General features: G+C 39.0%; 1 protein-coding gene across 1 annotated transcript; it reads right to left on the reverse strand.

The window, feature by feature from the left end:
- Nucleotides 1–20,643: 20,643 nt before the first annotated feature.
- Nucleotides 20,644–24,136, reverse strand: LOC120772660 (lysyl oxidase homolog 2B). The gene is made up of 4 exons (XM_040101392.1): nucleotides 23,734–24,136; nucleotides 21,291–22,227; nucleotides 21,072–21,229; nucleotides 20,644–21,005 (listed from the first exon to the last, which is right to left on the reverse strand). Exons 1-4 carry the CDS (start codon nucleotides 23,945–23,947, stop codon nucleotides 20,788–20,790), a joined length of 1,527 nt encoding a protein of 508 aa, XP_039957326.1. The 5' UTR covers nucleotides 23,948–24,136; the 3' UTR covers nucleotides 20,644–20,787.
- Between the last annotated feature and the right edge of the window lie 47,953 nt (nucleotides 24,137–72,089).

The raw sequence follows: 72,089 nt of genomic DNA on the forward strand, positions 1-72,089 counted from the left end.
CTTAACTTGTCATTTGACAGGCTTAATGAAATTTATTATTGTTGACTGGTTATGTGTGCATCTTTGGGAAAATCAAAATGGAACCAACATACACCTTAGCATTAAGGTATGATATACCTTAAGTTTTGACATAAATCCCACAACAATAGGGGTTTCCAATTTGGATGGCTCAACAGTGAGTGAGATGGCGCTGTGTAGAGGAATTAGTATAACTCAGTGCCGTTGAGGGGTAAAATCTTGCGACAACGAGAATATAGACATAGTAAACAGAGATAACTTTGTTTTCGAAATGGTATGGATATAATATAAGTTGAAACTCCCCAATGTCTCTTTAGAATCACTGACATCACCAATAGTGATTACTAAAAAATAGATATACTTTTGGTTTGAAGTGAACCACATGTAAATTCTTCGATACAGAGTGTTTAGCTTTCGAAAATATTCGATTTCGCTTCAGTTTATCGCTACTTATCGTAAAACGAACTAGATAAAACCGTTATTTAACAGATCACGATTGTTAAGTTGTCATATTATTTTGGTTCACTATTGTTTGGAAAGACGTACGCCTGAACAAAGGTTACAAGTCGTTCAACTTTATTACGAAAATACGGCTTGTACAAAAAATGGAGCCGCTCGACCTTCCCAAGCGTCATCACTTCGTTCTATGGGATCTTGAAAAGTTCCAAGAAGATCCGACGTTTTCGAACCAAATTTGAGTTGAAGAGATTCAGGAGCTGGCATTTCATCCAAAAAAAAAAAACAACAATGGTTTGGTGTGGTTTATGGGCCAGTGGAATCAATGGTTTGTGTGGTTTTCGTGGTCAGATGATCAGTTCAAGTTGGTTAAGGGTTGCTAAATGCCATTAACACCTGTCTTCGGACTCATTATAGTCAATATTACAACGAATATAATAATTCGGCTTTCGCTTGAGTCTAGTATTTATCCTAACAAAACCATTTTTTTGAATTTTCAGGTCTATATGGATACTTATCGAAAGCAAATGTCGCCTAATAAGTCGAAAAACGAACTGTGGAATCAATAGTAATCAGGTAAGACACTGTTACATTCCACTCGTAAGTCGACAGAAGTCGAGAATTAGTTTAAGGGGTTACATGGAGTTAAGGTTTCAAAAAATCAATTTTTGACTTTCTAAATTCTACCATAAGTCCAGAATAATTAAATTTTCAAGTTGATCCTTGTAATAGCTTCGAAGATACAGCCTTGAGAACTTGTGCGCTCGAGGCAAGCTAAGCTAAGTGCGCCGTTTTTCTCGAAACTCGATTTTTGAAAGAGATTGGCAAGAATTCTCGAGAACTACTTGACCGATCTTCATGAAAGTTTGAGATAGGGTCTTTGAGGTATAATTCTTAAAGACTTAGACGAAAGATTTTTTTTGAAAACAACTATTTAAAAAAAAATGTCGCGAAATTTTCTTTGAAAATTTAAAATTTTTGTAGAAATGGCTGCCAAGAACCCAGTTTTCAGTTTTTTTCTTCTCCCCAGTTCTAATTTATGGTCTTAACTAAAACATGTATTAATTCAGTTTAGATGATCCCTTAAGGAGTTATCCTGCCAACGCGGGCGCATCTTTTTTCCGAGCGATCACCGGAAATGGCGTCACAATAGCCGAATTTAAAATATTTTTTTCCCAAAAATTTTAGAAATTCTTTGTTAATAGTGTATGTTTGCAACAATGAAGAATTCAAATAAAATATTTAATTTTTTATATAAGAAAAAAATTTTTGAAAAATGCTGTTTTTATCCGAGGAAAAATGAGGAAACCCATGCAGCCCCTTAAGATCTCAGATTTCACTTGCCTCATACTATTTAAGTATCCACTCGTACTTATTGGGAAACCCTTTCATATTTACAGTAATAATTGACTGCAACTTCTGCATAGAACACACACAAATTTGCGTGTATGACAAATGACGATATGTAATCAAGCATGAAAACAGCTTTAAAGCACAAGCTTAGGTGTAAACATGTGTTGGCAGTTGTAAGCAAATACAAACTTAAAACAACAACAAAAATAAGTGGGGATACAACAGTAATAATAGCACATACAAACAACAACAAAACTTACGGAAGCCGACTTAGACTCAATTTCGCACAGAATTCTTGCCTTGGCCGTCAGACAAACTTGAGAGGCTGCCAACTTTTCACAACAAACAGTCTGTGAAAAAAGCTAGAGTGGTACAAATAAATGTAGCGACAGAAGTAACAAAAACAAACAAAGAAATTACATAACCTCAACCTTTTGAGGGCCTACAATGCATATTACATTGCTGCAAAGACCAAAACAACAACAGCAAACGCATAGACAGCGAAACTACCACTACAACACGCACTTGAGCGAGCAATGTATAACGGTAAACAAGTTGTGGTGGAAAAAAATGGCAAGAAACGCAAAAACTGCCAAGCAGTTAAGTTGAAATTTATTAACAGTGTAAGCCGACAAATGCCGATGCCGTCATAAATGGCGCGCGGCCGCCGGAAGGAAGTGGAGTGCGGTAAAGACAGCGTAGAAGCAGAATGTGAGCACGTAAGTAGGAAGAGGGGGAGGGGGAGAACATGGTTTGAGAAACAAATAAAACGCAAGAATTCCGGCGTCTACCGAAAAAGACACAAAATTCTATTGACTTGCTGGAAGAAGAGTTGGCAGAAAAAGAAAATGCTCATATGAAATTGTCTTACGCCGCCTGTGTGCGTTGGAAATTTCATCAAAAATCGCAAATGTAAATATTTACTGGCGTGAAGTGCACACATATAAATATACAAACAAAGAAAGAAATGTAAAATAAACAAATAAGGATGGACAAAGTTCGGTTGTATCCGAATATTTTATACTCTCGCAATTTGTAGAGATCAAAAACTTTGATATACCTTCAGTCGTTGACAAAACTTTATTTAATATACCGTGGCGCAAGAATTCAACCTTAATTACACGACAAAACCGATCGGTACACCTCAGTAGTGCTTTGAGAGTTTTACGTTGGATAAAAATATTGAACGAACAATTTGTCTCAAATTTTGCGAATATTGGAAAAGGCTTGTAGTTATTCACTTTTATCAAAAACACAAGCCAACGACTGATGCAAAGACAGTCGAGAGTTTGTTGAAGACATGCCTCGTTCTGGACGATCTATTCTACTATATGGTGTTAGAAAACCATCAGGTCAAGTATTAGAGAGATGGCCAGAGCGCTCAACATATCTCACGAGTTAGTTCGTATGATTTTGGTACATACGTATATAGTGGGTATGAAACGCGGTTTTGCTCAACTCGTCCCGAAAAAGCTTAAGCCAGATTAGATGCTGTGGACAAAGGCGATCTTTCACTTCGCCTAGGGCTGCCAGCTGAACGTTCCTCTGCGAGTAAGATTGAGGAAATCTTCAGATACTGTAATCCTTCACTACCCACGCATAACTGGAGGGTAATATGGCTGAAGAGAACCGAGGAACCATATCGGCAAGCGCTGATTCTGCAAAATGCGGAATCCGTCGGTCCTTTCAGCAAAACCTAGGGACCCATAAGCTATGGGTTCGAAAGGGTAGTAGTTAGGGTACTCCCGACAGATGCCAAAGCTGATGGCGCTCAAGCTGCAGATGCGGTGGTAACGACTCGAGCTTCTCGGACGTAGCGAGTTCTGGGGGCGGATCGTCAATCAGCGACTCTGTCCTCAGCATCGAACAGCTGTTTGAGGAGATGCGGATCGAGCACGACATGGACGCTGAATTAGCGCTTCTGGAGAAGAGTTTGAAGGATGAGATTCCTCCAGACTAACCTCCAATATGCGAAGCCGGCTTCCGCCAATTTACTGCTTCGTCTAGAGCAAGACGAATCCGATAGCTGACCAGTAACGGCACCTCTGGATTGAGGGCGAATAGCCATAAGCTGCTGGCGCAGGTAGAACAGTTCAAAATGAATTAACGGTATTTTTTTTTACCCAAATTCAGCAATGCTGATGAAGTGACGACAAAATGGGAAGCGATGCTAGAGATCCCTGGTTAATTTCTGTATACATGCCATGCCGCCAACTCGCGACATTTCATCTGAGGCAGCTCGGACACTAATAGCAAAGGTGAGCCGCACTTTGATTTCATTGTTATGGAATATCTTTTCATTTGTAATAGGGGAAACTCTCCTACATACGTGACTGCAGGGCAGGGAGTAGGTTCTTGACTTCACTCTGGCCTCGGACGAAATCGCCCTACTGATCTCAAACTGGAGGGTACTTCATGACCACTCTTTTTCTGATCATAGGTATATACGGTTCAGTCTAGTCCATGAAAGATCGCCTAGAAAGTCTTGCAAAAATGCTAGGAATACAAACTGAGAAGGGTACTGCAAGAGGCTTCGACAAACTCTTCTATACGGTTCGGTCTAGTCCATGAAAGTTCGCCTAGAAAGTCTTTTAAAAATACTAGGAATACAAACTGAGAAAGGTACTGCAAGAGGCTTCAACAAACTCTTTCATGCGCACCGGCGGTGGACGCATTGGTCATCACCGCCGTGAGTAATTCGAAGTCTTCAACTCGGCATCCAAAACTGCACTGGAGCGCGCCTGTCTACTGAAAACAGCGAAGGGCAGAGGGAAAACTCTCTGGTTGATTAAGGAACGCTCGGAAATCAGAGCGTTTTACAGACGTTCCGCAGTTTGAGTAATTTTCAACATAACCGTATGAGGAGTGAAAATGATCTTTAGTTGAATTTTTCTTCAAAAGTCTCGTGGATTTAGCTTTTGTTGTATTAGGGGTATGTTCTTCTTCTTCTTCTTAATTGGCGTAGACACCGCTTACTCGATTATAGCCGAGTTAACAACAGCGCGCCAGTCGTTTCTTCTTTTCGCTACGTGGCGCCAATTGGATATTCCAAGCGTAGCCATGTCCTTCTCCACTTGGTCCTTCCAACGGAGTGGAGGTCTTCCTCTTCCTCTGCTTCCCCCGGCGGTACTGCGTCGAATACTTTCAGAGCTGAGTGTTTTCATCCATTCGGACAACAGGACCTAGCCAGGGTAGCCGCTGTCGTCATATATCTCGTACAGCTCTTCCCTCCATAGAATGCGATATTCGCCGTGGCCAACGCGCAAAGGACCATAAATCCTTCGCAGAACTTTTCTCCCGAAAACTCGCAACGTCGACTCATCGTCCAAGCCTCTTCACCATATAGCAGGACGGGAATTATGAGTGACTTATAGAGTTTGGTTTTTGTTCGTCGAGAGAGGACTTTGCTTCTCAATTGGCTACTCAGTCCGAAGTAGCACCTGTTGGAAAGAGTTGTCCTGCATTGGATTTCCAGTCTGACATTGTTGGTGATGTTTACGCTGGTTCCAAGATAGACGAACTGTTGGGTGATCAAGACTCTTATATTCTTTAGCAACATGTTGCAAGAGTGTAAAATTAACGTTCTCATACATTTGAGATTTTTAGTGTGATTCTATTTGGTTGACGTGCTACGAAATTTGAATGCAAAGAAAATTCAATTAAGAGTTTAGAACAGACTTATTCAAGTCATAATCTTTAAATACTCTTTGTACAAATTTAAACCAAGCTCGGGCCATCCTCGACACTATAAGCACGATATTTATACAACCGGATATATTTATAACGTCGAAAATAACTTTTCACCCAATTCCATCAAGGCATAGTAGGCGAAGAAACACATAAGACAGTTGTTTAAAGGAAAAAAGGGCGAGTCTCTTGAGCCTGAATAAGCAGAATCTTATACTATAATGAGTATCTTCAATTTATTAAGATGTAAGAACACCCTGTTTGTAGGCAACACCGCAAATACGAAAAAAATTTGTCGTATAAACTAAAAACTCATAACAACGCGCTACTCCGGAAAAACGCAGTAGTCCACACACTAACATCACACACGTTCAACAGACGAAGTGGTGGTGAAATAAATCCAAGAATATTGCAATTGCTCCTTGGGGATCACATCGAAATGCGCACAACACACCGAGCACTCGAGCCGAGCGTATTCGTTTCAGTTTGTTGGTAAAAGAGTCAGCTGTGTTTGTTTACTTCACAATTCACTCACGCTCATTGCTCATTGCTCATTGCTCAATGCTCAGTGCTCATCAGGGTATCCTCCTGCATGCTTCCCCACACAACTTTGTCAGCCGCAAGGACTTTACTTCGCACTCGACTACCAACGTTTTGCGTTTGCTGCTTGGGGAATACGCGAAGATGTTCGTAAGCGTCTGGCACTGTTAGAAAAGTAATGTTTTGCAGGAAAATATTGAGTTCAGTGCGATGTAAAATATCTTTTGATGAATGTTTTGTGGTTGCAAACTCAAAAAATCAATAACTTTAAGAAGGTTTAAGAGTTTTTAAAATTTATTTTAAGAATGGCGGATTGCAAGCTCAGAATTTTTATCGATATATCTTGAGTTCAGTTTAAAAGAGCTGAAATAATGAGAGTGATTTAATAAACGAAAGTTTAACTTGGATTGTACCGTAGCTATAATACTCTTCATAAATACAAGAGAATCTTTACAAGAAGTTGATTTTGATCGTTCAATTTGTATGGCAGCTACAGCCATATATTATATAAACTTTAATTTCTTTAATCGTACAACAGCTTAACAATATGAGCAAAAAAAAGAAAAGCTCCCGAAATTGCTGAAATAATGCATTGCTCTAGAAAATTATATATGTAAAATGCTCTTTATGCTAAAGAAGGCCCATCTTGTGTCAACACAAAGATACCAAGAAAAAAGAGACGACCTAAACCGATTTTAGTGTTAACAAAACGATAGTACGGAAGAGCAAAACCGATTATTTTAAGTCTGCCAGAGCAATTATAATCAAAGTTAATAACGAATATGGTGTGGACGTGCGTGACGTGTTCCCGTAGGAAGACAACTCAACGAAGCACAGCTTTTTGGACGAATTAGCAGGAAGGAACGACTGTCGAAACGCCACATCAAAATCATCACAAAGACAATTCAGCACAATTTCGAAGGAACGTGACGATCAAGCTCGGTATTTGTCGTTCTTCGAATAACAGCTGGGCAAGCCCTTTGCATTTAGTTCGCAAATTATTTGGGTAACATGATTTCTGACCACTATCCGATATCATTCCTTTAAGATTTTTCAGCAATCCTAGCAGGTAAAATGATATTTTCAAAAATAATTAACGAACTTCGAGGTTTGGATTTTACATTTGTGTATTTAGATGATCTTGGCATCGCGTCGAAGTCGATTGATGAACACACACAACATCTTCGTATAGTATTTAACTCTTATCGAGACAACAATTTAATAATCAATGTTGCCGAATAGAAATTTGGAGTATCTCATTTCGAATTTTTAGGTTATTCAATTACGAAAGACGGTATTCATCCATTGCTTACGTGTCGAAGCATTAACAAGCATGAAACCGCCCAAGATTGCAAGAGAGCTTAAAAGTTTATTGGCAATGCTCAACTTTTGTCGCATATTTCTTCCAAACGCCATAAAGTTACAAGGCCGTCTATTCGCTATGATTCCTGAAAATAAGAAAAACGACAGCACCATCTTGGATTGGGATGAAGATACAATAAACCACTTATATTCGCATTCAGACAACAACTACATAAGGCTTCCCATCGTCAAGTTAGACAATTGGATTTTTATCGCAAATCACTACTGATATCAGACATGTTAAAGGTAAAAGAAATGTAACCCCTGATCTATTATCCAAGTACAATCACACCGCCATTATTGACTAAGAACACTCACTAAAATGAAAATCTTTTATGTTATCTCTAAGCACCAAAATTTATTTTTGAATATATCAACAGGACGAATTCGTCCATTTGTAACAGAATAAATCCCAGTAGCCGATTCGGACAATTGCATACTGACATTGTCGGTCCGTTTCCAATATCGGATGGCAATCGATATTGTTAAACTGTAATCGAACGATTAACGCGATGGCTAGATGCCATTCCTATACCCAACAAGACAGCTCCATTTGTAGCAAAGGCCTTGCTAACTAACTGGATTTCCCGTTTCGGAGTACCCATCAACATAACGTGGACGACCTATTTACCTCTTATTGGTATTAAACTGTGTTCAACATAAAAAGTATTACTCCTTTTGAATTAGTACTATTGTGAGTTGGAAGATGAATTTTTAATTCATACTTTGCGTGTCTTTCGAATCGATATTTTTTTTTGTAAGGTAGTAGTACTGTTAGTGACATCTATGCTAAATTTCACGTCAAAATATTAATTAGTATTTAAGATACGCGTCGTTTTGTGAGGCACTAAAAGTGAATTCTTCGATTTTTACTATGTCTGAATTTATTGAAGAAAGAAGTGCGATAATGCACTATCTCATACTGCATTGGTTATTCGTGATCATTTCGCCACATTTTCAACTAATATCGTGCCACAACCACCGCATTCGCTTGATTTACATTCGTGTAACTTTTGGCTATTCAGCAAATTCACATGGCCACTCAGAGGACACCGTCTTGACTCAATTGAGGATAAAAAAGTTGTATCAAAGAAGGCTCTGATGGCCATCACGACGATTTTTTTAAGTGCTATGATGACTGGAAAATCCACCTTTCACTTTGATCACAGTAGTACAGGGTCCGGCACTCGAACTTAAATAAGCCATAAATTCGGTTAGGAAAATTGTTAGGAGAATTTATTTATTTTAAAGTACAAAATATGTGAGAATAATCATAAATTCAGGACCAATTCACTTTTGCTCGATATGACCACCTTTTGCCTTAATTATGGCCTTGAGAGGGTCAAAAAACGAATCGCAAGCTGCCCGAATGTGACTTGCTCGTATTTTGGCCCACTCACGAACAATGGCTTTCTTCATCTTCTCGAGACTGGTATATTTTTTACTTCGAACCTTGCTCTCCAAAATGGCTCAGAGAGAATAATCCATTGGATTCGCATCTGGTGAATTCGAGAACCATTGTGTGGTCGCAATGAAGTTAGGAACGTTGTTTTTCAGCCATTCTTGGTTCACTCGCGCTTTGTGAGACGGTGCTAAGTCTTGTTGAAACATCCATTGTTTGCGACCGAAATGTTTGTTTGCCCATGGCTTCAAAGCAGCCTCCAGAACTCTTTCCCGATAATATGTCGCATTTACTTTGACGCCAGGCTTGGAGAGCGCTCATCTGCTGTGACAGCGGCCCAAACCATTATTTGTTTCGGGTGCTGCCTCCTGGTGGCCAACCGATGAATTAGATTCTCGTATGAACGGTCGGTCAAGTAAACCCTATCGTTTTGAGAGTTACGAATTGCTCAATTGGAAAAATTTTTTCGTCAGAAAACACAATATTCGGAATTTTACCGCTTTCGGCCAAGCGAAGCAACTGATTCACTCTCTCAAGTCTTACTTGTTGCTGCTTCGGCGTGAGATCATGGGCCTTTTGGAACTTGTAAGGCTTGACTTTGAGCTCATTTTTCAATATGCGTTGAATGCTGCGGTTGGATATTTTCAGTTCTTTAGCCATTTGATTGGCACTTCGTCGTGGATTTCGCTCAAGTCGTTTCTTCACTTTCCGAACCATCTCACGTGACGTTGCAGTCCTTTGGTGACCACCTCCATGGCGTTTTGCGATCAGTATCAGTATCATTGTAACGAGTGATAGTAAGATAAACAAAAACTTTATTCACATTAAGGTATTTGAGCAACGAACAATTGCTGACTGTGATTTTTCAGCTAAATATAAAGCAATCACACTATTACATTTGAATTCCATCGCTGATCACTTTTTTTTGCGTTCACTTTTGGCAAAACGCTTTTATACACTTGTGAACAATACTCCGAGCTGTCATTCAGCAAATTTATAAACAGCTGATTCCAGTGCGACAGCTGCGCAAACGGTCTGAAACTGGTTACACTTCGAGTGTCGGACCCTGGGAAATCATTACGGTTACCTTCAGAACTTTACATCGAACAACCCAGCAACCAGAAACAAACAGACAACTTAGTGCAGCTACACTGTGTCTTGCGAAACCGGCGTCCTATTAGTACTAACCAAAAAGTCTTCGTTCATGGTCATCTCAAGTCTAGTGATTACATCTTCATCCAGACCATCACTGTCAGCACCTTATATGGGGCCCAACAAAGTTTTGAGCCACTCACCTAAGTATTTCGAAGTTGAAATAAAGGAGAATAAAGTTAAAGTTTCCATCGACACGAGTTTTCATCACAACACCTACGACTCTCTAGGAGGAGGGTACTGTGGCAACACCGTAAATGATAATTAATTTTTAATTCTCAATACAACCATGCGTTTTGACATTTTTTATGCCTTATTCTATTGTACGTAGTTTTGATATATCAATAACTCTTGCCTTTTGCACGTCAACTGCTAAGCAGGTGGCATGTGCCTACTCCGCCCATAACCACATATAATATTATATGGTAACCGACGTAGCCTTCTGGATCGTACAAACTCCGTTGCAAACTTAGTGCACCCTGTTCAGTGCATTATTTACTTTAGTTTTGATGAAATTTTTTCTCAGAAACGATATTTTATGCCTATATATATTCATTTAAGTAGTAAATTAAGCTGTTAAACTCAATATGCTTGCCGATATTTGCTTATTGAATGGTTGCTGTAGCATATCAGCAGGCGTTAGAGCTCAACTTAATTATTAAGAAGTGAAATAATTAAATAAATATTTAAGCAGAACTGTAGTAGCAATTTCACACATATAAAGGATTTTATAACTAAATTAAAGCGTAAGCAAGTTCAATTTATGAATAATGAGTGGAAATTCCATTTCCCTTGAACGGCAACTTCACGCACAAGTGGCCACTTAATCCAGCCAATCAGCCGGAATGACGAATAATTGGCAAAACGAGAGTGCGTCGAAATGAAATTGGCAAAATTTGATATTTTCCGAAATTTATACAAGCATACACGGGGCGAATAACAATAATATGAGCAAAACAATATGGCTAAAATAATATTTAGAATAATTATGCAATAACTTACAACAGCCATATGCTGTCTGACTAAGTGGCAAGACAATAACGGTTGCAATATGAAAATGCATTCGCATTATGTTTTGCCAACCAAAAGAGAATTATGCAATGCACAAACAAAAACAACGTCGCTTTTGTGATTTGTGTCTCTATGTGCGTGTGTGTGTGTGAGAGCCTAATTGATGCGATGCAATTTATTTGAGTGTGAGAGTCTGTTTGTTGCACATAAATTAAAACGCTTTTGAATATTTAATTAATATTCAAACAAAACGCATATTAAAATGTTGAATTAGAATTACCGCATTTGTTGCGGGGAGCCACCAGTTGTCTAACAGGCACCAACAATGCATAAGCACAGCAGTATTCTAAAGGCATTGTATAATCTTTTGCATATAGTGTGCTTTTAGGCGTAAGTAAGGAAATAAATTTCTAGCACATTCATAAATAATTATACCTCACACTGAACTGCGATATACCCTTTCTCACATATATTTAGATTATATTAGATTACGCTAGCTTACTATCCAAGACATTATCCATTCAAATATGTTTTAATACCGCCGATTGTATCAGAGAAAAGTTAGGTTTCCAAAGTTGGGAAATCCAAGATAGAATCACACTTAGCGACTGGCAAGCAAGAAGCAAGCTTCAAGTTAACTTTTTCCGCTATTTAAGAGACAGTAATTAAAAAATATGCCTCATTTATGTTCAGTCACCGAAGAGGGCCAAATTTATGTCACACCCAGAGCTGACAACTCAACAGTATTCCCCACAATTGTTACAGAGTATATGTTTAACATACCGACAGATCTTTTGGCATTGTTCAACGTCAGTTTACACAGCTGTACTATTTTTGCGGGAACACCAAATTCAGACATCGCGGCATCAAGTCAGCTACTTATCGTGCTATCAAAAGATGCTTTGAAATCACCATAAAGGTGGTGTGTATCAATCTTCCTTTCACTGCCATTCAGCGGGCTGGACAAGTGTTCCTTCCATAATTCCAGAATGTTCTGGGAATCAGTAACTAGATCACTTCTAGGGGTTCTCCTCCCTCCGGCTCCGGTCTTCAAACATTCTTCTAGTCGTCGCATCTTTTCGTAGAACTTCGAGCATTACCCTGTGAGTCAGGAGTCAGTTTGGTACTCATGCATTTCGGCCTATTGCTTTTATTTCTGCAAATATGTCTCGCTTCCCTCTTCAATTCTCGGTGTCTATCCCATCTCGCACGTGTTGTGGGCGATTGTAACGTTGCGATGTAGACAGTTTGTATTCTCTTTGCTGCGACACGGCAATCCTTATCGTACCCGCTTTGCATTCTCCTAAAACCAATGTTTTCGTTAGCAACTGTACGTAAGGAGCCTGAATTGCCGTCCCTTGTACCGAGTTGTTGACGAGTGCTTTCAGAGAGCAGGAGTGCATGTCAAGTATAAAATTTTTGGGACAAAATGCCGCACACCTGTATACATCACAAGATCACCAATACACTACATCTCGGAACAAATTGGAAATTATCATAGTCGAACGTACACAACACAACTCACCACACTTCTACATCAACCCACTCAACATAAAGGATGGTCCCTGAGCATATTCTTCACATTCGATGAGAATACCGCAACATAATACATGCACCATCTGTCGTTTTTCGGAATTTTATACTCGCCACCCGCTTATCGACATTTATTTATATTAACATTAAAATTTATAATTTCGTCAAATTGTCAAAATACAAATAAAATTCTTTTTTATACTCTCGCAACAATGTTGCTAAGGAGAGTATTATAGTTTTGTTCACATAACGGTTGTTTGTAAGTCATGAAATGTACGAAATATGGGTGAAATCGGTTCACAACCACGCCTTCTTCCAATATAACGCTATTTTGAATTCCATCTGATGCCTTTTCTGTATAATACGAGTATATACATTAGGAAGCAATGATGATAGGAATAAAACTTTACAAAAATAAAAAAATATGTAAATGACGTGTAATGAAATTTCGATTATCACTTTATCATGCGAGAGTATAAAATGTTCGGTGACACCCGAACTTAGCCCTTCCTTACTTTTTTTTATTTAAGAGCGTGTGCTCTACAGAAATTTTGTATTCAATTAAACAAAAACAGATACATATGCCAAATTTTGTAAAGATATCTCAAAAATTTAAAAAAGTTTTTCATATAAGCACTTGACTCCGATCGAGCAGTTTGTATGGCAGCTTTAGGCCGACATCTGATTCGATCTAAAGAACTTCTTTGTATCTTGCCAAATATGTTGTGAAATAAAAAAAATTTCCACACAAGCACTTGATTCAGTTGGTTCCGACAAAAGAACCCATAAAATTCCGTAGCAATATCTCAAAAACTGAGGGACTAGTTTTCATTTATACAATCAGACGGTCAGGCAAACATGGCTAAATCGACTCAGCTTGTCATGCTGATCATTTCTATATAGAGTTTATATCCGAGATTTTCTTCTAGGCGCTACAAACTTCGTGACAAACATGATATACACTGCTTAGGGTATAACAAAGCGATTGACTAGCAAAACACCCAAATGCCTCAAGGAATATGGCAAAACAAATTCTACAACGAAGGGAGTTCGTATATTTATACGAACCAAATTACACTCCATTCATACAACACCATCAAGTTGCACATAACTATGCGCAGTTAACCATTTAGGAATTAAATTTTGAATAGAAATAACGGGTTCTCCAATAAGGATGTTATCTTTATTATCAAAATAATCATTCTTCAATTGCAACTTTTTGTATATTATTGCCATTTTATGGTCGTAATATTCGTTCGCCTGTGCTCGCTCTTCGTTGAATTGTTGAAAATTTGAAGCATGCGTTTTCTTTATAGAATGTTCATGTGCCAATTAGACAAAGAACCGCTCGAGGTAATGAAAATATTGCTGCCGTACAGGCAACTGTTGCTATAGACCACAATTTGTTGATTCCAAAACGTTCGCAAGAAGACTGTTTCAAACCACAACCTGGCAGATTTTGAGAAAGAATTTGGGCATCCATATAAAATTGTTCTCACACAAGAACTGAAGCTATTGAACCACCGTAAACGTTAGGGATTTCCCGATTTTGTCCTGGAACAACCTGAAAAAGATAACGATTTTTTTAAGAAAATCATCATCTCCGATGAGGCTAACTTTCATCTGAGTGGTGCCGTAAATAAACAAAATTGTCGCTTCTGGTGCGAAGAAAGTCCGCAAATTATTTATGAGCAACCATTACATTTACCTAAATTGAAAGTTTGGTGTGATATTCGGTCTGGTGGAGTCATCAGTCCGCACTTCTTTCGAAATAAAGCTGATGACACCGTTTCTGTTTACGGAGAGCCATATAGATCGTTGGTAACCAAGTTTATTTTGCAAGTTTGTGGTGTAACACTATTAGACTACATCTAGTGGAGTTACTTGAAGTCTTCGGTTTTTCGCGATAAACCTAACTCTCTTCCATCTTTTGAAGTCAATATTGAACTTGCTATTCATGACTTACGGCTTGATTTCGTCGAAAAAGTACCGGAATATTGGGTAAAACGAATTTGCCTCCACTGCTGTTTGAATGATGTTATAAGAAATCATAACACTCTTATTGAAACAGCCTGTATATATCGATATCGATATGCATAGATATGTGAATTTGTTGCTTGTTACTGTCGAACAACAGATAAACAGTGACTAGACAAACAATAATATGGCTTTGTTTTGTAGACCTTGCCGCCAGAGTGGAGGCTCCACAACTCGTTGCATCCAAAATATCAAACTTTCAAACTCCTATTGCCGAACCGGCTAGTTTCTGGTAATAATTTATATAGCAACAAAACCAACAAGTAAAATCGGTAATAGAAATTTTGAATTCGATTATGCCATTGACTATAATAAAATGAAATGCATTCATGGCCATGTGGTCTACGCATAACGGTATGCATGCTCACATATGCAGAGACAAAACGTCTGTACACATAAATATATTTGTATATTTTGCATGAATACGTGATGCAGATTCCAGAATTCCATTCTGTTCGAAAAGCATCGAAAATTTATCACATCATACAGGGTGTGCCTAAAGAATTAGCGATTATAACCGAGTTTACCGAAGGATGTAGAAGTTGACGCCAGTGTGGAAAGTTTTCTGAGTGCCAATCACTATAGCTCCAGCAGCTCCCGACTTTAGCTTTTAGCCCAAGTATCCTCTGGGTAGCCAAAGATGATCCGGTTGAAGGCGAGCTAAAGTAAGAAGGTAAAACATGTAAAAAACCATGTCACTGAAAAGAAGAAAACAGCCTCAGATGAGAGACCCCCCCCAATCCGCCAATCATACACAATAAAAACCAGCTGAATTACAACTTTTTATGAGATCAATTCAACTGGACTTTAAACCTTCAACCCAGCTAATGAAACAGAACCAGTGTTCCTCATACAAGGCTCATAAACTCTATCATTGAACCAAATTGATTCAGTATCAAAAAACAACAATATAAGATATTAATGATAGCAGATTCACAAATAAAGACAAGTTTCTGTAGATCTCTTTAGCCAACTATTAGACCATGTTCGTTTCGATTACAGATATCCGGCCATCTGAAGAATATTATCTTCTTCACGACCGACTGGAAGTTCTAGCAAACAAAATTATTATGATAAGTTCCACCTGAATTTACACTCAGTCTCAAATATCCTCTTCTGTCAATCGATATTTGGCACCCTGTTAACTGAATTTGCGTTCCCCACTCTGTACTTAATTGCGTTATAAGCCTTATTGTGTGCTCGAGTCGCATTGTAAAAATACAAATTAAATTTTGCAATCAATATTTTTTATTCTCGTTTAGCTGCCGGCCGTTGCGGCATTTGTATTGAAACAAATGCATTCATGGTCAATGAAATTGATTTCTTGTTGTTTACATTTCATTATTTGCACGTTATTTTTTGCACCGTTTTGCTTGTTATGACTGGAGCCCTAACAGGAACCATTGGCTTACTCAACTTTTGGCAAAGGGTGGCGATCAAATCCAATTAATATTTCGGTTTAACGGCAACATGAACTTTTGTAGACTTTTGTAGGTAGGTAAACTAAACCGATGTTAAACGAAACCTTGTGTAATCGCATAATCAAGTAGTCCTTTTCTAAGTAAAGACTTGGAGAACTAAGATTGTTGTCGGTACCAAGTTTGTTCTAAAGGGCGTTAAAAGATGTTTATGTCGAAGCTGGGTACCCCCTAAAGACACTTTCTTCGGAAAAATGTACAACCCAAATCAAAAACGCCAGCATTTGGCGAGCAGCCAGTGAGAGCTCCAGAAAACCAGTAAGATGTAGTAAAACTTAATTAGAAGTGTTGAAAGCCAGATAGCAGAGGCGAAAGTCAGACAGAAAGAGAACAGGTCCAACGAGAAATGGAAAACTCAGCTTGATCATATGAGAAATAGTAGGAACCAGTGAGCACCGGATAAAATTTGTGAAAACAAGTGAGAACTGGTAAGGATAACGAAGGAATAGAAGAGTCAGTGAAAAAACACAAAGTCAAAAAGTATAATGAAGTGACGAGAATCAGAGAAAGTCGATGAAAGATGTAGAGAATGGCTAAGAACCATGGGCCTGCCATGAGAAGTCAAGAGAATAAAGAGATCAGCGTTAGGACCCAGTCACTGAGAAACTGAAAGAACCGCCAAGAGGTAGATGAATCCGATTAGATCTTGTGTTAATTGGAAGAACTAAGCAGAACCAGGCAGAACTGCAAAGTTAGTGAGAGCAATTTGAGAAAGGTTTGAAAAGTCATTCAGAATACAAATAAGAACAGAAGAAGGCCGGGTGAGGACAGTGAAGAGGCAGTAAAAGAATATGTGAGCAACGGAAAACCAGGAAGAGCATGTGAGAAGTTCGTTAGCCGGTTAGAAGGAGGCAAAGAAAAGTGAGAACTGTTAAAAGCCAACGAGATATGCTGAGAACAGAGAAAATTCACTGAGAGACGATGGCATCTATGTCAATGATCGCGAAAAACGCGGAACCGGGTAAGGACCTAAAGAGGCAGTAAAAAATATGAGAGCAGCCAAGAATCATGAAGAGCCTGTGATAAGTTGGTTAGCCGGTTAGAAGAAGGAAAGGAAAGTGAGACTTAACAATTCTCACTAATCTAATCTAATGAAAGCGGCGGTTAGAACTGAGCACAGTCACTGAGAGACGAGGGTAACTAGGTCAGTGATCGTTGAAAATGTGTGAGATGCGGCGAGAACAAGAGCAACTTAAAACTCTTGAGATCCTTGAATATTCCGTAAACAACGGTGGGAATAATAAGATCTGGTGAAATACGGTGAAAACTAAAGTCAACCATGAGTATTGGACAGAGCCAGTTAAAACTGAACAACGATCAATGAAACCCGCTGAGAACCGCGGATAACAAATTTAGAAGCAATGAGAATTTGACCAATGGGTGCCGATAAGACGCAATGAGAATCAAGAAAAAGAGAGGAGAGCCGAAAAAGGCCCGATTTGATGACTTTATTCATCTTCTGCTTCTTTACTGGCGTAGACGCCGTTATAGCCGAGTGGAGGTCTTGCTCTTCTTCTGCTTTCCCCGGCGGGTACGAATACTTTCAGAGCTGGGGTGTTTTCGTCCATCCGGACGACATTACCTAGCCTGCCTTTATTCATCGTTAAAAGAAAATGTTGTGAATATTTTTCTCAAGAAAATGTGTAGTCAATTAATTAATTTTATGTTAAAATCTATTTCTTGTATATTAGTCGGCAAATCGTGTTTCCCATATTAACGAGTTTTATTGCTTTAAAAGCTACAAAAAAGAACGAAAAAGCATTGTCTTTTTTCAATGTCATTTCGCATATATTTTAGTGCTCAGTTGAGCATGTACATACATACACACATATATGTATATATATATATATATGTATATATGTATATTACATAGCAACAATTTGGCTAACTGTGCGCGCATGCTTTTAGCTCAAACACCTCGCTTCCCACCGCTGCCTCCCCGCTTTAGCCTAACAGTCAATTAAATCGTGATGATTTAGTAGCGCGTCTACGTCACTGTTGTTGCCCCGATGTGGCATAACATGCACGACACAACGAAAAACCATAAAATAACGTCAACAATTTCAACAACAGCAACAACAATGCTGGCAGTCGTTACTCAAACACAGAAAATCAAAAACAAAACCAGCCGAACAACCGAAATTGAGAGCAAATTGTTATTTCTGCTGCCACTTATATTATGCATTGGCGCTGTTGTTATTGTTGTTGCTGTTATTGTTGCAAGCGCACATTTTGCCTCTGAAATTGCTGTGCGAGTACGCCGAGTTAAGCTTTGATGCGCGCCTGCCACGCACCACTGATTTTCAAGTTTAACGACAACAACCCAAAAGCCTGTAATCAACAGCTGCAACAACAAAAACAACAACAACAGCAAGAATGAACAAATTATTACCAACAATGCTGGAGATAAACGTCAGTTGACGATAGAACAAAGCAAGCATTTGACTGCGTTTGATCGTGCGCCAGCTGACGTAGCAACAGATGCAACAACAACAGCCACAAAAAACTCTAGTAACAACAAAAACAATGCGCAGCAATGCGAAAAATGGGTGATGGCAATGACAGCTGGTCGATTTGGTGATGTTTGCTTTGTCAGTTGTCAGTGAGTCGAGCGCAAAGGCGGAGAAAAACAGTAAATATAATGGCAAGCAAACGAGCGAAATTGTAGCATGGAGTTGTAGTTGTATTTTACAATCGCCCGCAATTTTTCAAATATTTTAATTAATAACAGTAAATATTAGTAAAATACACCGGAAAAGGGGATTCAGGAAGGTGGGAGTCCGTTTTCGGTAAAAATAGTGATCCATTTTCGGGGTTTCTACTCAGATTCTTAATATCATTTTCGGTTTCAGCAACCCAAAATCAGCAAGAAACATCCCCTAATATCACAGCCGCAAAATTAACTACTGTTATTCATACTTTATTTCAGATGGATTTAATTTGAGGGTGATCCAAGCAGAGGTACTTTTATCAATAGTCTTTTTTTGGTAGATCATTCGTCAATCGTGTCAAGCTGTCATCTTATTTTTGTGCAGTATGATTTGTCATTTCATTACGAAGAGACTTATGCGACAATTCACGTTCTGTGAAGAAGGTGTTTCGTGCTCTTCGCACAACTTATGGTCAACAAAATCGGTCAATTGATAGTTCTTTTCACAACATCTTGAGACACAGTATTCAATATTGGATAACGAGCAACCGAATAGAACACGTCCAACACACAGTGAAGAAAATATAGCAGCCGTAGCTGAGAGTGTACACGAAGACCGTGGAGAGTCGATACGGCATCGTTCGCAGCAACTCCCAACTGACGTATGGAACGACATGGCGCATTTTACATTGAGATCTTACATTGAAAGCATACAAAATACAGCTTTTGGAAGAAATGAAGTCTTCGATCTTCCCAAGTGACATTATTTCGTTCTATGGGCTCTTGAATTTTTCCAAGAAGATCCAGCCAAACTTTGTTCTGTAATGAAGCGGCCCATTTCAGGCTCAATGGATATGTAAACAAATTGGCACATTTGGAGTGGAGAGTAACCTGAAGACATTCAAGAGCTGCCATTTCATGTTTAAGACAGTTTGGTGTGGTTTTTGAGCCGGTGGAATCATCGGTCCATATCTCTTCAAAAATGATGACGGTGAGAACGTAACCGTCAGTGCCGATCGTTATCGCGTCATGATAACCGACTATTTGATGCCTGAAATTTAAGCTCGTGATCTCGCCGTCATTTGGTTTTAACAAGACGGCGCCACTTTCCACATATCGAATAAATTAATAAATTTATTGCGAAAACACTTCGGTGAACAGATAAGTTTCCGTTTCGGACCACTTGATTGGTCACTAAGATCGTATGATATCACACCGTTCTACTTTTTCCTGTGAGTGTATGTAAAACTATAATCTGTGTGAACAATCCCGCTTCGATTCATGTCATGGAGAAACATGGAGAAACAAAACATTACACGTGTCATTCGCCAGTTACCAGTCAAAATGCTCGAACAAGTCATCGAAAATTGGACGCAATCGGTGGATCATCTGAGACGTAGCCGTATCCTTAATCTTTAAAAATATAAATGCCAAAGAATTTTCATTCGAATGATAATTAATATTCCCCATTAAATTTGAAGTTTCTATGTTTTTTCTTATAAAAAATTTGGGAACTTTGGAATGAATCACCCTTTAGTATCTTTGTGTGGCCCTAAAAGTATGCCACACTTCGAACTGAGTTTTCTTATTTTATTTAGAACATAAAACGTGTTGCCTACATTTTGGGGTGATTCAAAAATATACTATTTCCAAAAAAAACGGTATTTAATATATCAAATGTAAAATTTTATTATTTTATGAAATGAAAAAAATAAAAATTTTTGGTGCCTCTGATTTCACTAATGAAATATGAAAAAACTGAATTTTGCGTAGGTAAACTGCCACTTCGAAAAACTCTTTCATGATAAAATTTCAAATTTTTTAGTGGCAGCTAGCCACCAACGCTTAGCCTATATTGGAGCACCTATATCGCCAAATCTGCTGAGATTTTCAGGCATTACTACTTTTGATTATTTTCAGTCAAAAAAGTATTAATTATGATAACAAAAAGACGTTAATTTTCCTACTTTTTAAAATAAAATTATTCTTTATTATATTTGGCTTTACATGTTCTATCAGTTATATGTTATTTGGCACTATTGTGAAGGCGATGGACTTCCACGAGCGAGCATTTTCTTCAAATATTGTATGTATACTTAGAAAAAAACTTAAGGCCTGGCCAGTCGACAGCCATCCACGCGAGCATAAGTGTCGGTATACAAAAGATTGCAGACCGCGGCATTGTTGTCGAAGCTCATTTCAGCCACTTTAAACTCTGGATTAACGGAGATTTTCAGAATGTAACTGCCAGTGTCCAACTCAGAAATATCTACCCATTGGCAGTCCAGGTTGTAGAGATAAATGTCGGAGCAATTAACGGAAATGCCTGGAAGTAGTAAAGATTTTAGAGAGTTTATGCGGTTTTATGCATTAAACAACAAGTAATAAGGACCTTGGTCGCCAAAATTTGCGCAGTTGTATTTTTTGGGTACACCCGATAGGCACTGATTGTCTTCCAAACAGAATGAGGCCTTATGACCCTGAGCCACTTTGCTGCCCAATAGATCGTAGACGTCGAATGTGGCAAAGACCTCCATGCTGTGATAATGCCTAGGAATAGAAAGAATAGGTAATCAACACTTGAACAGTCCACTTCAATGCTTTGTCTTACATATGACACATGTGCCACTCCCAGAGATGCTTCTCCTTAAACGGCCTGAAATCCGTGTTGCCCGCATTCAGCGTACTAGCCGTGAACTTAAGCAGCCGCCGCGTTACATAGCGCCAATTCGGATCGTCGCGCTGGATGTCATAGGCTTCATTCGCCACGCAATTCTCTTCCATCGCGCACTGCATCAGCGCCATCGGACGATCTTCCAGGTGCGCGGTACGTTCAAGCTCAAAAAAATCCACTACTAAATCGGGCGCAAGGTGATCACACACGACCACCGCTACATGATTACGTTCGCCATGACATTCTGCTGGCGGTCGTAAGTGATCGTGATGGAGACACTGAGCCAAAGTGGTCTCATTGCCGTAACACTCGGTGCCACTCAATACGGCTGGTGCCATATCCAAACCACCAAAGTAGTCTGTCTGCAATGCATCACGTGCAAAACCCAACGACAATTGGCGGCACACCACATTCGCTTCCAGCAGCGACCAACCATCCGAACATATGGTACCCCAACGACCACTATCGATACGCACCTCAACACGTCCTTCGTTGGCACGTCGCCCACCACGTAGTCGCAAGTCGATGCGATATGCATGCGGTAAGGTAAATTTCTGTAGTAATGGTGGTAAAGGCGCCTCCGTGGTACGTTCGGTGTCTGGGCTCTCACATATCACACCGGCCGCTTCATTGGCCTCGCAATCATTCGTACCCCATCCTTCGAAATGACAATCGGTGAGTTCATGTTCATTGCCCTCGCAATACATATTATCCATCCAGAAGCGGCGTCGCGCTAAGCCAAAGTAGCCATCGTGTGTTACACGTTTCAAGCCAGGATATCCTAATTGTCGGCAGACCACGCGACCCTCCAACGCATCCCACTCGTCATCACAGATGGCGCCCCATTTGCTGTTGTGTAGCACTTCGATGTTGCCTGGAGAAAAAATTGTGGTGCAATAAAACTTTGAGCACTCATAAATTGGAAGAATAAATTCCATTTTAGTCAAATATGTACACAAACTTCCGTGCACCAAGTACAGTGTCTGGTGTTCGGAAAAAGTACTGTTTGCTTGTTTTTGGCATAAAATATCCCTATTACGTAATCAGAGAGAGCCGGAGTGCAGACCATCCCTATTGCGTAACCAGAGAGCTCTTTCTGACAAATGACCATCCACTCACATAGCAGAGTGGCGAAATCAACCTCGAACTCATTAACAGCGCATTCAGTGCTTATCCAAGGGTGTCTAACCTCGCTATCCATAGCATCGACTGTCTTTGTAATAGGACTGATATAGGTGCCAGGCCACAGCGGAATCGCAGGAATTGTAAAGCTGATGACCTTGCAAGGAAAGGCACCCTAGTACTGCTATTTATCGGTAGAATGAGAGCGGATCGGTGCTTCCGTGTCTTCTTCTACTACTAAATAGCTGGGTTTCACGAAAGCTTGATCAGCGCTGGGCCGCAAAAACCCTTTGGCCCAAGATCGAAGGCAAGGAAACTAGTGATCTCTTTGCTCTCAGTAGGGTTAGCCATTGTCCTATTGGCGCTCACGCAGGAAGGCTTGAAGAAAATTAGGTGGAAGCACTTCCATCTTGACTATCCCGCGTTTGAGAGGTCCTCTGATGACAATAATTTTAGATTTTAGAACAAACTCTTATGGAGTTATAATTATCTTATATTTCGCTTCCCTTTCACTTTCATTCTACTTGACCCCTCCTCGAAGCAAAACTCCCAATACACTGCTGAACAAGAAAAATTATATGAATTGTTGACTATACTATAGGTTGTGAAGATCCTGAAGACATCGCCCTTCAGAATAATATAAAAATATTGAATATGAGGTCGAATAAAATAATTGTTGGAGCATTCCGATCATTTTAAAAGTAGCTGGAGTTAATCAAAATTTAGTCTGCTTCCGAGATCATATTATATATAATCAATCTGGCTGAACGTTTCCTTATTTGTTTTCAAAGCAGGCTTTCCTCAGTTAATGCTTTCGGCCACACCTTTCAGGAAGATCAGAAGTATACAAAATTCTTATTGGCACTCGATGGAAGATACCGCAGGAACGTGTTGGGGATACTAACTGGTCACTGTCTGGTGGGGACACACGCACGCAGGATGAAGCTGATACATCGAGAAGACTGATACACCGGAGGAGGTATCAATAGTAAGGCCGCAGAGTCTGTCAAAATTCGTGTCAAGCGAAGACATCTTTAAGGATGACTACTCTTCAAGGACCTATCAACTGAACTTCATCTGGAATGGCTAAGAACTAACCTAACCTAAATGTTTAGTTGATCTTATTGCTCTAACTTGGTTACTGTCGAAAGCTTAAGCGAGCTCAGATATACTTTGATATCTCTGAAATCGCAGTCAACTAAGTCGAATTAGAAGTAGCAAGTCAAAGTTCATCTTCATTCACTTTTCATGCTCTTACCTTCATATTCAGTTTCGCCGCCCACCAACCGTATGGCGCCCTCCTCTTTATTCAGTGTCTTAATATATTTCTGTACTAGACGTTGACGCTCCTGACGCGCCTCCTCGAGCGTGCGCTGCACGGCGCCCGTTACAAATAATCCTTTGAAGGCGAGTACAGCGAAAATAAGAAGCTGCAACCGACGTTGAGAGACTATATGAAGTAGTAAGGACATTTCACACGAGAATTATTATAAGATATCAGTAAACCCAATAGTACTAAAGCTAAAGCGAGGAACTGTAACGAGACGCGCGCGTACGAATGTTAGAAACACGCTGATGCGTCGAAAAAAGAACTTTAGCTTTGAGCGGCAAACAAACCGCGACTATTTGCCAAACGCCACTAAGCGCCGAACAAAAGTTTAATTATGCTCGAGACAAAAAATCTATAGCTAGCTTAGAGCGCACAACAACAGCAAACGAACGAGATGTAGTACACAGAACGCAACGACAACAACAAATGTTCGAAGTCATCAAATGATAAAAAAACCGAATTTCGAAAATTCCATGCGAAAGAGACAACCGCGAGGGGCGAATTATAATGAGAAAATTATATGATATATTTATTTATTTATTATTATGCGCTAAACATATTTTTTAATGGCCAAAAGTGAACTGCAAATGCGGAACTGGACAACGCTCGCGCAAGTGCGGTGAAGATTACACAATGGCACATTTTGAAATATTTCCCAGCCGCCAAAATGAAAAAAAGAATACACACAAGCATATACGCATATGTAAAATCCACATGGCGGTGTCCGTTCAGCCAACGTTGACGTCATTGTGTCACCAAAGTGAACGAAATGTCAAGCAACATTGCGATCAGCAGCTTCAGGAAGCGGCAGCAGCGGCGCGCAGCGTAGAGGAGAGCGCAAATCGAACGCGCAGAGGCATGTTGAGAAACAATTAAGTTGCCGAACGCGCAATGAGCGTACAAAGCTTTTCATTTCATTGCAAATCTGATGAAAATGCGGCACGACAACTGGACAAACATTGTGCGGGAAAATAGCAAGTGCAAGCAAGTGAAAATAAAAAATGCTCAAAATGCTGCAAAAGCAACAGGCTTTGTTAAATCGAAATCAAAATCAAAGCCATCAAAGCTACAACATATAATGAGCCATAAATGTAGTTACCTCAAGTGCGAGCGAAATTGCTATGCGCACGCGATCACGTCTGGCGATCGCTTGGCTGCATTGAACCAATCTCAATGCAATCGCTTGCGACCCCCCAGAACGCTGCGACACTGTGTGACAGCGCGCAATTTCATTCGATTGGCAACAACAACAAGCGTTATTATTAACAATTGTCAATTGCCACACGCCATGCTGCTGCTGTTATGACTGTCATGATCACTGCTGATCATCGATTACATTTTCAAATTGTTATGCGCGCACAAAGCAAATCGTATGATCAACACGTTGTGTCAACATAAATATTGCAACCCCTCTCTGCCCGCCTTCACATATGGTTTGCAAACCACAGCACAGCGCTTTTGAAATTGAGCTGAGTGTGTGTCATTTGCCACCAGCAACATAACAGTTATGCAAACGATATTCTCATGTACTTAGTTCAATTATGTTATATGGTATACCCCATAGGCATTGCCGTGAGATGGTAATTTATAGTTTATACGTTTCACGCTCGGGTTTCTCTACATCATATATCGCTTGTTAGCGGGACCTTTTGAAAACTGATGTTCAATGACAGTGATAACTTTAAACCTTAACATCTTTTCGTAGACTTTAATGAACTGTATCCAGTCATGCTCCACTAAAGTCGCCAAAAGATTGACCGGTATAAATGTAGGTGGATAGCTATTCAGAATTGTTCTTGAATTATCGTTGCAAATGAGTTCAGTATATTAATTAAAAATATCAAGAAAGTCTTTGCCGATATTTCGTTATTATATTCTATAAAACATTGGTCTACGGTTTACAGTATATAGAAGCAACAAAGATATATTATAAGATCGATTTTCGATATACATATTGTTTACTTATATTCCTTAATTTCATTTTACATTACAAAAATCAGAAAACATATTATAATGTAGTATATTATAATATCAAGTTCATTTTGAAAAATGAGGATACATTGAACTAAGCAGACAGAAAAATGTCGATAGCTCAACTAAACGCCTTTAATGATCTTTCTTCTACTCGTATAACATTTCAGTTGACAATGCCTTTTTAAAGATCAATAGTAACCAGACAAAATGGCACCTTTCCTTACCATTCTTTCAACACTTATAGTAGATCTTTCTCTCTCTGTTTTTCCTTTAACTTTCTAAATTATCCGAAAATTTATTCAGGATATAGTCTACCTTCATACTCAATTTTACTACAAAGACTATTAAGTATTTGTCAGTATATCTTAGTTGGCGCAACTTTTGTATAATTTGATGCTTTAAGGTTACCTACAAAATTTTCGAAAACCTATAAAAAACCTCTCCAAGTATCAATTTCTGGAAAGTTTCAATTTCTGGAACAGTCATCATAAAACAATCTGTATCTCTCTTGATCAAATGGTCTACCTCTCGAAAGCAAGCTTCGAAAATTTTCTACAAATGAACACATTTCTACGTTTAACGCTTTGACAAATTGACAAATCATTCCTGAATTGACCACGTATTAAATCCCTGAGTTCATTTGAAAACACAAAAAAAAATCTTGGAGTAGACTTTTCAACATCCCTTTTACTTCCAGTGATGGATTGTAATGATCTCTGCGAATTAAGCGGCATCATTATTTCTGGGGACATGCGAACTACTTTTGAAAGAAAGATCATCTGACAAATTGCGCATTAGATATCTCCACGTCTGATTTTTTTAAACCTTGAACCAAACGCATATTTTTTGGCATAAATATTACCGATGAAGATTCTGAGAGTGGGTTTATATGCAGAACCTTAGTCATAAATTTCATTACGGCGATATAAAATTTCCAGTTCGGAGCACACTCTTGTAGAACCCCCAGAGGTGATCTATTGATGCCAAGGGCATACTGAAATTATATAGAGAACACTTTTTCAGACTGTTGAATACAGTAAAAGCATAACACCAGAAGTAATTGAACCCGATTACCCAATCGATTACGTTGAGCACACGTTCCATTTCCCTACCATATAGAAGTTCGAATAGCAACTACCCGCCTGAAGAACAACAAAGCGGCGGTGGCCGATGGATTGCCAGCCGAGCTATTCAAACACGTCGGCGAAGAACTGATAAAGAGCATGCATCAGCGTCTTTGTAAAATATGGTTGGACGAAAGCATGCCCAACGATTGGAATTTAAGTGTGCTCTGCCCAAACTACAAAAAGGGAGACTCCACAATCGGCGCCAACTACCGTGGGATAAGCCTCTTTAACATCGCGTATAAGGTGCTATCGAGCATCTTGAGTGATTAAAGCCCACCATCAACAAACTGATTAGATCTTATTAATGTGGCTTTAGAGTGACCAGATAATCACCATGCGCCAAATCTTGGAAAAGACACGTGAAAAGAGAATCGACACGCGCCACCTCTTCGTCGATTTTAAAGCTGCTGTTGACAGCACGAAAAAGATGCCGCCGTGTCTTAATTTGGTATCTACTCAAACTAATACGGCTGTGTAAACTGGCGGTGAGCTATTCCAACATCTGATGAGTCGACGTTACGAGTTATTGAGAGAAAGCTTCTGCGGAAGATTTATAGTCCTTTGCGCATTGGCAACGGCGAATAATGAGCTGTAAGATGTACAGGAAGATATTGACGTAGTAGAGACAGCAGTTACGCTAGCTAGGTCGTGCCTTCTAAATGGATGACCTCACTCTACTATCAAGAACACTTAATATTTCCATTGTAACAACGGTTCAAAGTCCTTCTTGAGGGATCAGAAATGTCAGTCTAGCGGTATGGACTTCAGTTGGCTTTGTTTAAGATTAAATTATTATGTTCATCTTACACAAAATGAAAAAGAATTGGTCGAAGCAACTGATTTAACTCTATACGAAGTTTCTTCCATACATATACATATATATTTTTGAAGCCTCTTTGAAGACAGCAAAGTCTCTCAAACCTTTTAAATATTATATGTTTGTTATACAATATCTCTAAAAGGTATTCTTATAACGAGTTTACCTAACAAGTCGCTAAATACTTAAATTTATGTTATCATTGTTCGAGAAGGGCATAAAAATAGTTTATGACAACTTTGCTTCCATCCTATTCAAGCCATGTGAGCTAGATATGTAACACACCACAGATGTTGTCGATTGAAAGATTTGAACTTGACACTCAAATGTTCCAATTGTCATGAGACCCTTAATTGCGGCAGTTATAAATAAGAAGAGTATAAAATAGCCAAAAAAATTATAAAAAAAAACGTAAAAATCAATGGAGGGCGTTATGCTTTGGCATAAACATAGTGATTAAAATAAGCGAAAAAACAGTAAAAACAAAAACAAATCCAATAGCAATAAAGTAAAAGCCAACGCTATTGCTAAATCTGTTGACGATCAATTCAATGATGGCAATTGTGGCAAGTTGGGCGTGTTGCGACATGAGCATATGCGATGTATACAATATATGTATATATGTATATACATATTTATACATAGATATATGTATGTATGTATGTAAATCTATATATTTACGTCTATCCACAAATGCTAGCAATTCACTAGCGTTGCCAAGTCATCTTGTTGTTTTCTCCTCTCTCTCTTTCTTTTATTTTTACTAAAAAGATTCAGTTTTATATTTTTTTAACAGATAAAAATATATAACATATACTCTCAGTGCTTGTTAGTGTACGGCTTGATTGTCATCGCCATTTAGTCACCATGTCGCATAGAATTCACCCGCCGCCGCTCTTGGCTATCGATACTTGTCTTTCGACGATGTCAATTTGCGGTATTGCGGGTCTTTTAAATTCGTTTCCATTTCCAATGTTTGCATTCATTTGATATTTTGTCTCAAGTTTGTTTGCGGAGCTAAGTAATTAAGATTGGAAATTACGCAAGTGCGACAGTGTATAGCGCCACACTTAGACGAAATTGCAGGTACGGATGTTTATATGATTACTTTACAGTAATACAATTGAACAAAATCGGAGGGTGATGGCCTAACTGTCAATTCAAAGAAAATATAAATATGTTTTCCACAAGAAAGACAAGAATTTCGAAATTCAATCTCCCCTCTTGGAGCGGTACAACTACTGTATTCTCGAGCTCGGTCAAATATCTCGGAGTTATCCTAACACAATGAGAGTACGGTTTCCAAAGCTCTTCGAATCAGAAACTCCCATAGAAAAGGTATTGCCCCAGAGTGGTGTGTACGACCTCTTAGTATCATCCGCCTCATACTAACATTTGGAGCATGGTGGATAGCATTATGGAACAAGTGCAACGGGCCTGCTTACTGCGGATTACGAGCGGCAACGTCAACTTATGCTATGGAGAATATCTTTGATATCCCGCCAATAAATATACGAGTAAAGTCCGAGGCAATACTTGCGACCAGCCGGCTCATGATTTAGGTCAGTGGACTCAGACTAGGCGCATGGTAGCATACTCAACGTTGTTACATAATTGGGGCTAAATTGGCAATGCGACCCATGCGAATGTAATACGACGTTTTCATTCACCAATAAGGAATAATGGACCAATGGTTCTTCTATACATTCTATATATTTACTGATGAATTTAAGAGTGGAGATTCAAACTACATGACTAAAATTCAGACCTTCGGACCTAAGTTGTGGGCATAAAAAAAGGTGTTAAGTGGACCTATGCAAGCCAAGCACCCCCTTATAAGTAGATCTGGGTACCCGGTCTTATAGGAATAGAAGGAAATGACACGGCAGACGATCTCGCTCGCTTGGCGGCAGGTGGGTATACAATTCACCTAACCTGCCCCAGGACATTCAGCTCGTTGAAGGGTTGTTTGAAGCAATGAGCCCTACAGGAACGCTTAGGAATAGGAACGCAAGCAACACGGGGCATACCAGAGAGTTACTTTGAGGTAGCGTTGATAGTGGATCATCAGATGCCACCTTCACAAAATTGAAAAAGTAGATTCGGTGAAAGCTGAATGAGAAAAGAAAAAAATAATTTTACTTCTGTTCATCTTTTTCCGTTCCTTGAACTCTTATTTCCTGCTTATTAGTATTTTACGAAATTTACTGTTAATTTAATAACACCACTCGCCGTGTTTTCTCTCCACCCATTTTTTGCATATTTCCAATTAGTTTACACATCCAACTACTTCTTTCCGCCATATCCCAGCGCTTTTGCCACGCATATACTTTACTGCCTTCTTCTTTTCGCCTTACTTTACTGCCTTCTTCTTTTCGCCTTACTGTCGTAAGTCGTCTTCAAATACACTCTTTACAGTTCTAATGCTATTATGTCGGCGGCATGATACCCTCTATAACAACAGACGCCTCGTGCGACCGTGAGAAATCCACTAATCACTCTTATTTCCTTTAGCCACGATATTAAGTGTAGCCTTTTATAATTTTTTCCTGCTTGTAATTAACACTGCTTCTGTTTTTTGAGCTGCTAATTGGAGCTTTTTTGTCGTGAGTCAGTTCTTTATTCTTAAGGCCTTGTTTTAACATAGGTTTTATACCTGGCTGAGTTTCTTTGCTATCATAGTTACCGCAATATCATCAGTATACTCTATAATTTGGATCACTTTTCTAATGGGAGTCGTAGCACACGTAGCAGTGGATTTAGAACTAAGCCTTGTGGTACCCCACAAGTCATCCTGTAATCTTTTCGTCCCACGTCGGTATCATAAAGTAACAGCCTATTTTACATGTATTTGGAGATAATTCTTAACAAATATACTTGTGTTTTGTTACATTCGATAGCGCTCATTATATACGGCCAATAGGCAGAGTTGAACGCATTTCAAACGTCAAACGTTACGACAGCGTAGTACACTTTTGTGCCGTACATCCATAGCGTTCTTTTCGATGACTTGCTGGCGACACTGGTCACCTTTCTGATCGCATCGATGGCTGACTTTAGCTTACGAAAACGGCGGTCCCGTTCCTGTACCTTCTTGCTCTAGATGCTTCTACAATCGATCACATATTATAGAATTTTTCCAAGTATGCCCAATTTGCAGAGAGGATGGTGTGAGCTTGGTTCCTTCCATATATTCGGTAAGACGCCTTCTTGCAAACAGCGGGCGAAGAGCTCTTAAAGGGAATCGTTGCGTGTGTTATAGTAATTTCCAAGGCCTTGTTATGGACTCCATTAGTCCGATATCTGTTATTAGAATAAACTAAAATTGATTCCTTCCTTTTTCTATAATTTATAAATTTATCAAATTAGTTCTTAAAGTGCGGAATGAGGTTTTGCTATCAACCAAAACCAACATTCATTGCCACACCGCTTCATATGCACTCGACTTTTGACCAACGCAAGCGATGCAATTTTATCAAGTGAAACCGGCACCATCATCTTTGATTTGCGCACATAATCATTCCTCTCAAGTAATTGTGGAGCTATTTTTCCACCTGATTACGTGGCTGATCAAAATCTCAAAATTAAATATTTGTTTGCTAACGATGGACGGCCAGGGCATGCTCCAGTGACTGTTCACGTGACTGCTTCAATATCTATGTCCGCACATAAGATTTCGTATATGCACTGAGTACATACTCCGGTTTATATGTATGTAGTCACGTGTGAGTAGTAATCCAGTAATATAAAGGGGAAGTTTACCGTCGAAGCTAATATTGCAACAGTCCTTTGAGTGTGGCGAGTGGCATGAATAAATGAATAAATCTAGCTGCTCACTCATATGAAGATTTAAAGAGAAGAGCTGCATTAGGGTGGTAGGAATGCGTTACTGGACGCAGATGTATAAAGTTTCATTGGTTTTGGGCTGCGCAATTACCGTGTTTTTAAAAAGAATATTTGAGAGAAAATATGACTATGACTGTGTCTCTCAGAACAGTATCTTACAGTGAAGGGTTAGGCGTAATAATTTTAAAGCTTAAACTAGTTGCTTCAGTTTTGATAAGTGTTTGGTAGCGTTGCTCATCCAACTTCCAGTTTTTCTATTATTCGATCCGAGCACCGACCCAAGTCATACAGTGAACCCACTTAGTTATGACAGCAGGAACGGATATAGTCGATGGTGGTTTTAAAAATTTTGCTGAGCATTGATCATCTAATTTTAGACTAGTTGCCAAATTCTCTTCTTCGGAGAGAGATAGAGAGAGAGAGAGAAGTTTTTATGAGAGACATAACGGGAACTTGCTATAAGAGAAAGAGACATAGAGATAGAAAGAGAGGGAGAGAAAAAATTTTATGAGATACATAACGTGAACTTACTATAAGAGAGAGAGAGAGAGAGAAATTTTATGAGAGTTGCTTAGAAGGCGATACTTTATAATTTAAGACATAACGAGGAAATTTCTGTAAGAGAAAGACAGAGAGCGAGATAGAGAAAAAAAGAGAAATTTTTTTGAGAGTCGCTAAAAATACGATACTTTAAAGTTTTTATGAGAAACATAACGGGAACTTGCTATAAGAGAGAGAGGTAGAGATAGAGACAGAGGGAGAGAGAAGTTTTTATGAGAGACATAACGTGAACTTACTATAAGAGAGAGAGAAAGAGTGAGAAATTTTATGAGAGTTGCTTAGAAGGCGATACTTTATAATTTAAGACATAACGATGAATTTTCTGTAAGAGAAAGAGAATGAGAGAGAAAGAGAGCAAGATAGAGAAAAAGAGAAAAAATTGTTTGAGAGTCTCTAAGAATGCGATGCTTAAAAATTTTTATGAGAGAGATAACGAGGAGTTTTCTGTAAGAGAGAGAGAGAGTGAGAGAGAAAAAGAGCATGATAGAGAGAAAGAGAGAAATTTGTTTAAGAGTCGTACAATATCCACATAAGAAACTGCCTCAATTAAGAAAGGGAATTAAAAAACATTCACGAAAGAGTCAATACTTGAGGACCATATCTGCCATCAACTTAGACCTAACAAGCCGACGCATCCTAATGTAGTAAATCTGTGCTTTGTCAAGACTTCCACAACTTTTTGCTAATATTATTTTTATAGGAGTACATACATATGTATGTATGTATGTATGTGTGCAAAGAGGTGAGTTGTTGCAACATCGCTTTCTCACGTTTATAAACGCTTCATTGCTCACAGTTATCAATTTCTCGCTTTGACAAATTCACTGACAGTTCACTGGGCAATGACAATTTGGCACATTTGACCAAAACGGACAGACAGTGGTCAATGATGGAAAAGTGGATGAATAAATATAAGTGTAAATATATGTAGATATACAATTTTAAAAGTTCAGGAAGTAAATGCGAGCAGAACAGCATCAAGTGATTCATAACCCGAGATTTAGTGACAACTGTAAAAACTGTTGAGGTTAAGATTCAAACAATTATTGAAAAATAAATTCCTCACTTCTAACATAACAGCTTATGAACCGTTTATGGATACTTCTAGCTTCTTGCGAACTCAAACCAACCCGCAACCAACTTTCTGGGGCTCACCTCATTTTTTCCTTGCTCTTGTGTCTAATCGCCTTTAAATTAATTCAAAATCTTCAAGCGCTTCTGTTAATTAAGTTTATGCGCTTAAGAAACATCAACACACACACAAATGCACATTCTAAGCGCCTCCATCAATCTCACTTAAGCTAAACAAAATAATCAATCAACGCTTAACAGCTTTGTGCGCCTAAAAATATACAACACCAAGGGTAAATACTCAAAAGTAGCTTAACAATTCGCGCTTTCACACAAAAGCAATCCTTTGAAGGTAAACTAAGTTGTTAGCTAAAGAAAGTGCTCCAAATCTATTCATAAACTTACGCGAGCCGTTTAATGGCATTTAAGGCGCGCATTCAATTAACGATGTGAAATTTGTCACTAAAAAGGTTTGAATACAAGAACATAAACGCTCTTTGTTGCTATTGATAAAGTGTTATTTTTCATTGGCGCTGAAAAGTATACTATGTTTTAGAAATAAATTACAGCTAAGTTGTAAGGTAGACAGACAACTAAATAGCCTGATAAATTAACAGTGACGCAGGCCTGTGCCTTATCGGTTATATGCTCATCAAGGCCAAGTTTCTTTGCGGGAGGGATGAGAAATAACTTTGAAGATATTTAAGGATTACAGACTCTTTGGTATGCTCGTCAGAGGAAGAGCTGCAGAGGCTGAAAATGCTTTGGGGTAAATGTTGAGTTGTCTACTTTTAAGGAGTAGGTTTTTCGTAGCGATAAATTTTTAAAGAAGTACGTGAGCTTCCTTTCCAAGCATTCCTTTGTAAGCATTTTAAAGATTTTTGTTTCTCTTAGCTCTAAATCTCTTCCTCTAGGATGGTGTGGGAAAATTCTAAAAAACGCTTTCTTGAACAACTTTTCCTTCACTGGACTTCTGTGAACTGAGAGCATCAATAAACATTTGAGGTTTACTTTTGATGAGGAGGACTTCGTGAGTGAGTGGAAGAGATGAGGCATTTCCAGAATCTTTACGACAACACTGAGGCGTAGAAATAGATGAGAAGGAGAACCGTGAATTCCCAACAGCGAAATCATTAACCCTAATGGCCTCCTCAAGCTAAGACATGATAGTATGCAGGGCAGCATCCACCGACCTACCTTTACATGTTGTGCTCCTGATAAATGGTCCCTCGCAATGCGCCTCCTTATGTACCAGCTCATCAGTTTGTCCAGAGTTTTTGTTAAGAAGGAGCAGAGGCTTCAAGAGAACAACATTTCTTCCAAAATATTTTTAATATTAATGTTACTCCATAAATACTTCTGAGTTTGAATTAAAATTACTTTCTATGATTTAAATTGCTATTGTTTGTAGAAACTTTAACACGTTTACACGCTAATAATGTGGAAATTAAATCTTATTTAAAAAATCTTTACTCCTGTCGCAAGTAAATGAGATAAATTTTAAATAAAAACAAGAAAAAACGTTAACTTGCACCGAAGCTAAATACCCTTCACAGGTGCATTTCTGTTAGTATCTATGAGTTCAGTTTGTGTGGAAGCTATATGCTATAGTTAACCGATCTGATCAATTTCTTCGGTGATTACATTGTTGCCTTAAAAAATAATCTATACCAAATTTCGTGAATATATCTTGGCAAATCTGAAAGTTTTCCATACAAACCCTTGATTCCGATCGTTCAGTTTGTATGGCAGCTATATGTAATAGTGGTCCGATATCGGCAGTTCCGACAAATGAGCAGCTTCTTGAAGAGATGACGTTTGCAAAATTTCAAAACGATATCTTAAAAACTGAGGGACTAGTTCGTATATATACAGACAGACAGACGGACAGACAGACGGACATGGCTAAATCGACTCAGCTCAACATACTGATCATTTATATATATACTTCATAGGGTCTCCGACGATTCCTTCTAGGTGTTACAAACTTCGTGACAAACTTAATATACCCTGTTCAGGGTATAATAAATCTACACACGTTAAGGTCAATACCTGGATTTTGGCCAGCTATAAGGCAAGTGAAGTTTGTTGCTCATACGCACCGGTCAACGCTCGTCAATGATAAAACGAGGAGTTATCAGCAAAATGTAGCTGATTTTGAAAATTGTTGATTGTACTAATGTTTATTTAATTTTTTTGGAAATGATGTTTATTTCACAACAAAATAGTTGCATTTGTGGACGAAAGTGGCGTTAAAAAGTTCAGGTAAGCACAAACAAGGGTGTAGTAACTCAGAATATGACACGTGTCAAAAAAGTGAGATGGAGGTGTGAGGAATACTGATTTCTACTTTCTGAGGAGCATCGATTTTAAAATAAGTAATATGTACTTACAAACATACAGTGAATCAAAAAAGGCCGAATGCCTCACATTTCAAAAGCTAAAAAAAGAGTTTGTATTTCGTTAAAGCTCAACTACACCAAACTGAAACTTTTTGGAAAAACGTGATTTTTAGTGATGAATCCAAACTCAATTTATTTGGATCGGATGAGTCTCAAAAAATATGGCGAAAGCCCAACATAGAGCTCCAAGAAAATAACATCATAAAAACAATCAAGCATGGCGGCGGAAACGTAATGGTGTGGGGGTGTATAGCGGCAAGTAGAGTTGGGAATCTTGTTTTATAGACGAAAAAATGGATAAGTCTGTTTATTTAAGCCTTTTGAAGAACAATTTGCTTCTGAGCGTAACTAAATTGGGTTTAAATGGAGAGAAATGGCAGTTCCAACAAGACAATGATCCCAAACACACTTCGCGTCTGTTTCAAGAGGGGTTAATTTATAACTGCAAGCAGCTGAAAACACCTCCACAATCCCCTGATCTCAATCCCATTGGGCATATTTGGTATTTGCTTGAAAAAAATTCGCAAACACCAAATAACTTCGAAAGAATCCCTTAAAAATGCTCTGAAGAAAAAATGGGCCAATATTACCAGTCGGGAGACTTCCCATTTGGTCGTAAGTATGCAAAGGCGTTTGCAAGCGATTTTTAAAGCCAAGGAAGGTGCAACAAAATACTAAACATTTTCAATTTCTTTTCTTCATCTTTTGTATTACCATTTTTATATTTTGTGTCAATACTTTTTTGATATGAATATAACTCTTTTTCATTATTTTCGTAATAATTTCCTACTTGTATGAATATCTTATTTTTAATTTTTGTATATATGTATTAAAAAAACATTATTTAAACAAATATGTTTGTTTTTTGTTTGGTATGTTCAGTTAATTAAAAGTTATATTGAAGCAAAGTGGAAAAACTGAGGTGTGCCAAAACTTTTTTGATTCACTGTATATGTAGTATGTATGTATATATGAATGCCAACTTTTTTTCCACGTCACCTTTTCAAACGGCTTAGTTTTTTCTGGTAATGTTGAAAAACTTACTTTTGCAAGCACTGTTTATGTATTAATCTTCAAGTTGGTCTATTTACATATGTTTATGCACTTGATTTATGTATAGGGATTAGTTCCTTTAGAATTCAGAAATACATATCTAAGTAGATCAAATATCATGATTTTTAAAATCCAACCACAGGCGACATGGATTCTTTCCAAAGCCAAAAAAAACGAAAAACGAGAGTTTGAGTCTATTTTCTTTGCATTTGCTGTCAACATTTTCAAAATCTCAAACATGATAGTCAATAATTTTTAAAATAACCAAATTTTCTTTAACTAGATCGATAAATAAATGTTTGAATGAGATGTTTCTGGCTTCTTGTTAACTGAGAAGTCTTGCTATCCCGATATTCATATATTTTGGTATAATCTGAAAAACTATTTTTACTGAAACTCTATATAACATCCAATAACACTCACGGTAGTCAATAAAATTACTTCATGCCCACCCCAAAATACAGACGTCTTAACCTTGCCAGCCCGCTGCAGCATTTTTCCATTTCTTGGAATGGGTTTCATGAACAGTCCACTCGGATAACTGTCGATCGCAATTCGGAGTAAAATCATGAAGATGTACATATTTCATTTACTGTCACATTTCGATGCAAAATCTTGGGTTTATTACGTTTGAACATCCCCAGACACTGCTTCCAATCATCATTGTCGTTGTAAGTGAGAAGATAGTTAATAAAGCTTATAAAATATTAGAAACACTACTGTAAGGAGGCGACTCCGTCTTCCAGTTCGAGGTTAGAGGTAGAGAATATGGCATGATTATCAAAAAAAATCTTTGAAATTTAGAGAATCTTAAAAACGTTTTAGTTCGAGCAGCATCGTCAATTCTTCGTCGTTTCGTACTTTTTTTAAATAAAAGACACAGAAACATCAAATTTAATGGGGAATGTTTACTACCATAAAGAAGAACATTCTTTGGCATTTATTTTCTGGAGATTATCTCTTTCAAATGTTGGTCGCAGCTATGGCTCAGATGGTCCATCCAATGACTCGTTCGAGCATTTCAACTGCAAAGACTTGGACTTTACATATCCCCACAGGAAATGGTGTAACGTTGTTATATCACACAATCTTGATGCTCAATCGGCCGGCCCAAAAGAAGAAATTATCTGATGACCGAAGTGTTCTCTCAATAAATCCATTGATTGATGCGATGTTTAGGAAATGGCGCCGTCTTGTTGAAACCAAATGTCGCTGAAATTACGAGCTTCAATTTCAGGCATCAAATAGTCGGCTTTCATAGCGCGATAACGTTTGACCTTGGCGATTACTTTCTCACCAGTATTATTTTTGAATAACCACCGACCAAAAAACACAAAATCGTTGTATTTTCTGGTAAATGTCAGCTCTTTAATCACTTCAGGTTGTTCTTCGTTTCAAATGCGGCAATTTTCCCTGTTTACGTACCCATTGAGCCAGAAGTGGGCCTCATCGCTGAACAGAATTTGGTTCGGATGTTCTTTGCAAGAGCCCATAGAGTGAAGAGATGTCACTTAGCAAGATCGAACGGCATCAGAGCTCTTGCACAAGCTGTGTTTTGTACGCCTTCAATTTAAAATATTGACGTAAAATGCGCTAAGTCAATCCATACGTTAGTCAGAGTTGCTGGGAACGCCGCCTAAACGACTCTACACGGTCTTCGTGTGCACTCTCAGTTGCTATATTTTCTTCACTGGGTGCTGTACGTGGTCTTTTCAGTCGAATTTCGGTCTAATAATGAATGCTAGGTCTCAAGATGAGGGATGGTGTTGCGGATAGCATGCTCAGTAAGCCGATTGTGTTGGCCATAAGCTGAGCAAAACGCGCGAAACACATTCTTTACAGAATGTGAATTTTCGTCATAAAATTGAACGATTTTTAAACTTTGTTCAAGCATAAGTCTTTCCATAATCAAATACCAAGCAATACTGTCAAAAAGAACGTGACAGCTTGACCCGACTCACCCATAATCTTTCCAGAAAAGGCTATTGAAGAAAGTACGTCTACTGAGTCCATAAGCAACATAGCGTGCTTGAATTATTGAGCAATAACCGAATCGTTTGAAGGCTTATGGCTAAGAAAAAAGTGGCTATTTCGAACAAAATTTTGTACATCAATCACCTAAAATATGTCTTATTGTAAAGTCTGATTTTATAACAGAACTTTTGGCAGGATATTGTATTTTTAAAACCGAAGCACTCAGACTTGAAAGCAGTTACAGGAAATATAAGGTCTCAATAAATTTAAAATACTCCATCTAATCTATCGACCATTAATCTATCGACCATCAATTTAATTTGTTTTGTAACGCGCCGCAGCAGAAAGATATGTGCTCAGTACTAGAAGTGAAAGTCCCGAGTGATCTAGATGTATGTATGGATGACGCAATAAACTTCCCGAAACTCAACTCCGCTGCTAAATCAACAAAGTTGTCAAAGCTTTTAATTCATATTGCAAAAAGCTCGCAGCCTAGTTTTTATTATGCCTCAGCTAGCCATAAACCTAATTTCATATAACAGTAATTTATGGCTTTCATAACTGATTAAAAGCACTCCAAAGTGCCATTCAATGTCGCCGCTCGTTTATTTGAGTCCACACCGCAAAGATCAATGCATTAAAAGAACTTTTGAAATTAATCTGCGCTTCACGTGGCCGCTTTTGCGGCTTGATTACTTTCTCGCTGCCACAAACCGATATAACTTATATACCCGAGTGTCACATAATTCATGCGAAAGTTGCCAACTTGGCACACGGTTGGGGCACAAACCGCCCGCCAATCACTCCCCTCCTACTGAGATATGTTTGTGTTGGAAACTTTGGCGCTGTCGCGCATTAAGTTGGTGGCGCAAAGCTGTGATTGTAAACAAGCTTTGTTGTTTTAGTTCTTTGTTTGAGTTGTTGGAGGGGCGGGCAGCGGCACGGTTGCAAGTGCGTGTTGCACTTAAACAAGCAATTCATAATTCATATTCCAACTGGGCACAATAATAAATAAGTGCCTACGCAAGAAAAGCAAACGAACAAACGAAGAAAAAACGAAAGCGAAGTGCGGCTAAAGTAAATGGCAAAGAAGTTGTGTGATTAAAACTTTTCCAATTTGTGCCAAGTATAACGGTGAATATAAAATTTACGACAGATTAACAAGCTATTAACTGCGGCAGCGATGCCGATGGCCGAACACGTAAGCGGCGCAATCAAAAATCAACAACAGGCAAAGATGACTGAAATACAACAACAACAGCAAAAAGAGTGACAAAGCAGCAAAAGAAAGTAAAGCAACAGCAGAATTGACGGTAAATAACGGTAAACAAGCGCTGCCTACAGATAAAGATTGCTTTATCAGCCAGCAGGTAAAACATACGAGCAACGAAAAAAGTTAGAAGTTACGAAAAAATACAAATAAACAGCAACAAACACCGTGTGGCAAGTGTCATTATACGCCAAACACTCAATCAGCCGCCAGCAATCCAGCAGAGGCGCGTCACGCGCCACAAGTTAAGGCAACACACTGAGCAGCTGTGTCACTGGAGGCATGTATACGCGTATGTGTGTGTATATGTGTCAGTGTGCGTAGCGCCGCGCAATCAACGGCAGCTGTCGTGTCGCTCGGAAGCGCGCCTGCAAGTCTTGTAAGCCAAAAGGCTGTAAGCTATAGGCTGAAAACTCCGGAACTCACTTACACACTAACACACTCACACTTTACCAAACACACTCACACCCACACACACACATACAAACGCTTATTAACACGAAAAAAGTTGCTCGCTTACAAGCTGCCAGTGTCTTAGGCGTGTGCCCTGCTCGCCGCGTGTCAAAGCTGTTTTGGATTTGCGGCGTTTTGGTGTCATTTCTACTGTATAACAGATGTCGCATTTGTTTTTGTTGTTATCGCATATATTTTTCCCTCTCTCAGGCATTCATTCCCCAGTTGCGCGGAAGTGCTCGAACGTGTTACAATTTACATTTTACAGGTGATTTGGCGCGGCGCCACCTTACTTTGCGAATTGTACTTGTATGTGTGTGTGTGTATGCGTGTGTGCGTTGAAAATTATCACCAGCTGCTTTATGCGACAGCGCAACTCAAATAAAAGTACAAGCAAAGTATCTTAGCGGCTAACAAGCGTGTTGTGTACGCAAAATGGTGAAGTGAAAAGTGTATGATAAATCGGATGGCTGAAGTAGGCACGACTGTCAGGTTGATAAAAAGCCAAAATAACTGGTACCCTTCAACATTTAGATAAGTTATATATTTCGATTAAGACGGATGGGTTTTCAGGTAGATTTTAGGATATCTATTATAATAGCTGCAGCGCACAACAAGCTTCATTAAAAATGCGATAGGCAACAAGAACATTTGCACAGATCTTTCTTTGTAGACGTACCACAGGCGTTCGATAAAGTATGAATCCATGACGAATTACATAAATTAAGACTGCTACTTCCACAGAATCTAATTTATCTATCCGCCTCTTACTTAAGCCCCTCCGCTACTTTAGAATCAAGCAGCGACAACGTCCGGTGTGTTCAAAATGAGTACCTGCTGGCGGCAGCCTTACCCCACGGCGCTCAAAAGTACAGCGGATCAAACCAATACATTGTTCAGCACCCTGAAAATGCCAGGCTGTTTTAAGAACCAATTTTGAGTGTGGAATGGACACACCAACCACCTTGGTAGGGCTCCAAGCCCTTCAAAAACTTCTGCCGTACTTTGGGTTCGACATCCGGTTGCAATATAGCTCCGCATTCAACTGACAAAGTGTCAGCTCTTCCCGCATTCGGGTTTTTACCGCAACCGCTACGATACTCCCGGGAGGGTCGTGATCAGGTTGGAGCAAACCCCAAGGACTCTAGCTCCCCTTTGTACCGGAAATAAGTCTCCAGTCAGATCTCGTAGCCGAAACTCCTACCAGTTGAGCTTCCATACTGCTCTGGGTTGGTGACTAAGGGTTGGACTCTGTAAGCACATTACACGCATACACCATTCACACAAGAAGTTAACCCTAATTCTCAGTTAAACGCTTTCGTCGCCTAAACAGTTCACCTGACCCTGACTCTTCGGCAGTTCCGACCATTGGAGATCTATCAGTTAGGTGGCTCTGGTATAATGTCCCGTAAGTAGAAAACCCAAGCTCAGATAGAATATGAAACCCCTTAACAAACCCAACGTCCCGAATGTACTCATAAGTTACACGAACGATAGGACTATTGTCCAAATGGTCTTCCACCTACACCTGATCCTATCGTCTAGAAACCTCCTACCCCCTAGATATCCCTCCCTCTCCATATCATAACCAGCAATCCAGTTGTTCCGCAGCAATGACACACTCAAGCCCCTTCTTAACTTGAATGCAACAGCACGCTGTATGACAATCAGGTCAAGAGGATCTTCATCTAACAGAACCAGTATAGCATCCGTGGAGACGTTGCGACATACAGGCAAACAGGCAAGCACCATACATGCTGTATTGAGTGGAGTTTTTGGAACCCCAACACTGTCGTGGCTCATTCCCACCGTATTGCGGCTCCATAAGTGGCACATGTCACAAACAACATGACGTCCTAGACCCCCATCACTCCGCAAAATGAGTCATACTTTGCCTACGGTTACCTGTAGTTGCTCCCTCACATTCCCCAAGTGTGGAGTTACCAAGCAGGGATAAGCATATTCCATGCTACAGCCAATAAAAACACATGTACTACAAGAAAGTATCCTACAAGTACATCGTAAAACAGCACAATTTCTACATTTGCAGATGTTATCTGCATCATTACAAAATTGGTCCGTTGGACGTACTATTGGCAACACCGCCAGCGATCTTGAGACCCAGAATTTAAAATTGGATAATCTTCAACCACAGTACAGTACGCAGTGAAGAAAATATAGCAGCGCAGACTGATGTATGGACTTGACACATTTTACTTCGAAAACTCAAATTGAAACCGTACAAACTACAGCTTGTGCAGGAACTGAAACCGCTCAACCTTCTCAAACGACATGGCTTCCCTCTATGGGTTCCTAAAAAGTTCCAAGAAGATCTGACGTTTTCAAGTCAAATTTTGTTCAGCGAAGACGCCCACTTTTGGCTCAATGGGTTGTAAAAAGTAAAATTGCCTCACGAAAAACGACCCGAAGAGATTCGAGAGCTGCCATCCAGAAAAACAACGGTTTGCTTTGGTTTGTAAGCCGGTAGAATCATCAGTCTATATTTCTTTATAAATGATGCTGGTGGGAACGTAACCGTCAAAGACGACCGTTATCGCGCCATGATGACTGACTATTTTAAGCCTGAAACTGAAGCTCATGATCTCGGCGACAATTGATTTCAACAAGACGGCGCCACTTCCCACCTCGCATCAATCAATGGATTTATTGACAGCACACTTCCATGACAATATAACTTCACGTTTCGGGTCGGTCGATTAACAACCAAGATCGTGTGATATCACAAAATTAGACTATTTCTTGTGGGGATATGTAAAATCGATGGGGACAATCCCGATTCGATACAGGCCTTGAAGCAAAACGCGCAATAATCGAGCAAATTAGCATATTGAAATCGTGTGGTTTTGATGGAGAAATAGAATGTAAATCAATTATTGTCATTGCCAACAGTTTTCTAACAACAGATGGACCGAACAAAGTCCAGCCGGGAGGTTCAACTTTTAAACACGTTTGCAGCAATTGAGGCCGTACGACAGCAGTAACGCGTCGAATATTCTCTTACAAGGGGTCAATAGTCTTGGGATTATCTGCACAGCCCAGCGAGTTCAATGATCTCATAATAAATAGTCCAGTGGTGTAAAATCGCTCGGTAGTCGCGAAGCCTGATAATGCGTTTACCAAAATTTGATTGCCTATTTCGTAAGCTGTATGGCATATATCGCCGTCTTGTTGGAACTGAAGTTCATCCACAGCCAGGATGTTGCAGGAGAGTCAACATCCATCATGTATGCAGGCACGAAAAAGTCTGTAACATTATGGTCGCCTTCATTTTTGCAAAAATATATAACAAAGATTCCCTCTGCCTTAGAATTCACCACACAGTGGACTATAAGAATGTGCAGTATTCACTAGAGTAAACGTAGTGCAAAATATGCGATCTATGGTTAATCGAAGTGCCGACCCTGCTGGGCGATTATGTCGACACTTTTTATACCCTGAACAGAGTATATTAAGTTTGTCACAAAGGTTGTAACACCCAGAAGGAATCGTCGGAGACCCTATAAAGTATATATATAAATGATCAGTATGTCGAGCTAAGTTGATTTAGCCATGTCCGTCTGTCTGTCCGTCTGTCTGTCTGTATATATACGAACTAGTCCCTCAGTTTTTAAGATATCGTTTTGAAATTATGCAAACGTCATTTTCTCTTCAAGAAGCTGCCCATTTGTCGGAACGGTCGATATCGGACCACTATAACATATAGCTGCCATACAAACTGAACGATCGGAATCAAATGCTTGTATGGAAAACTTTCACATTTGACAAGATATATTCACGAAATTTGGTATATAATATTTTCTATGGCAACGCTGTAATCTCCGAAGAAACTGTTCAGATCGGTTAACTATAGCATATAGCTGCCATACAAACTGAACGATCGGAATCAAGTTATTGTATGGAAAACTTTCACATTTGACAAGATATATTCACGAAATTTGGTATAGACTATTTTCTAAAGCAAAAATGTAATCTCCGAAGAAATTGATCAGATCGGTTAACTATAGCATATAGCTTCCATACAAACTGAACACATAGTTACTAACAGAAATGCACCTGTGAAGGGTATTTAGCTTCGGTGAAGAAGTTAACGTTTTTTCTTGTTTGATAATATATTTGTACGGTTGTTCATTATGAAAAAGCAAAAAAAAATTCAGTATCAGTAGATCCAGTAAAAGCTTGTTCAAGGACGCACTACGAAAGAATTATTGTCTCATTGAAAACCGCCGAACTAACAAAAACATCCGCTATTTTTACGAATACTTAAAAATTTTTCAAAAAAACCCCGAAATTTTATTTTAAACAACTTAGATCAAATTTGTTTTATTATTTTTCTTACAGTTACTTATGCACCTTCCACGGCGTGACCGCAAAATTAGATTTTAAATTTGTTACACGCAGCGTTGTCAACTTGCCGCTGCTGTCAACTCGTGGACCACGAAACAGCACCGCTGGGAGTCATAGATCAAATTAACTGTGGTCAAATCAGTGAAAAAATCTTAATTTCAGAAACCAGAAAAACACATTTACAAAATTTGCGCAAAAGACAAAGGCAAAAAGTGGAATTTGTCTGTTGGCGACACTAAAAAGAGTGACAAGATAAGAAACTCAAGGCAGGTGAAAAGGAAAAAGTCAGATTATAAAAAATATGCTGAAAGTAAAAAAAAAAGATGAAAATGTGCAAAACTTTGTAAAATATGGCAAAGCAAAACATCAACAAAAAATAGGGGAAGAACTCGAAATTAAATTATGCTCGCCTAAAAGTATGCATTTTTAATTAAAAGCTCGGTATAATAAAGAATTTTTTTTTTAATTTTTTTTAGAAAGAAACAAAGAAAATGTTTTTTGTGAAAGGTCAACTCGTTTGTGCGCGACATATTTTGCCCGCAGTGCGAAATCTCCCACCGTGAGCAAGGACAATACGGCTAGAGCAGGTGACGTTATCACTGCGACACATCTGGGTGAGACACGCTGAAAAGTACGTGCAAAACAAAGCGAAATGCGTAAAAAAATTGAAAGAATAGCGCAAAACGCGTTGAAGCGCCTAAAAGACGATAACGCGGTAGTGTGTATAAATCTGCGGGTTTATTGCGCTCACGCGGCATTGCGGCTATGCGCGACTTCCGCGCAAGCGATACGTGAGTGTGGTGATTAGATTGAAAAGGTGTGGAGGAATGACATCTAGAAGTATGCAGAGTCAAAACGCCGCAATCACGTTTTTATAGCGTTTAAAAGACACAAGAGGGAACAATTACAAGCACATGTGCGTATGTCGAAATTTTTGAAGGATAAAAATATTTGGTTGCATAACTTTTTATTGAAGAAAAAGTCAGTCAGATACTATATGTAATATAGGAATGCATCATTTAGTTTTCATACATCCAGGACCAACTCACTTTACGAACTGCGACAACCTGTCTAATAATAAAAATAAAACTAGCATAAGTATGTCGTATATGTAAGATCCTAAACCAACTTTTATCAAAAGAGGATAAGCATTGAAGCCAGTGTAAGAATAAGTAGTCCACTAAATAGGCTGTACAACAACCGCTCCATTAATTCTGCTTACTCCAGACTGGATAAGGAATCGAAGTAAATGGGTCTGGTAGTGAAGGGCAAGTCGAAATATCGCCTGTCATCGTCGCACTCTCGACTAGGCTCCCACGACACTATTGACAGTCATAACTTCGAATTCGTGGATGATTTCATCTATCTTTTGGAACAATATTAACACCAACAACAATGTCAGCCTTGAAATACAACGCAGAATAACTCTTGTCAACAGGTGCTCCTTCGGACTGAGTAGAAAATTTAAAACTAAAGTCCTCTCTCGGCGAGCAAAGAGCAAACTCTGTAAGTCATTCATTCATGCTATAAAGTGCAGAGGCTTGTACGATGACAACTGAGGTTCTGCGGAAGATTTATGCTTCTTTGCGCATTGGCAACGGCGGTTACCGCGTTCGATGGAATGATGAGCTGTACGAGTTATACGACGAATTTGACATAGTTCAGCGAATTAGGAATCAGCGGCTACGCTGGCTAGGCCATGTCGGACGTATGGACGAAAACACTCCAATTCTGAAAGTATTCGACACAGTACTCGCGGTGGAAAGCAGAGGAAGAGGAAGACCTATACTCCTGGCTTCGCTTGGAATCTCCAATTGACGCCACATTGCAAAGAGAAGAAACGACTGACGCGCTGTAAAGAAAAAGAAACCGACTGCTGTTCATTGCAAAACTTAAAAAAGGAATAGAAACTAGAATAATAATAAAGAAATTCTCTCATAAAAGATTGATTTTGATTGTTCAGCTTGTCTGACAGCTACATCTTATAGTAGTCTGATCTCTAAATTTTCGAATACTGGATAATAACACTTGCTAAATTTCGGAGATTCCTTCAAATGAGCAGCTCCTTGTGGATAAAAGGACGTGTACCAAATTTCAGAACGATATCTCTAAAGATCGCGTATATACAGACAGACAAACAGAGATCTTCAATCAACTAAGTCAAGTTGACCATTAATTTATGTGTAAATATTCAGGGAGTCTCCGATGTTCTTTCTTGGTGTACAAATTACGTGCCAAACTTAATATGCATAACCTGTTCAATTACACCTGATTGCATTAACTTGGATATTTTTTAAGGATCTCTTCAGGCTACCAGACTATCGCGTATTTCATGTGAAGGAGGCTGCCTTATTAGAATTGTATGTGTGCGGAATCGCTTGTAACCGCAACGCCGATACACTTGCTAGGACAGAATCGTTCCACAATGTTATCCGATTGGTAACGAGTCTGTTTTCTGATGTCTTCTTGCGTTCCAGCGTTGGACCTATAGGCCTCCTGTTAGCTCTGTGTGCGCTGGTCAAGAACCAGAACTTGTGCGACTGCTAGACCTTTTTGGCGCAGATTGAACCTTAAGAAGTCCCCCGAATTACTTGATATTAGCAAAGTCAATTTAACTCAATTGCAGGTGTTCTGACCGGACACTCTCCAATAGGCTCAAAGACCAATCTGTATAGAGAAAAGTAAGGAGAAATCATTTTGTCACTTTCTTCCATATTGCCTGGCTTTTAACAGACAGAGATTGAAGTTTCACACCAACCTGGTGGCTGGGATTGATATTACCGTCTTAATAAATTTGTAGTGAACTCAAAACGCTTTGATAATTTATGAGGATCTGGTGATCTTCTTTTAGGAGTTTGTAAGTTACACAACAAAAGAATATTTTTCCAAGTGAAATTCATCGATTTTGAATCAACTTCACTATCCAACTTAACCATACCTTAACCATACCATAAGTATACTCTAGGACGTGTTTTCACAAAATCTTATTTAGATAACTCATACATTGACCAACAATTTCAGCATATAGTGTGCTGAATTTGAACTAGCAGTTACTGAGATATAAAATTTCACCTAGAGGTTAGCGTCGCCAGAGCCATTGTTCCATTTGTCGGAGACTCCTATGAGGCCTTTTCGCAATGAGCTGGCAAAAGTTGTTCATCAGCAAAATTGGTTGATACAGCTTTATTGGTTTGTGAGGTGGGGTGATGCATACTTTTTAGAAACATTAAAATCACAGATGGCCTTCCCTACTGGGAGGCGTTGTACCAAATTACAGTATGTATAATATTTTTGGATTAATTATGGTATTTTACATTGTTTCGACCAACAGCATTTTGTGGACGTGAAGGTGTTCCAATTCCGTCCATACACCATACAATACCGATTTTATTAAGGTGCCAAGGTACAGGCAAGAGCTTGATTTTTAAGGTTTCGCGTTTCAATTTGTAGGAATACATGAAACTGGTTTAAATTAATTTCGACCAGATTTAATAAAATGTACCGAAGAATCGTTAAGCATATGCTACATAGACTGATTAATTGGAAATATGTTCTTTTCACACTTTTTTACAGCATCATATTTATTGCAAAAAAATATCAAAAATTTCGAAATAAGATCATTAAATTAAAAATTGGAAACAGAAATATTACAAAATATCTATTTAGTTATCTCAGTCTAAACTAGTCGAAGACTAGACTCCTCAGTAAGAATTGATGTATATTTTCTATTGGAAAGCTTATGAGAATTTTTCAAAAATTATTGGGTACAAGAAACAAACACAATAGAAAAACTTCATTAACAATTCAAAAACATGAAATCAGTAAATTTATTTGCTACAAGCTAACCCAAGAAAATTCAAAGAAAATGCTAAATTGAAAATCGTTTCTTATTAACCACCGCCCAACACTTAAAACGTAAAGAGAAGGAGCCGCTGAAATGATTGATAGCCGGCGGCGAGTTATTACGATTTTTCGCCACTAGAAAGGAAAACTACAGAAACAGTGTAAACTAACAATGAAAGAAGAATAAGCGACGCCAATGGTGGTGCGAATACTATCAAATATAAGAACTGCTACCCCACCCCCTCTTCAATGTATGCGGAATGTTTGTAGAGACTGCGGGAAAAGAAAAAAGGAAAAAAGAAAGTTCTACATAAATTTTTATGAGCCAAATGTGAAAGCAATACCCAAAAAAAATACAAAAAACGGAAATACATTGTGTGGAAATATGGAAATCCTTTCCGGCAGTCGCGAACTTTTGTGTAAACTACACAAATGATGTAAAGCCAAAATGACAAATAATGGTTGTGGATGGATGGATATTATGTTATGTCATAGACAGAGGTATTTATCTTTAGGGTAAACCGGTTCTGACATTAATCAGTCCAAATATTTCATAAACGATTGTGAAGAGGGATACCTTCTTCCTAAGACAGATACCTGAACTCTTCTAATAACTTTAGATACCCATCGAGAATTTTAACCAGTTATATCTGGGCCTAAAGAAAACTAGTCGAACGTATAGTACATCTGAGGCTCTGGAGTCTATATTCTTATAAATATTTCTACATTTGTGTTCGGGAAAGAGCTTAAAATTCCTCTGCAATACTTTTTCTGCTAACTGGTAATAGCTTCGTGGACCTCAAAGAAGATAATGAATAGGTTAGGTTAGATGGCTAATCGAAGATCGTACCTAAACTGGTATATGTGGTCCTTTGTAAAGCCATAGAAAAGAAGAGTTCCTGTGTTTGAAAAATGTGCATAGGCGTTTAATTTCAATTCCTGCCAGAGTCGCTGGGATGTATGAAGGTATACGCTCTCAAGTATTTAAGTATTCACCTCCCAAACGCGGGACAGTCAAGAAGAAAGTGTTGAGTTGTTTTCGTTCATCTTTCTTCATAAAGCTTCTGTAAACAGCACCTGGTAAGATCTCAACTTTCCCCGACGCCAAAAGGACAATGGTCTGTTAAAAGCTCCACAACCAGGGAGAGACTAGCCTTACTGAGGCCAAACAAATCACTAGATTTCCTGAGATCAATCGTGGTCTAAAAGACGTTTGCGACAGCTCATGTACCGATGGCGGCCCAGCGCAGGCCAAGCTTCCGCTAAGCCCAACTATCTAGTAGTAGAACACAAGAGGAAAGAGGAGCACTGACCCCTCCAATTCTACCGATAGCGATTCTAGGGTGCCTTTCCTTGCTAGTTCATCAGCATCGGCATCCATATCATCATAGACCATCGATGCTATTGATAACGAGTTTAGGCACTCTTTGGTCAACCCTGAACGCACTGTAAATGAGTTCAAGGCAAGTATCGCCGCTCTGCTATCTAAGCACTCCGTAGCACAGATCTACTGCAACTTTAATGGCTGCATCGGCCTGGAAGACACTGAAATAGTCAGAAAGTGTGAAGCTGGAATTGACGGAGAGCTCCTAACAGTAAGCCTCTCCACCAAAATGATAATGAATAGCCGATTTGATCCTTTAAGTTTGCCTCAAAGTTTGAAACTAGTACGAAACATCTGAGACCCTATAAAATATGATATATGTGATAGGGAAGCGAGTTGGATTGATTTAGTAATACTCTTCTAGTTTCTCTGTTTTATAGAAATTGCACGTCCTCCTATAAAGCTGTTCAGTTGTAGACATCGAATCACTTTAGCATATACCTGCCATACAAACTGAATGATCAAAAACGATACACCGAGGAGGGAAGCTCTCAAATATACATTTAGTTTATTTTTGCCTGGCCAATATGAACTTTCAAAAGCTTAGTAGCATAGCTCTGTAATTTCCAAACCTCTGAAAAGTAGGAAGCCATGCAACTGTGGCTTTAAATAATAAGCTTTTGTTCCTCAGAATAAGTCTTTTAGATCTGTGCGCTTATTGAAGCTTATTTAGAGTTCAGTTCGAATTGCGTATATCTTTTCGCTCCATAATTCACGAAGCAACGCAGACTCTGCTGATCTCCTCTTAAATATGATACAGTCTTTTTATGTGCATATATATTTACGTATTTACTGCTCCCACGAAATATTTGAGACCAACAACTTCCGTCTTCTTGCGAGTGCGTCTTGAGATGCCCACGCATATTTATTTTCTCTGCTTTTCTTTTACTACACTCACTCCTTTGCTGGACAACAGCACTTTATGCTTAGCTTTTGTATCTATCAAATCATTGTGGCAAGTGTTGACTTTATATCCCATATTTAGTGCACATAAAAGCGCTGTTATTAAAAGCTTAGAGTGGCATGTGGTCAACACTGAGACGGTCTACAGACCATGGTACAGGTATGAATGAGTGTTGTACACATTTTTTATTTCCTTGTGCGCACAAACGCTTGTAAAATTATGTATTAGAAAAATAAAAAAAATTGGAAAAAGATAATGATGAAAAAATGTTAAACAAGCGAAAAATGTGAGAAAAATGAAATAGAATAACAATGAAACAGCGGCTGACAGGACAAGTAAACTGAAATAAAATATGAATCGCAAAAAAAAAAAATAAAAAAAAATATGTTTGTGAAGAAATCAGAATTTTCGTAACTCAAAGCATATATTTATTACATGTGTAATGTTTTTGCTTCTGTAAGCGCGATTTATTAACTTGAATAACCACATACATATACCAACAAAACAGCATTAAAAGCCAAATAAAATAAATCTTATGGTAACCCTTTCAACAAATAATTCTAGCAAAATCTACCTGATTAGTTGCAATATCAATAATTGTTTGGTAAGTATCATTGCTTTTATAAATACTAAAAGCAATCAATGATAATGCCAACAGACTTATGTCTATGTATGAATGTAAAACCAAAATATTAAAAATTAGACAAAATTTCCATATCCTGAAGCTAAAGCTAAAGACACTTGACGCCTCAATACTCCCGACTTTCACACACCACCTGAGCCTAGCAAACTACCAGCATGGTTTCGGAAAAGCCATAAAATCATAAACGACCAGATAGTTCGTGGCCTTAACCAGAAACCACCCTGCGATAGAACGATCCTCGTAGCCTTGGACTTTTCAAAAGCTTTTGACACAGTCAATCACACAACGCTACTTGAAATCATTGTAAAAACTACAATCCTTCCAGCACCATGAACTACCTGCGCAGTCATCAATCATCCGTAATATTTTGAGGTAAAAACTCAAAACTTAGAAGAATGGGGTTCCGCAGAATGGTGGATGGTACCTTCTACATCTCGAAACCCCCGCAACCACCAGAAGGAGGTTCTATCATCTCGTATGCTGATGATTGCGCGATAATGACGTCGGACAATGGAATCGATTGCATGTGCTCAAAAGTAAGTGGCTATCTCTCCGACCTTTCTCCCTTCCTCGCTGCACGGAACTTAACACTTTGCCCCAATAAAACCACATCTATCATATTCACAAACTGGGCGAAGAACAGACTTGAACTTAATATTGCAGCCGATAGCGTCAAGATAACGACCGTCAATAATTCTAAAATTTTAGGTGTGACTTTCGACAGTCTATGCTCTTTCAATTCTCATACCAGCCGCAGCAAAAACTTATCACAACATTGTACTTTGAACTACAACAGCATGCCTCTTAATGTCTCAAATGTTTCCATGTAAGAAGCATAAAGACCTTCTCTTCAAACAGTTCCTGCTGGGGTGCTTTCGCAGAAATCATGCCTGCAGTCACCTGCTGGGAGCGGAACCACCTCCTAGGGGCAACAAGAGGTCATTTCTCAAATACGTCGACGGCATCAAACAATACGCTGACCGCCATTCACAGTGGAGCCATTAAAACCTTCACCGACTCCCTTTCAGTAAATAGCGTTTTTGGCGTCAAAGCACCACCCATTGCAGACGAAGAGCTCGAATTGCCGCGAGAAACTAGGGTGACGCTTGAGCAGCTTCGTTCTGAATACTGTAGCAGGCTAAACTCCTACCTATCCATAATAGATCCTGATATATCTAATATATTTCAACCGTGCAATGAATCCCCGCATGACACTGTCTCCTCTTTGCATGCCCTGCTAACCCTACTGATTTGACACCTTTCACTATTTGGTCCGACGCCGTCGAAATAGCGTGTTTCCTGGGCCTACCTTGGGATGACGTCGACGACAACTTATCTATTCCTTACTATCCTAACAGTTCCAAGAAGATCCGACGATTTCGAGCCAAATTTTGTTCAGCGATGAGACCCGTTTCTGGCTCAATGGATATGCAAAATTGCAACATTTTTTACGAAAGCAAGCTAAAGAGATTTAACAGCTGCCATTTCGTCCAGAAAAAAAAAACGGTTTGATGTGGTTTGTGGGCTCAAGGAATGGATCACCCTTTATTTAACATGCTTGTTTCTACAATTTATATAAATTTCACTTATATATTCAAGGATAGTTTGCGATATTATTATAACCCTGTTAAGTCGAACTAATCGTCTTATCCTTTTTAGAGAATTTTTCATTGTTGGCAAATAGAATAACCAAAATTAATAATTTTTAAGCCACTTGTTTTGTAGTGATACTCGTATTTCCCACTCTAATAATTATATTATTGTATTTCTACAATTATTTTTCTTAGAAATAAATATTTAAATATGAGAGCCCTACTTTTATGTAATTGGTTTCGAAAAGTTTTACAATAGTCACGCAAACATCTGGCAACCCTACATTTCCAACCATTAGGTCGAAAGATATGAGAACTTCAATAAAAATATTGAAACCACTGTATAATCCGCGCCAACCAGGCACATTGAGTATAAAAATCGTCATTGCCAATGAAACACTCTCAATATTGTTACCATGTGATTTTATTTGATGACCTTAGTCATCACATTACAATCGATGTTCCTTGAAGGATCTCAACCGCAGTCCGCTGACTGACTGATTATGAAATTATGAGCGGCGAAAATGGCTGAAGAATGAAAATGAAAGTCAACAAATGAAGCACAAACACAGAAGAGCGCCTACAAAAGGGCGACAAAAACATTCAAAATCTGCTGTTATCCTGGTTGTCGCCAGTTGCGCTTCATTTGTCTTTTATGAGCTGACTTTTTTCCCTCAACGACAAACAAAAGCGAAAGCCACTACTCATAAAAAAGGCAAACAAAAGCAAAAACTGCGGACCGTTATAGTAATGGCCGCAACCCCAATGTGTTGTTCGTGATCAAATGAACCTTTAATACCCTTCACTGGTGCAATTCTTATTGCAGCTATGTGTATAACTAAATTTAAAAATCAAGTCAACCATTATTTTGTATCCAACAGAAAACGCTTTTCTAGCTCTTTTTAGCCTCGTCGTTTGATTTAAACAACTTGAAGTCGAGTTGAGGTTATCTTATAAGGAATCAAGATCTTGGAAGAAGAGTTTTGGCCAATATGCCATCCTAAATGTCGTGAAGACAAAAGTTTTCCATACAAAGACTTTATTTTTGGATCAGTTTTCCATACGAGGTCTTGATTTTGTTCGATCAGTTTGTAAGGAAGTTATGTACAGATAGATATCCCAAAAGCTGAGGGAACAGTTCGCATATATATAGACAGACGTAGTGAAGGACTGTGCAACAAACGGACATGGTTTAATTTTTGAAGGATCCTGACGTTTCCTTCAGAGTGTAGAAAACTTCTTGACAATTTATAGTATACCCAGTTCAGGGTATAAATATGCTCAAACAAAGAATGAAACATCCAAAAGTTATACCAATTTGGCGAGGAAACAAAAAAAGTTGATGAAAATGGGCAAGAAAGTGCCGAAATATTTTTTGTTCAATTTCTTTCTATTTTTCTTGTTTATATTGGCAACTAGTCATTCTTTTGTTCCCCGAAAGTATTTTTTTCCATTTTTTCCGCAAAGTTCATTATAATTATAAATGAGTTACTTTCCACTTTATTTGAACTTCGCCTAAAAGGATTCTCACTGCCTTCTGCCTATGGCTGAATGGGTGCGTTTCATGTTCAGCTTCAACTTGCAACACTTGTCCCTAGAAAATCCTATTATGTTGGTAAGTTATTTTTTCCTACTAAGTTATTAAGTAAATGGCATTACATGTGGCAGCAAGTGATTTTAATGATTGTTTTCAAAGTGTATTTGCCGTGAGTTATTCTTGTGCGGCATTAAGGGCTTAATTTCACTTTTTATGTCGAGTAATAATAATTGTTGTATTTGCAGAAAAAAGCTTTGTGCCTACTCAGCGCTTGTTTTTGCCGATTGCTTTTATGCGTGGAATGATTAAATTATTTGGGCATTAACCTTCGGAGCATAAGCTTTTAGAATAAAGGAAATGAAGTAATTGGGGAAATCGAAAATCTTTAAAGTTGAGCATTTAGCTTTAAATTTATTGGTCATAGGCTCTCACTCAGAAGTAAAGTGTGAACCATTTCTAGATTCCCTACTTTTTAGAGCAAAAACACAGAAACTTCCAATTTAATGGGGAATCATTTGTAAAATCGTTCTTCAGCATTTATTTATTGAAGATTACCTCTTACAAATGTTAGCCGCAGCTACGTCTCAGATGGTCCATTTGATGAATACAATTTTCGATGACTCGTTCGAGCATTTCGACTGTTAACTGGCGAATGACACTCGTGATGTTTTGTTTCAAGAACTGAATCGGAGCGGGATTGCCCGCCTAGATATTAGACTTTACATATTCCCACAGAAATAAATCTAGGGGTGTGATATTACACGATCTTGGTGGCCAATCGACCGGCCCAAAACGTGAAATTATCTGCTCTCCGAAGTGTTTCCTCCATAAATCCACTTATTGAGTAATGTGTGGGAAGTGGTGCCGTCTTGTTGAAACCAAATGTCGCCGCTGTCAGGAGTTTAAATTTGAGGCATCAAATAGTCGTGGCGCGATGACGGTCTCCATTGACGGTTACGTTCTCACCGTCATCATTTTGCGTAGAAATATAGACCGATGATTCCACCGGCCCACAAACCACACCAAGCCCATCTTTTTATCTGGATGAAATGGAAGCTACTGAATCTTTTCAGGTTGCTCTTAATCCGAAATGCGACAATTTTATTTGTTTACTTACCATTAGAGCCAGAAAACGGCCACATCGTTGAACAAAATGTGGCTGGAAAAGTCGGATCTTCTTGGAACTTTTCAAGCGTCCATAGAGCGAAGCGATGTCGCTTGGGAAGGTCGAGCGGCTTCAAGCTTCCTGCACAAGCTGAATTTTGTACGTTTTCTATTTAAGATCTCGACGTAAAATGTGCCAAATCGTTCTTTACGTCAGTACGATTTGCTGCGAACGGCGCCGGGTCGACTCAACACGGTCTTCGTGTACAATCTTAGCTACGGTTGCTATATTTTCTTCACTGCTTGCTAGACATTTTCTATTCGATCGAATATTATCCAACAATGAACGCTGGGTTTCAAGATGGGTGATGGTGTTCCGAATAGTACGCTTAGTGGACCGATTATGTTAACAATAAGTTGAAAACCACAATACCACGCCTCAAAATTAAGAAATATTTATTTGTAAAATTTCTACATTAACAAAATTGAAAATTTCTTAATTTATCGCCACATTAAGAGGAGTTCGTTTGCATGCAGCATCAGCACAACTCAAGCGTGCAACGCGCGCATAAAGCTAAGCAGTTGCAAGCGAAACGATATGCAGCGCCCAAGAGGGGTTGATAGGAAGAAGATAGTGGAGATGCTATGCTCCACGAAGAACCAGTACCGGAACTAATGTCACCAGCAGCCACAGTCAAGGGTGCAACAACAAAATGACTATGAGCGCATAATAGGCAGTCAGCAGCCAAGCCGGCAGGTAGGCAGGCAGGCATTCTTTATTGTTGACAGCGTTGACTAATTGCAATGTATGACGCGGTGGTCGCATGGCTCGTCGGCCCGCAACAGTTGACGCAGCAAACGCGTCGCCGCTTGCAACGAACCACAGAAGATGCATTTGCTGCGTCACAGCGAGGTGACAGTGCTGATTAAGTTGGTTGAGGATGATGCGAAAAGCGTACTAGTTACAGGGGGAAAATATGGCTTTGACGCTGTTGCCGCCAAGGTAAGCAAACGCAGCACAATGACCCAGGCGTCCGACTGGAAAGACATATAGACAAGCAGCAGAAAGAGTTTGGTTTTAACTTAAGACAGCGTAGTTTACTTAAATGGAAGAGAAAGATCTGTTTCACTGAAATTCTTTCACATATGGTATATATTTGAACACAACTGAACAGAAGGTCAATACTGCTTGGATCCGGAACCTCTGGATGACGTTTTACATCTTAAGGTATTTACCTGGCTTTCATCACTGCAAGTTGCAAAAGTACTTTCCCTGAAAATTTGGACAACTGCATTGCAGAGACTATAGATAGAGAGAATAGGCAAATATGTAGCGCTTTTTCATGGACGGATCAAAGCAAGGAGGAAAGAAAGAAGGGGAGTCTTCTACAAGGATGGCACCGTCAAGTTTAGTTTCAGGGTACCGGACGAATGTAGTTCCTTCCAAGCAGAAGTGTCTGCTTTTAAAGGGAAGTGAGCACATTTTTCGAGAACAGAGTGGCAACACTAGCGTTGATTCGCAAACTGTGCACTTAAAGTCAGTCAATGAGTGCCTAACTTCATTGAATATATCTTCAAGCTATCATACTCGTTTGGGTGCTTGCTAGAAGCGGAATCTGTAGAGACTGCAAAGTCAATGAACTGCGCGACAGCGAGATCCTCCTCACCTAGATTTGAACTTAGAAGATCTACTGAACTACTTGCCTTACAAAGTTCTTACCGTAATCGTAAGAGTTCTTATTAGCCACTGTCCAAGAGACATTCATGCTATAAGACTAAAAATTTGGCATTTCAAGCTGTTAAAGTCAGTGAGATACCTCTTAGGATCGGCCATAAAGCCTAATCAAACCTAAGAAAACTCACATATGATATTTTATGTAAAACACTTTCTTCCGACAGACTGCTACTGGATATTGGTATTTAGTTAGACAGAGTCTTAATATCACACTATCTTATAGGATAAGGATGATCACTAATATTTTTGATACCCTGTTACACTCATATCATAATATTTAACTTGTTCAACTGCATGCAGCTAGGAGGTAAACTCCAGCGAGATGCCTTGGGGATTTCTGACACGGTCAAGTAATAATAAATGACAATCTGTTATTGCTTAAGTTTCTCTTTGACAATGGGCTTTCAACGGAACTCCGTGTCAAAGTTATGACGAAATAACTTTAAATAATCAGCGAATGTAGGCGTGAAATAATCAGACAATAGAAAAGAGCCGAGCAGCTGAAATATCAAGAGCCAATTACCGTGGAATAAGCCTCCCCGGCATCATATATATGGTTCTGTCGATCATATTATATGAACTTTCAAAGCCCACAAACTGATTTGACCTTATCGGTGCGTTTTTAGGACTGGAAAATCAAATACCGTCCAGATATTCACCATGCCCCAAATCTTGGAAAAGATTCGTGAAAACAGAATTGACACGCACCACCTCTTCGTCGATTTCAAAGGTGCTCTCGATAGCACGAAAAGGAGGTGCCTCTATGCCGCACTGCCTGCATTTGGTATCCCCACAAAACTAATACGGCTGTGTAAGCTGACGTTAAATAATACAAAAGGTTCCATTCGTATCGGGAAGGACCTCTCCGAACCGTTCGATATCAAATGCGGTTTTAGGCAAAGTGACTCCCTATCGTGCGCCTTTTTCAATTTCGTAATAAAGAAAATAATTCGAGCTGCGGAGAAGGTACCATCTTCTATGAAAGTGTGCAGCTGCTGGCGTACGCCGATGACATCGACATTATTGACCCCAACAACCGCGGCTTTAGCTCTACTTTCTCCAGAATGGATAACGAAGGGAAGCAAATGGGGCTTGTGGTAAACGAGAGCAAGACGAAATATCCACTCTCCTCAAACAAACAGTCGACGCATTCGCCACTTGGCTCCCAAGTCACTATTGACAGTCAAAATTTCGAAGTCGTAGATAATTTCGTCTATCAGGGAACCAGTATTAACACCAACAACAATGTCAGCCTCGAAAAGCAACGCAGAATAACTCTTGCCAACAGGTGCTACTTCGGACTGAATAGGCAATTAAGAAGTAAAGTTCTCTCTCAGCGAGCAAAGGCCTAACTCTATAAGTCACTCTTTATTCCTGTCCTGCTATATGGTGCAGAGGTATGGACGATGACAACATCTGATGAGTTGACGTTACGAGTTTTGGAGAGAAGATACTGCGGAAGATTAAGGTTCTTTGTGCATTGACAAAAGCGAATACCGCAGTCGATGATGAAAACTCCCCAACTCTGCGAGTACTCGACGCAGTACTCGCCGCAGGAAACAGATGAAGAGGAAGACCTCTACTTCATTGGAAAGATCAGGTGAATAAGGACCTGGCCACACTTGGAATCTCCAATCGAAGGCTAGCATCGAAAAGGAAAAACGACTGGCGCGCTATTGTAAAGTCATCTGTTTCCTCATAAGTGGTATCTACTAAAGAAAAAGAAGAAAAATCAAGTAAGTTTTGTGCTAATTTTTTACTTTTTTGTATTGAATTCAAGTTAAATTTTTATGGAATTATGATTAATTCCTAGAATTTTTTATATACTCTCTATTTTCTTTTCCAGCGTTCATTTTGATTTTCTGCGGGCTCAATAAAATCTGAAAAATCTACAAAATCACAAAAAAAAATATTTTGAATAAGTGAAACTTAAAAAAATTGAAACTTATACCAAAAACCGTTAGGCAAATTGCCAATCAACAATTCATCATAGTACAAATATGCCGCTGGCAACGTCTGGCATATAAAACGAAGTCCGGATTTAATAGAAATCAAACCACAACTGCGCCCAACAATGCCAAAGCATTGTTATGAACACACATACAAGTATAACTACAACTGAAGGTTATGCATCGTAATGTATGTGTATGTATATGCAAATGGGCATGTTCAACGTTGGCAGCGCGATTTAAATCAGCGACCTTTAAAACACTTTTCAACGCATTTGCATTTTTCATTAACAACAAACAAATCGGCAGACGGCGGAACAAACACACACACTCACACCCGCATACACACAGGCATGTCGTGTTTGGAAATTGTATGATATATTACACAAACATACATACATATATAATGCTTTGCCGCCATATGGGCTCCTTTTTGGTGGCAAGTTGTGAATTTTGCAAATTTTCATTATCAAAAGGTTTTCACTTTTCGGATCGGCGTGGAGAAAAGGTTCATCTCGCAGGCCAACAAATGCGTAAATAATTGAGCAGACAATAGCGAAACGTTAGCAGCGCGGCGTGTGTGTATGTATATGCGGAAGTGGTGGTTGCAGCAAGTCAACAACTCGTAATAACTTTCTTGCTCGTCTCCTTTCGCCGTGTGACCCCGCGTGCTCCCCCTTAACGGCAGCTCACGCACATATTCTCTATGAAGCAAACACCCACTACCGTTACATTTGTTGCGAATTGTTGTCATTGCTGCTTTATTATGAGTTAGGCCTGCGGCCAGTGGAAATTTGTGAAACAATATTACCCGCCCTGCTCTAAAATAACGGCTTGCGTGGAAAAAGTGGCTGCAAAATATTGAAAACTCTATTGTTTCCCTTTCTTTTCGTGCTCTTTCTGCTTTTTAATGAAGTAGCTTTGGCTTTGTTTCATTGATTGAAATTGCATTTTTGAGTAGTTATTTGTTTTTGCCGAAAGTGAAAGAAAGAAACGTTGGAGAAAGCAATTTGCTATGATTACCTTCAAATGGGTAACCCCGCATGGCATATGAAAACAGTTGGCTGTCTTATCCATTGTGAGTGTGTGCATAGTATGGGACCTATACTGCTTCCTTACAATAAAATCTTAGATGGAGGGTTCCAGAGTCAAACGTTGCTTAAAATTAACTACTCATATTTCTTATTAGACAAAAATGCTATGACACCGTGGAGTTTAGAGCTTTCAGACAACTTTTATGAGCTTTCAGTATATGAAGTTAACGCCGTTTCATAAGTTCATAAATGTTTTGTAATTTTACAATCCATGCTAATTGGTTCTATTTCGAACACGAATGCAATTCAACTGCGGAGCCCATTCGGCAGTTCCATTAGATGCCAGTCGGAAGTTAGGGTTTTTATTCTTCTTCATTTCCAGGATTATAAAATTTTTAGAACATACAACGTCAACCAATGATGACGTGATTTCGAGAGCACGTGGCGGCCATGTTAGTCCAAGGATTGATGTCAAGTTTTATCAGTGTGTTCAATGAAGCTTGATATTTTATCAAGCCATGTTTCACTTTGGTACGAGGCTTGGAAATTTTTCAACATTATTACGAAAATTACGTTCTCCGCTGGTTACTGCAAGAGAGTTTTTTTCAAACAAAGTATCTTCTCAGATGCAGCTCATTTCTGGCTTTATGGCTTTGTCAACAAACAAAATTGTCACCATTATCGTGAATCAAATACTAGTCTGGTTCAAGAAACGCAATTGTTTCTTCTTTTTTGGCGTAGACACCACTTACGCGGTTATAGTCATGTTTACAACTGCGCGCTAATCGACCTTTCTTCTCGCAGTTTGGCGCCAATAGGGGATTCTCCACTTGAGTGGAGGTTTTCTTCTTTCTCTTTTTCCTACTCTATTTCATACTTTCTGAGTTGGAGTCGGTTCATCCATTCGCACGAAAGGACCTACCCAGCATAGCCACTGGCTTTTAATTTGTTGAACAATATCAATGTCGTTGTATATCTCATACAGCGCATCATTCCATTGAATGTGATATTCGCCGCGGGCAACGCGCAAAGAGTCACAACTTTTCTTTCGAAAACTCTCAACGTCGACTCATCAGTTATTGTCATCATCCATGCCTCTGCACCATATTGCAGGACGGGAATAATGAGTGACTTATAGAGTTTGGTTTTTGTTCGTCGAGAGAGGACTTTACTTCTCAATTGCCTACTCAGTACGAAATAGCACCTGTTGGCAAGACTAACGTTATTGTTAATGTTAATGCTGGTTTCAGGATAAACGAAATTATCTGAGACTTCAAAGTTGTGACTGTCAACAGCGATGTAAGAGCCTTGTCGCGGTTGCGACTACTATTTGTTTGATGACAGGAGATATTTCGTCATGCCCTCGTTCCCCACCAAACCCATTTACTTTGCTGCGTTATACATTCTGGAGAAAGTAGAACTAACAGCGCGGGTGTTGATGCCAATGATATCAATATCATCGGCGTACGCCAGCAGTTGTATACTCTTAAAGAAGATTGTACCTGTTCGATTAAATTCTGTAGCTCGAATTAATTTCTCCAAAAGAAGGTTGAAGAAGTCACACGAAAGGGAGTCGCATTATCTGAAACGTTGTTTGGTATCGAACAGCTCGGAGAGGTCCTTTCCGATCCTGACGGAGCTTTTGGTGTTGCTCAACGTTAGTTTACACAGCCGTATTGGTTTTGCGGGGATACCAAAAATTCAAACATCGTATCATAAAGGCAACTCCTTTTCGTTGTGTCAAAGGCAGCTTTGAAATCGACAAAGAGGTGGTGCGTGTCGATTATTACATTGGTGAATATCTGATCAGTTGTTGATTTTCCAGGTCTAAAGCCACATCGATAAGGTCCAATCAGTTTGTAGACGATGGGTTTTAATCTTTCACACAATACGCTCAATACAACCTTATATGCGATGTTGAAGAGATTTATCTCTCTGTAGTTGGCGCATATTGTGGGGTTTCCTGTTTTGTGGATTGAGCAGAGCATTCTTAAATTCCAATCGTTGGGCATGCTTTCGTTTGATCATATTTTACAGAAAAGCTGATGCGTGCTCCTTATCAGTTCTTTGCCGACGTGTTTGAATAGCTCGGCCGGCAATCCCCCCGCACCCGCCGCTTGGTTGTTCTTTAGGCGGGTAATTGAATAGGAGTAATAATAAGGAGTTTGAAATGCCGTCCCATAATTCCCTTATACCGAGTTGTTGACGAGTGCCCTCAGAGAGCAGAAGTGCAAGCCGGGTAGAAAATCGTTCGGCTGTTTGTTGTGATTGCAGTTTCTGGACGTCGAACCTTCCTTGTGTTTGTTGACGTGCGTTTTTTGCTGCACAGAGGCGGTTGCGAATCTTGGCTGCAACAAGATAGTGGTCCTAGTCGATGTTAGGACCACGGAGCGTAGGCATGTCTGGAACACTGGAGACGTGTCTTCCGTCTATCACAACATGATCGATCTAGTTGGTGGATTTTCGATCCGGAGTCAGCCAGATAGCTTGATGTGTTTTCTTGTGCTGGAATCTAGTACTACAGATAACCATATTTCGGGCCCCGGCGAAGTTGATCAGCCTCAACCCATTTGGGGATGTTTCCTCTTGGAGGCTGAATTTACCGACCGTAGTGCCAAAGACGCCTTCCTTGCCCACCCTGGCGTTAAAGTCGCCAAGCACAATTTTGACATCGTGGCGGGGGCAGTGAAATAATTAATAATTTCTTGTCTGTTTTAACTAAAAGAACCTAATATCAAACAACAAAATATATTCAAATATTTAGCAGCAAAATCAAGGAGTTCGTTTTTAACAAGTTAGTGTTGAATTCTGAATTCTTTTTTGCTGACACAAAGTTTATTTTGGACATGCCTTTTGATGAAAGATCTGCCCATACCATGACTGATTCACCACAATGAACGCGTTTATGACATGCCTTCCGTGGGTGTCGCAAATCGCTTCAATATTAATGAAGATCATCTGGTCCGTCCATATTAAATTTGTTGTCATCACTGGAATTCTTCGTACAAAATTTATATATTTCATAAAATGCAATTTTTTTTAAGGTTGCTTAAGGCATGACTTTGTCACTGGATTTTCATATTTAAGGCATATATCTTTGCTTATTATATAATTCACACGTTGCTTAGTCACATATATGTAGACCAAGTTTCCCTTTTATTTGCTGCAACTCATGTCACTATTGATTGTTAGCCGCTGACTGCGCCATTTGCTCCTGTCGATCACTATGCTTTGCGACAGAATAGTTATCTGGATTTTTCAAAAAATTCCTTATTGTGTTCCTATACCTTTTCACATAAGATAATTCAGTACCACGTAGCGTTTCCCTAGAAATTCAAAATAAATTTAATTTATTTTGTTGTCTTAAACCCTCATTCATATACTGTACTTTTTTTAAAATTGTTATCCCTGATTTTCTACTGAGATTCTTGCCATTATTAATGATACAAACTTATACAAGTATATAAAAATGAAACGCCGTTTTTATATTTGCACGGGTATTCCTTTAGTCCTGGAGAAAATCCTAACGGGGGCCTTTTTTGCAACATTACCCTCGATTTCGCAATTTATGTCTCTATTTATAACTCAAGAACGGCTGAACCGATTTGTCTGAAAATTGGTGATGAGGTAGTTTGGAACCTCGGGACGGGCATCGGCACAATTCACAACAATTCAACAATTCATAAATAGAAAAATTATATTTCAAAACATAAGCATGTGCTTAATATTCATGTAAGAATCATTTGAACATTTTTTTCTTCAAAAATACAAAATAAAATCATACAGCTACTGGCGGGGTAAAGTGATTTTTGTTTACATACACATATATGTTATGTGAATTATAGTGCTAGTTGTAACGGAATAAGAAAAGGTTAAATCGTAATTTGAGATGAGTGCATTATAGCTGACAAATATTCCTGTACCATTGCACAGAACAACGCAAAATTTAAAAGGAACGATCAAGTCTGTGTTTTATTAAGTGTTGTATCTGGGGTTTAGCCGTCGATTTTGCAATTACGATGGATACTGGACAAAACATTACTATATGATTGGATATTGGGCATGAGACATGCGCTCTTCTCTACTCCCGCACTGTTATACACTAAAACAAGAAGCATATACATACATATATGTATGTGTAACGATATACGATGCAGATGCAGAGACTGTGAATATGTTATATGAAACATATTTATGCATGTACTATTCCTTAAGTGATTTACGAAATCAAAAAAAAATTTATATTGCCAATTTAACTAGTCTATTATTTTGTTATCACGATAAATGATATCCTTGACAACAAAGAGCGAACGGAGCCGCTGACTTACTTTAAATATTTCTCTATCATAATAGTAAAAAGTCAAAGCACAACAAGGACAACTGTACGTGGGATGCTCGCGTGTGTCGAGAGCAAAAAATATTTTAATTTACGCAAAAAAAAAATAAGTACCACAATGTTGTTTAACGAGACCAAAAAAAATTACCTAAGCATAATCAACTCTGCCGTTCTGTCAATCATAAAATTTTGTAAACTAATCTTTCCAATGTTCAAATTTAAATTCTGCTTCTGAAAAAAAGTTATTTTTATTGTTAATACACAATTTGTTTTCCGTAATAAACCGCGTAGCAAAGATAGTTTTGAGGTATATGTATTCCACTGAGAAATATTTAGTCTTAACATTTATAAATAAATTATCAAAAATGATCAGACCAAAATATTAAAATCAAGAGCAACACAACATTTAAAATAACCACTTTTGTTCCAATTTCAAGTACCAATGGCAAAATTAATGATTGCTTAAAAGCTGAAGAATCTTTTCACTATTCCTTGAACTTCTAGAAAAAGCAGTTTTCGAATAAATACGAACCAATTGAGGTTTTCTTGGTAGAAACGTTAGCACAGACCAAATCATATTTGAACAAATGAGATGAGAAAATATTCGAAAACTCAGAGAAAAACAGAATAAAAACATAGCTAAAAAAAACTAAAGATATTAGATTTATAAAAATTAGTAATCGTTTACGATCAAAGTTATCGCCAAACAAGAAAAAACGTTAACTTCGTCTGCACCGACGCTAAATACCCTTGAAAGGTGCATTTCGTTTAGTACTCGTAACTATGTTATGTAAATATATGGAAGCTATAAGCCATAGTAATCCGATGTGAACAATTTCTTCGGAGCTTACATTATTTCTATGAACAATAACTCATACCAAATTTCGTGAAGATATATCGTCAAATGAGAAAGTTTCCTATGCAAGGATTTGATTTCGATCATTCAGTTTGTTTGGAAGCTATGTGCTATTGTAATCCGATCTGAATAATTTTTGTTAGATTATATTATTACCTTAAGTAGAAATCCATATCAAATTTCGTGAAGATACCACGTCAAATGCGAAAGTTTTCCATACAAGCTCTTGATTCCGATCGTTCGGTTTGTATGGCAGCTATATGCTATAGTAAGCCGATCTGAACAATTTCTTCCGATATTACATTATTTCTATTAACAATAACTTATACCAAATTTCATGAAGATATATCGTGAAATGAGGAAGTTTCCCATGGAAGCATTTGATTTCGATCATTCAGTTTGTATGGCAGCTATATGCTATAGTTAACCGATCTGAACAATTTCTTCGGAGATTACATTGTTGTCTTAGGAAATAATATATACCAAATTTCTTGAATATATCGTGTCAAATGCAAAAGTTTTCCATACCAGCACTAGATTCCGATCGCTCAGTTTGTATGGCAGCTCTATGATATTGCAAGCAGATCTGAACAATTTCTTCGTATAATACATTATTAGCTTAGAAAATAACCTGTGCCAACTTTTGTGAAGATACATTGTTGTTTAAATGTATACCCACTAGGTGTACTTTTCAATAATTCACCTCCACATTATTAACAAAGAATACAAGTGTACTTTATATTTAAAATGATTTTAATTGCGTAGGTAATTATATATGTTTACCATTAAATATGGAAAGTATAATAAATATGTATAATATAAATACAAGCACTTGATGATGAACGAGATGGGGTTCGTATGAAGCAGCGAGAGATGATCTTTAGGCAAATGTGTCCAGGTTGTTGATGTATAGATGATGTGAACTAGTGCTCTGTATTTTTGATGATTCGAGTTAACGCGCACAGGATCGGTGAATTGTTTAACCGTAGAACAGCGTGAGGTGTTATCGCTGCGCAGTGTGTAAGCGATTGTATCAAGAACGAATGAATTCGCTATCCTTTCTCCCAGTGGGTTGATTGATGTAGTGCTTTTTTTTATAGTAGGAGGAAGCATCGAAAGCCGGAGTGCGGGACTTTAATCCGCTAAACCTAACCTACTCCCACCTCATATCTCTCCCACGGGACCACTGGACAAGGTATTACTTCATGGGAGAGAAGAAGACGTTTAAGCCTCCTCTATTGCACGGACTGACTGACGCCTGATCTGTTCTAAATGTCTCAATTTTGTCATTATTTGATTTGCCGCTTCGCTGACAGCATTCCCCTTTACAGAGGACTCGCACATAAGTGCTGTCAAATTTTCCACCGTGATACTACCTCCAAGGCTGGTTTTCAGCTTTTCCCTTATACTAGAAAACCGAGGACAATAAAAGAACACGTGTTCACAGTCCCCTATACACTCTGTACACGTCGGTATTAACTATTGACAGTATTGACTAAAGTCATGACGATATTTAAATAGGTAGCTTCTGAAGCAACTATGCCCACTGAGTATTTGGGTAAGGTGGAAATCCAGGTCTACATGTTGTCTACCTATCCACGAATGTATGTCCGAAATCAGTCGGTAGGTCCACCGTCCTTTGCGTGAAGTTTGCCAACGTTGCTGCCACATTGCAACGCTTTTTATTCTCTCTCCTCTTTTTACTGTGGTAGACGTCTCTGATAAGTTATATATTCGCCCGAATTCGTCTCCCTGGATGTCAATCGGCGCCATACTGGCTAATACCTCAGCAGCGTCATTTGAAATGGTTCGGAAAGCACTTATCACACGTATTGCTGAAAGCCTATGCACTGTGTTAATTGGTCTAGCATATGATTTTGTTTCTAGCGCCTGTATCCATATTGGAGCCGCATACAGGATCACTGAACTTATTGCCTTAGCTATCAAACATCGTCGACTGGAACGCACCCAGCCTTTATTTGCCATTATTCTAGATAACGCATTATATATTTTATTTGCTTTACTTCTCGCATTTTCTAAGTGGTCCTTGAACTTTAATCTTGAGTCCACTATTACCCCAAGATACTTCAACTGGGGCTGTTAAGTAATCTCACATTCTCCTATGGTCAGCGATATTTTCTCCTCAATCTTCCTTGAGCTTATGAGCAGGACTTCTGTTTTCTGCTCAGCCAGCTCAAGACTCATGGTATCAAACCATCGGCGCAGACAATTTATGCTGCCATTGCATTTGATCCGGAAGTCATCCAGATGTTTAGCTACAGCTACCACTATGAGGTCATCCGCATAAGTGATTGTTTTCACATTTTTTGGTTGAGGTATTTTTAGCACCCCGTCGTACATCAGGTTCCATAGCAGCGGGCCTAAAACCGAGCCTTGCGGTACTCCACTGGAGATAGTGTAGCTCTAAGTGCCCTCGTCCGTCTCGTATAGCAATCTCCTATTTTGAAAATAACTCATTATAATATTTATCAGATAATGAGGAGCGTGTATATCGTGTCGAGCTTTTATTATATTTGCCCACTTTGCGGAGTTGAACGCATTCTTCATTATTGTTATTAGCGCGCAGTATTTTTTCCTACCACCTTTCCATCTTTTTCCACTTATTGCACATTTTGCAGAATCAACTACTTCTCTTAGTGCGTCAATAGTGGACCTCTTTTTAATAAAGCCGTATTGTCTCTCTGATAATCCGCCTGCTTTTTGGATTGCTAACTCCAAGCGGTTTCTTACAATGCTTTCGTACACTTTCCCAATTGTGTCGAGCACGCAAAGAGGTCGATAAGATGAAGGTTCTTCTGGTGGCTTATTTGGCTTTGGCAGTAGAACCAGACGCCGCATCTTCCACGGATCGGGGAATACCTCTTCTAATATACGCGCATTGTACATGTTAACAAATAATCTGGGCCTTAGAGTTATGGCCTCTTTAAGGGCTCTATTTGGTATACCATCTATTCCTGGCGCTTTGGAGTTTTTGATTTTTTTCGCAATAGCCAATAGTTCGTCTTCTGTGACTAATAGGGGTGGCTCCGTAGCTTCGTTTCCTTTAATATAGGAAATGGAGGCATGTGTCGGGAATAACGCTTCGACAACATTTTTCATAAATAATGCGTTCTTGGGCTGCTGAGACTTATTTTTGAATTTCGACATACCGATTTTGTATGCCGTTCCCCAGGGGTCTATGTTCGTCTCTTCACAGAGCTTCTGAAAACAGGATCTCTTACTACGGATAATGACTGATTTCAGGAGGTTTTTTTGGCATTTAAATTCTCCTCAGAGGCTGATTTCGTTGCCACCTCCCTGGTTACGCTGTAGGCGGCGTCTAGCTGAGTGACAAAGCTTCCTCAGCTTGGCAATTTTGTCGTTCCACCAATATACCGGCTTTCGATTGTTATAGTATCTCGTCCTGCGCATAGTTGCATCGCATGCTGCAACTAGTTCCTTCCGTACAGCGGATACTAAGTGGGCTGCGTTTTCGCCTGATGCATTTGCCGTACTCCAGACACTCTCAAAAACGTCAGTATCAAATTCCTTTTACCGCCAGCTTCGTTTTCGGGAGGTATTTCTCGGACAGTGTTCCGTTTCTTGGGAGAACGAAACTTCAGCAATTATAGCCATATGGTCAATATTTGTGTACATATCTGACACCTTCCACTTAGTATGCCTGCTAAGCACTTCGTTAGCAAACTTTAAGTCTATTATTGAATCTTTATTTCCCTTTTGAAAGGTATTTTGTGTGCCACTGTTTAAAATCGTGAGGTTTGTTTAGCTCAAAAATTCTAGAATGAGGCGACCACGATGATTAGTAATTCTGCTACCCCAAGCAGTAGACCATGAGTTAAAATCTCCCGCTATTATTATTGGCGATTTGCTTTTGATTTCTAGAGATAACTCCAGGAGAAAGTCTTCAAATTCGCTAATTGTCGCGCTAGGACGAGCATAGCAGCTTACAAAATATATTCCTTCTATATTCGCCCATGTAAAGCCGTTATGGGACTCCTTGGAACGTGATGTGAAGGCTTGACCTTTGCAGGCCCATGTTGCCGCTTTGCCACTTATATCTTTACTTCAAGTGCTTTCCGAACGTTGAGAATATTGTTCGCTTAATAGGGCGACATCTATGTTTTCTTCCAGCACCGTCTGTTTTAGGTCTTGTGCTGCAGCGCAATGGTTGAGATTTAATTGCAATATCTTCATTTTTTCGTTGACTTCAGCATATCTGCGTGTTTAGGACAGACCGAACTTAGAACGGAGTGCTCCCCTTTACAGAGCATACAAGTTGGGGAATTTGTGCATGTCTTTGCCACGTGACCGCAACGTGTACAAAGGGAAGACCTATCAGTGGGGCTGCAACATTTGTGTGCTATATGTCCTAGTTGGAAGCACCTAAAACAACGAGTAATAGGTGAAAATTCCCGGAGGCGGCAGATAGACCACCCAATCTTTACTTTGCCACACTTGAGTAAAGTTTTGGCATCCTCAGCTCGTAGGCATATAAGAGCTATTTGAGTGCCACTTCGTGTTTTCCGCAATTTTTTTATATTTTGCTTCCCCAGGTTTTGGATCCCACACTCCTTTTGTAATGCCTCACAGATTTATTCAGGGGTGGTTATCTCATCCGAGTCTTTACACATAATGGTAATATTACCGTTGATGTAGTGGTGACTTGTGTTGTGTGGTGTTGTATGAGTATGGTGTCATCGGATGTGTTATATTAGTGTGTGCCAGTTTTTTCGGGCAGAGTGAGCAGAGCTTAACTCATTTAAACATCCTGTGTCCCCTAGGCGAACGTTTTGCTTAGTATTATGTATAAGCTTACTGTCGGCGGAGTAGCCGAGGGCGCAGAATATTAGCTGTAAGAAGCGATTTTGGTTTTAATATAAATTTGTATTTTACGTAAGTATTGGTGATGGAGGTAGTAATTTTCTTTTGCGTGTTTTGACGACTTATTATTATAGGAAAAATATTTGTTTTCGATTATTTACAATTTCTTATTTTATCGATTTGGTATACCGGTTGTTTATTATTTGCCTGTTCTGTATTATCGGCAATTATTTGCGTTTTATTTATTCTCGGCTTATGAAGGATAGTAACTCCACGCCTGGCTCAGATATGGCCAGAATGGGTACTCCTTAGCCCTGGAGTTAGGACTGTGATAATAGAGGGATCTTGCGAGAGAGTGGCCGTAAGTGGAGGTAGCCGTTCTTCGTAGAGTAGATAATTCTTTGTAATTAATCTGAAGCTGTATGCAGCTGATTCCCATAACCTACCCATATGAGGCGCGCTTGAATAGATGAGATAAGAGTGACCATTACCTTTTGCAAGTGTAGGTGCGTCACTGTATCGCGTTGAGAATTTGGTGATCCCTTAACGTTAATTTTGAATTGTCCCATATTGTATTATAGATGTCGATTTGTCGACTTTTTGGAAAATTTTTTATAATGTAATATTTAAGTGCGTATGCACTAATTTGAAAAGTAGTAATAGCTTTTTCCATTATTGGCGAAAGCCATCCTGTGGGCGAAAATTTGTATGTGTTTTTAATATAGGGACTGTCAAAGGTAACTCTGATTTTGTTTTTAATACCAATTTATTTAGTATTGGAAAATTGTGGCTCTAGTGGTAGTCGTACGACGTACCGGCCATTATTTGATCGAGTAGCTGCGGCTTTCGAGCAGCCATTACAATACTGATCTTCTAGAGTTTTATTTATTATTCGTGGAAGTTTCCCTATCTCATGAAATTTCCTTAATTGTGAATTGAGGTATTGAATTGATTTTTTCGCAACTTGAGTTGGTATGGTAGTAACTATTTCTGTAACTAGTCCACTTTGTGTTTTGCTGTGCAGCGTGTGAGCTTTTTGTGCCTTTGAGCAACATGGCAATTTCTCGAATTTTTGGTTTCGGGATTTGATTTTGCATTTTTAACCATGGTTCTTTGTGTATAAGCGCTTCTTTGGGGTAAGATGGGATAGCTGCTGAAATGAAGCATTAAATTGTGTCTTTTGTGACAATATAAACAGTTAAATTTGCTTTTGCAATTATTAAGATTGTGTGAGGGGGACAAGCAGTTTGTGCAGAGTCTTTTTGACCAAGCAAAGTTGTTCCTTTCATTGACATTACATTTTTTAAACTTCTCGCAAGTTTTAAGCTTGTGCCGTCATGTGCACAGTTCGCATGACGTATGTTTTCTTTCTTTGGATGTGAACGCTTGTGTTTTGAAAAAACTTGTGTTTATATTGTTAATGCTTCTAGCTTGGGGTCTATTGAAGCTTCTATTTTGGTATTGTTGAATGTTTTTAGTTTTGACTATTTTTTCTTCGACCCTTTCCGCAATTTCATATTGCGTGGTGAGAAAATCTTTCATTTGTTGCCACGTTGGGCACTTTTTTCGTGATGAGAGCAATTGTACCCATAGAAGTAACGACTTTTCTGGT

The sequence above is a fragment of the Bactrocera tryoni genome, chromosome 3 (genome assembly GCF_016617805.1).
Source record: "Bactrocera tryoni isolate S06 chromosome 3, CSIRO_BtryS06_freeze2, whole genome shotgun sequence".
Classification (NCBI taxonomy): Eukaryota; Metazoa; Arthropoda; class Insecta; order Diptera; family Tephritidae; genus Bactrocera; species Bactrocera tryoni.

Coding starts and splice junctions, on each gene's coding strand:
- LOC120772660 (XM_040101392.1), bottom strand. CDS start 23,947: ATGTCCTTACTACTTCATATAGTCTCTCAACGTCGGTTGCAGCTTCTT. Junction 21,230..21,290: donor GAGTGGCACATGTGTCATAT/GTAAGACAAAGC, acceptor TTCTATTCCTAG/GCATTATCACAGCATGGAGG. Junction 21,006..21,071: donor CGCAAATTTTGGCGACCAAG/GTCCTTATTACT, acceptor TACTACTTCCAG/GCATTTCCGTTAATTGCTCC.